Genomic DNA, 72,089 nt, shown 5'->3' with positions numbered 1-72,089 from the left:
CCTGCCGGAGGGGGGAATCCCTCTCTGGTGGCCATCTTCATCATCTCGGTGCTCTCCATGATGAGGAAGGAGTAGTTCTCCCCCGGGGCTGAGGGTATGTACCAGTAGCCATGTGTTTGATCTCTCTCTCTCTCTCATGTTCTTGAGGTGATACGATCTTGATGTATCGCGAGCTTTGCTATTATAGTTGGATCTTATGATGTTTCTCCCCCTCTACTCTCTTGTAATGGATTGAGTCTTCCCTTTGAAGTTATCTTATCGGATTGAGTCTTTAAGGATTTGAGAACACTTGATGTATGTCTTGCATGGGATACCCATGGTGACAATGGGGTATTCTATTGATCCACTTGATGTATGTTCTGGTGATCAACTTGCGGGTTCCGTCCATGAACCTATGCATAGGGGTTGGCACACGTTTTCGTCTTGACTCTCCGGTAGAATCTTTGGGGCACTCTTTGAAGTTCTTTGTGTTGGTTGAATAGATGAATTTGAGATTGTGTGATGCATATCGTATAAGCATACCCATGGGTACTTGAGGTGACATTAGAGTATCTAGGTGACATTAGGGTTTTGGTTGATTTGTGTCTTAACGTGTTATTCTAGTACGAACTCTAGGGCTGTTTGTGACACTTATAGGAATAGCTCAACAGATTGATTGGAAAGAATAACTTTGAGGTGGTTTCGTACCCTACCATAATTCTTCGTTTGTTCTCCGCTATTAGTGACTTTGGAGTGACTCTTTGTTGCATGTTGAGGGATGGTTACGTGATCCAATTATGTTATTATTGTTGAGAGAACTTGCACTAGTGAAAGTATGAACCCTAGGCCTTGTTTCCTAGCATTGCCATACCGTTTGTGCTCACTTTTATCATTAGTTACCTTGCTGTTTTTATATTTTCAGATTACAAAAACATATATCTACCATCCATATTGCACTTGTATCACCATCTCTTTACCGAACTAGTGCACCTATACAATTTACCATTGTATTGGGTAGAGAGACCATGTTCATCCTACGCCTCCCACGGATTGATAAACCTTAGGCCATCCACTTGAGGGAAATTTGCTACTGTCCTAGAAACCTCTGCACTTGGAGGCCCAACAACGTCTACAAGAATAAGGTTATGTAGTAGACATCATGGCTCAAGATAATACCAAATTGTGTGACTTTACTAATACCAACAACAATGATTTTATTAGCACTCTGATTGCTCCTCTTACTGATGCTGAATCTTGTGAAATTAATGCTGCTTTGCTGAATCTTGTCATGAAAGATCCGTTTTCCGGCCTTCCTAGTGAAGATGCCGCTACCCATCTAAACAACTTTGTTGATTTGTGTGATATGCAAAAGAAGAAAGATGTGGACAATGATATTGTTAAATTGAAGCTATTCCCGTTTTCGCTTAGAGATCGTGCTAAAGCTTGGTTTTCGTCTTTGCATAAAAATAGTTTTGATTCATGGAATAAGTGCAAAGATGCTTTTATTTCTAAGTATTTTGCTCACGCTAAGATCATCTCCCTTAGAAATAATATTATGAAGTTTAAGCAACTTGATCATGAACATGTTGCACAAGCTTGGGAGAGGATGAAATTAATGATACATGATTGCCCTACACATGGTTTGAATTTGTGGATGATTATACAAAATTTTTATGCCGGATTGAATTTTGCTTCTAGAAATCTTTTAGATTCGGCCGCGGGAGGCACTTTTATGGAAATCACTTTAGGAGAAGCTACTAAACTCCTAGATAATATTATGGTTAATTATTCTCAATGGCACACTGAAAGATCTACTAATAAGAAAGTGCATGCGGTAGAAGAAATTAATGTTTTGAGTGGAAAGATGGATGAACTTATGAAATTATTTTCTAATAAAAGTGTTGCTTCTGATCCTAATGATATGCCTTTGTCTACTTTAATTGAGAATAATAATGAATCTATGGATGTGAATTTTGTTGGTAGGAATAATTTTGGTTACAACACGTATAGAGGTAATTTTAATCCTAGGCCGTATCCTAGTAATTCCTCTAATAATTATGGTAATTCCTACAACAATTCTTATGGAAATTTTAATAAGATGCCCTCTGAATTTGAGACTAGTATTAAGGAGTTTATGAATTCGCAAAAGAATTTCAATGCTTTGCTTTAAGAAAAATTGCTTAAAGTTGATGAATTGGCTAGGAACATTGATAGAATTTCTCTTGATGTTGATTCTTTGAAACTTAGATCTATTCCACCTAAGCATGATATCAATGAGTCTCTCAAAGCCATGAGAATTTCCATTGATGAGTGCAAAGAAAGAACTGCTAGGATGCATGCTAAGAAAGATTGTTTTGTGAAAGCGTGTTCTTCTAGTTTCCATTAAAATAAGATGAATATCTAAAAGTTATTGATAAAGATGGGACTGAATATGATCCACCTTTACCTAGAAGGCGTTCCAAAAATTCGGAGTCTTTAGATCTTGATGCTAAAATTGTTAAAAGTGGGATTAAAGAAGTCAAAACTTTTAATATTAATGAACCCACTATTTTGGATTTCAAGGAATTTAATTATGAAAATTGCTCTTTGATAGATTGTATTTCCTTGTTACAATCCGTGCTAAATTCTCCACATGCCTATAGTCAAAATAAAGCTTTTACTAAACATATCGTCGATGCTTTGATGCAATCTTATGAAGAAAAACTTGAGTTGGAAGTTTCTATCCCTAGAAAACTTTATGATGAGTGGGAACCTACTATTAAAATTAAAATTAAAGACCATGAATGCTATGCTTTGTGTGGTTTGGGTGCCAGTGTTTCCACGATTCCAAAGACTTTGTGTGATTTGCTAGGTTTCCGTGATTTTGATGATTGCTCTTTAAACTTGCACCTTGCAGATTCCACTATTAAGAAACCTATGGGAAGAATTAATGATGTTCTTATTGTTGCAAATAGGAATTATGTGCCTGTAGATTTTATTGTTCTTGACATAGATTGCAATCCTTCATGTCCTATTATTCTTGGTAGACCTTTCCTTAGAACGATTGGTGCAATTATTGATATGAAGGAAGGGAATATTAGATTCCAATTTCCGTTAAGGAAAGGTATGGAACAGTTCACTAGAAAGAAAACTAAATTACCATATGAATCTATTATGAGAGCCACTTATGGATTGCCTACCAAAGATGGCAATACCTAGATCTATGTTCGCTTTGATGCCTAGCTAGGGGCGTTAAACGATAGCGCTTGTTGGGAGGCAACCCAATTTTATTTTATTCCTTGCTTTTTGCTCCTGTTTAGTAATAAATAATTTATCCAGCCTCTGTTTTGGTTGTGTTTTTTGTGTTTAATTAGTGTTTGTGCCAAGTAGAACCGTTGGAAAGACTTGGGGAAAGTCTTTTTGATCTTGCTGTAAAAAACAGAAACTTTAGCGCTCACGATAATTGCTGCCATTTTTATATGGATAGTAATATTTAGTTAATTAGTTTTGCGTATGATTAATATATAAATTCCTCATGTCCAGCAATTTATTTTATAATTATTGGGGTTCCAGAACTTGCGTTAGCTATAGATTACTATAGACTGTTCTGTTTTTGAGAGATTCTGTTTTTCGTGTGTTGTTTGCTTATTTTGATGAATCTATGGCTAGTAAAATAGTTTATAAACCATAGAGAAGTTGGAATACAGTAGGTTTAACACCAATATAAATAAAGAATGAGTTCATTACAGTACCTTTAAGTGGTGTTTTGTTTTCTTTCGCTAATGGAGCTCACGAGATTTTCTACTTTAAGTTTTGTGTTGTGAAGTTTTCATGTTTTGGGTAAAGATTTGATGGATTATGGAACAAGGAGTGGCAAGAGCCTAAGCTTTGGGATGCCCATGGCACTGCAAGATAATCTAAGGACACCTAAAAGCCAAATCTCGGGGATGCCCCGGAAGGCATCCCCTCTTTCGTCTACTTCCATCGGTAACTTTACTTGGAGCTATATTTTTATTCACCACATGATATGTGTTTTGCTTGGAGTGTCTTGTATTATTTGAGTCTTTATTTTTTAGTTTGCCACAATCATCTTTGCTGCACACACCTTTTGAGAGAAACACACATGATTTGAAAATTATTAGAATACTCTATGTGCTTCACTTATATCTTTTGAGTTATATAGTTTTTGCTCTAGTACTTCACTTATATCTTTTAGAGCACGGTGGTGGATTTGTTTTATTGAAACTATTATTCTCTCATGCTTCACTTATATTATTTTGAGAGTCTTAAACAGCATGGTCATTTACTTAAACTGGGAAATTAATCCTAATATGCTAGGCATTCAAGATTAGTAAAAAGTATTCTTATGAGTGTGCTGAATACTAAGAGAAGTTTAATACTTGATAATTGTTTTGAGATATGGAGATGGTGATATTAGAGTCATGCTAGTTGTGAATTTGAGAAATACTTGTGTTGAAGTTTGTGATTCCCGTAGCATGCACGTATGGTGAACCGTTATGTGAAGAAGGCGGAGCATGATTTATTTATTGATTGTCTTCCTTATGAGTGGCGGTCGGGGACGAGCGATGGTCTTTTGCTACCAATCTATCCCCCTTGGAGCATGCGCGTAGTACTTTGTTTCGATAACTAATAGATTTTTGCAATAAGTATGTGAGTTCTTTATGACTAATGTTGAGTCCATGGATTATACGCACTCTCACCCTTCCACCATTGCTAGCCTCTCTAATACCGCGCACCTTTCGCCGGTATCATACACCCACCATATACCTTCCACAAAACAGCCACCATAACTACCTATAATGGCATTTCCATAGCCATTCCCAGATATATTGCCGTGCAACTTTCCACCGTTCCGTTTACTATGACACGCTCCATCATTGCCATATTGCTTTGCATGATCATGTAGTTGATATTGTATTTGTGGCAAAGCCACCGTTCATAAATCTTTCATACATATCGCTCATGCATCATTGCTATCCCGGTATACCGCCGGAGGCATTCATATAGAGTCATACTTTGTTCTAGTTTCGAGTTATAATCATTGAGTTGTAAATAAATAGAAGTGTGATGATCATCATTCATAGAGTATTGTCCCAAAAAAATGGCCAAATAAAAAAAAGGAAGGCCCAAAAAAATTTAAAAAGGGACAATACTACTATCCTTTTTCCACACTTGTGCTTCAAAGTAGCACCATGATCTTGATGATAGAGAGTCTCCTATGATATCACTTTCATATACTAGTGGGAATTTTTCATTATAGAACTTGGCTTGTATATTCCAATGATGGGCTTCCTGAAAATGCCTTAGGTCTTCGTGAGCAAGCGAGTTCGATGCACACCCACTTAGTTCCTTTTGTTGAGCTTTCATATACTTATAGCTCTAGTGCATCCGTTGCATGGCAATCCCTACTCACTCACATTGATATCTATTAATGGGCATCTCCATAGCCCGTTGATATGCCTAGTTGATGTGAGACTATCTTCTCCCTTTTTGTCTTCTCCACAACCACCATTCTATTCCACATATTGTGCTATGTCCATGGCTCACGCTCATGTATTGCGTGAAGATTGAAAAAGTTTGAGAACACCAAAAGTATGAAACAATTGCTTGGCTTGTCATCGGGGTTGTGCATGATTTAAATACTTTGTGTGGTGAAGATGGAGCATAGCCAGACTATATGATTTTGTAGTGATAACTTTCTTTGGCCATGTTATTTTGAGAAGACATAATTGCTTAGTTAGTATGCTTGAAGTATTATTATTTCTATGTCAATATTGAACTTTTGTCTTGAATCTTTCGGATCTGAATATTCATACCACAATTAAGAGAATTACATTGAAATTATGCCAAGTAGCATTCCACATCAAAAATTCTGTTTTTATCATTTACCTACTCGAGGACGAGCAGGAATTAAGCTTGGGGATGCTTGATGCGTCTCCAACGTATCTATAATTTTTGATTGTTCCATGCTATATTATATTCTGTTTTGGACATTATTGGGCTTTATTATACACTTTTATATTATTTTTGGGACTAACGTATTAACCGGAGGCCCATCCCAGAATTGCTATTTTTTGCCTATTTCAGAGTTTCGCAGAAAAAGAATATCAAACGGAGTCCAAACGGAATGAAACCTTCGGGAACGTGATTTTTAGAATGAACGTGATCCAGAGGACTTGGAACCTACGTCAAGAAAGCAACCAGGAAGGCATGAGGCAGGGGGCGTGCCTACCCCCCAGGAGTGCCCTCCACCCTCGTGGGGCCCACATTGCTCCACTGACGTACTTCTTCCTCCTATATATACCTACGTACCCCCAAACTACCAGATACGGAGCCAAAACCCTAATTCCACCGCCGCAACCTTCTTTACCCATGAGATCCCATCTTGGGGCCTTTTCCGGAGCTCCGCCGGAGGGGGCATCGATCACGGAGGGATTCTACATCAACATCATAGCCTCTCCGATGATGTGTGAGTAGTTTACCTCAGACCTTCGGGTCCATAGTTATTAGCTAGATGGCTTCTTCTCTCTTTTTGGATCTCAATACAATGTTCTCCCCCTCTCTTGTGGAGATCTATTCGATGTAATCTTCTTTTGCAGTGTGTTTGTTGAGACCGATGAATTGTGGGTTTATGATCAAGTTTATCTATGAACAATATTTGAATCTTCTCTGAATTCTTTTATGTATGATTGGTTATCTTTGCAAGTCTCTTCGAATTATCAGTTTGGTTTGGCCTAATAGATTGATCTTTCTTGCAGTGGGAGAAGTGCTTAGCTTTGGGTTCAATCTTGCGGTGTCCTTTCCTAGTGACAGTAGGGGCAGCAAGGCACGTATTGTATTGTTGCCATCGAGGATAACAAGATGGGGTTATATCATATTGCATGAGTTTATCCCTCTACATCATGTCATCTTGCTTAAAGCGTTACTCTGTTCTTTTGAACTTAATACTCTAGATGCATGCTAGATAGCGGTCGGTCTATTTGTCTGGGACGTGATGCCTATATATATGATCATACCTAGATATTCTCATAACTATGCTCAATTCTGTCAATTACTCAACAGTAATTTGTTTACCCACCGTAATACTTATGCTCTCGAGAGAAGCCACTAGTGAAACCTATGGACCTCGGGTCTATTTTCTATCATATTGATCTTCCATCAACAATCTATTTATTGCACCGTTTTTATTTTGCTTTATTTACTTTGCATCTTTATCGTAAAATACCAAAAACATTATCTTACCATATCTATCAGATCTCACTTTCGTAAGTGACCGTGAAGGGATTGACAAACCCTTTATTGCGTTGGTTGCGAGGATTTTATTTGTTTGTGTAGGTGTGAGGGACTCGTGCGTGGTCTTCTACTGGATTGATACCTTGGTTCTAAAAAACTGAGGGAAATACTTACGCTACTTTGCTGCATCACCCTTTCCTCTTCAAGGGAAAACCAACGCAATGCTCAAGAGGTAGCAGGGCACATCTTATGGGCGAATGAGAACCCCCCCGAACCGCATCAACATTTCATGCGGAACCTCAGTCATGCACTATGAGAACCATCAATACACCTAGAGTAGGAACCCTTTTTAAGGAATGATAACCCTTCTAAACAACATGGACTGTGAGCATATCGACGACTCTTAGTCGTCATTGATGGGAAAGAGTGCAAGAGAGATTGACCCTCATTTTTCAATTTGGTCGGAATGTCTCATAATGCACGCGGGGTGGCACTCCTCTTACGGGTGAATGAGAAACCGAGGTGAGATTTTTATTGTTGGTTTCGCAGAAGGTTTCCAACACACCCACTACAGTCACAGTTCATATGGAACCTTCGCTTTTGGATGCAGACCACCTCTTATGGGTGAACGAGACCCCCCCCCCCCCCCCCCCCCCCCCCGACTGCATCGTCATATCACGCGGAACCTCGGTCATGCACTGCAGGAACCATCAATAACCTACAATAGGAACCCATTTAAGGAACGAGAACACTTCCAAACAATATAGACCATGAGCATATCGATGGTTCTTCTTGTCGTTGATGGGAAAGAGGGCGGGACAGAAAAATTGCATAGTGCACATGGGCGTTCGGGGGAGGGGTGCACATCTTATGGGTGAATGAGACCCCCCCTTCAACCGCATAAACATATCATGCGGCACCTCTATTATGCACTACGAGAGCCACTAACATACGTACAGTAGGAACCATTTCTTAAGGAAGGAGAACCCTTCCATATAACAGTGACATTTTTATTTCTTATTTCACAAAAGGTTGCCAACGCACCCCTGCATTCATAGATCATACGAAACCTTTGCTTTTGCGCTATATCGGATGTGGGGGTGGGGGTGAGAGAGTGATAGATCCTCACCCTTTTTTTACCAAAAATATTGCATAGTGCACACGGGCATTGGGGGCGAGGTGTTGGCACATCTTATGTTTGAATGAGATCCCTTTGACCGCATCAACGTATCACGTGACACCTCCGTCATGCATTGCGAGAACCACCAGCACATGTACAGTAGAAACCCTTTCTTAATGAATGGGAACCCTCAAATATAACGTAAACCGTGAGCATATCGACGACTCTTACTCATCGTTGATGGGAAAGAGGTAGAGAGCAATCGACCCTTTTTGTCAATTTGACAAAACGTCGCATAGTTCACAAGGTCCGGGGGGTGCACTCGTCTTATGGGTGAGCGAAACCCCTTCGACTGCATCGATATTTCACGCGGAACCTTAGTTACGCACTCGACAACCACACATACACCTATAGTAGGATCCCTTTTTAAGGAACGTGGACCCTTCTATATAATGAATCCCATTTCAGCGGTTTCTTACGAGGAGTGGAGAATGTCCATAGACCAAGATGCGGTGTGCAGGGCGCAGATTGAGGGAAATGACCATGGCATGGACGAACATACACGGGTGTGCCCGATCATCAAGAACGAAAATAACACGATAACCGAGAAGGTGTGGGGTTTTCGCAGGTTCCATGAGGGAAGTTCGATAAGTTCACGCAATCATGATATGTGAGGGCCCGGGACGCTCATCCAAGAAAAATGGATCAGCGCAATAAGAGCATCTACAACCGCAGTTGTCAAATCCGGCCCCTCAAATGCCCCCGGACACGTCCCCGGGCACTGACTGGGCACCGCTCATATTTGCCATTCTGCATCCGCGTATCCCATATCCAACGCCTTATATTCATACTACCTATGCACACGTTGATCTATCCTACGTGATTAAATAACAGACAACAAAATTGAGCTGGAAAGGAACACAAGATCACCTGCAAACGGATATAACATACTTCGGCACATCCAAAAGATTATAGTTTGTCCAAGGACAAGTTCATAAAATTATACAACTAAAAATTATATAAACATTGAGGAGGAGGGGGCGGAATCACCACTTCCTCAACATGCCATTGCCCTTCCAGTCGCCGGCGCAGCTGTAGGCGTCCGCGACTGGTGGAGGGTCTTGGTCGTCGGACGACGAGCTGCAGCTGTCACCGCCATCGGAGTCGAAGTCAGAGAGGACGATGAGTCCCTTCATCCGAGGAACCACCCTGTCCTTATCCTTCGCCTCGCGCTCCGACTGCTAGCCGGAGCACCTTGGCGTCCTTCCATCGGTGGCAGCGAGCATCCGTCTCCGCTGTCGTGAGGGAGTGGCGGTACACCCAGGCGACGAGACATGCGTCCTGGTCGGCGGTGCGCGGACTGCTCCGCCGCATCCCTCTCCCGTGCGCGTTGCTTCTCGCAGCGCGGGCCTCCTACTAGGGAGTGCGCATGCAGGCCGGTGGTGCGGGCACAAGCACCCAATGTTGGCCGCATGGAGGAGCTGCCGACAGGGGAAGGAAATGTCAAGGTGTCCATATAGCAATTGTATTCGTTTCTCATGTATTTTGTACAGATAAATTCGATTTATTTCTCACATGCAGGACAATACAAAATTGCAGCCTGGAGAATTGAACATCACATTTGCAGAATTGAACCAAACAGTTAACTCAAGACAACAACTAATTAACCAAACAGTTAATAAGTGAGCACCACACTGCATGACATATAGAACATATACACCAGAGCAACAGATTGCATGGTAAAATTAGATAGCACAATGCACTAGAATTTGTTAAGGAAAGGCAGGAGTAGCATGCACAAAGGGTAAACCGAGCATGCTTAACTGGCTTAGCTAGCAAATGGCAAGGTGCTCCTACAAGATCTGGGGGTCGCCACAAATGGCAGCCATCGCGACCTCATCCTCGCGTGCGACCGCGATTTGCTTCTCTGCTGCCAAATGCTCCTTGAGATCCTGGCTATACCGTGTGCACCATGGCTTATGGCAGCGCTTATTTGGTGGAGGAGTCGGTGATTTGGGTCGAAGGTGTTGCGCCGGCAGTCGGGGCATGTGGAATGTGGAAGGAGGAGGAGGATGGGGGTCGGGTGTGGATTACCTGCCTGGATAGACGAGGCCGAGCAGCGTGAAGGTGGGTCGCTGGCGAGGAGGCGGCGCTGCAAGCAAGGAGTGAAGGTTTCAACTTGGAAAGGAAGGCGGAAACAGGGGAAATGTGGCTTTTGGTAAGGGGGAGGGGGCGGGGAGGTATATATTTCCGCGGAATCGAAAAATTTGGAATCGGTTCAGCAAAAAATTGGCGCGCAAAGTGTCATCAAACATGGTCACTTATTCAGAACTGTGTACGATATGTGAACATCACAAACGATTCAGATAGCTTAACCCGTGTGCGATGAGTTTGAACGTCAAAAATTTTGGTCCGAATTTCCCTGGTTACAGTGGTCATCCATGTCTTTGCATAATTTGGGTACAAAAAGGAGACTACAACACACCCACACTTCTTAATCGAGCAAGTTTAGCAATTAAATAGAGCTAGCTGACCTAAATATTACTCTAGCAAATTAAAGACCAGCGCTCTTAATTAAACAAAACAAAGAGTACTACTACGACTGGTGCTCGTCGATCTCCGCCACTGCCTCCATGTCCAGCTCGCGCCCGACGGTCTCCTAGGGAAGGGGCTCCATGGCATCCATCACACCATACTCAGCAAGCATCTCTCCATCCGCGTCTGCCATCTCTTTGGAAAAGGCCACCATGAGCTGGGTGTGGGCGGCCGCGATCTAGGCTTGGCTGGGATCCGTCGTGGCAAGGTATGCGGCGGAGGAACATGTCAGGACCCCGATCCTAAGTCACACCGATCTAGCATGTAACACATCATATCACTTTGCGGCCTCACACACGGTATTCCCACGGGTGCCACCTTACTTGGCCCGGGACCGTTTGCGCCTTTTGGCTCACTTATATGATAGTGTCGCTAGCATCCATATGATAGAGAACCTGGGCTTACATGACTAGTCGTGAATCCAAAGTGGCACTAACTTGCAGGGATAGGCATACATGATCCAACAACGAACGTGTCGGTGATCAACATATGAACCCAAGTCGTAGCAAGCTACAAGGACTTAAAGGGACAACACGTGACATTTCCCCGAAGGGACTGACACAAGAACTGAAGAATGACACATGCCGGCCAACCTAAGTGTTCCGGAGCAGTAGCAAGCTACCATGACTTAGTGGAAGCACTAGGAGACATTTCCCCATAAGAGAGGCTACCAAGAATAAACAACTAGGTTGTCGGATCCCACACATACTATCATGGACTTGACACGACAGATGCCCTAGCGAAAGGACTTAGTTGTGGAGCCATCGCAACTAGGTTATCTTGAAGGGATTAAACGGGACAAAGGACACATAGAGTTTACCCAAGTTCGGCCCCACTCAACGAGGTAAAAGCCTATTCCTGCTTGGTGTTGTATTGCTAGGCTTTCGATTACCAGGGAGCAAATACGCTTGACCTAGCTCTCGATTGTTTGTTATCTGTCCTCAACCCGCCACCGGGTCATCCCTTTATATACAGAGGTTGATGCCCGGCGCCTTACAGATCCTGGTCGGCTCATGCACAACGTGTCCGGCCTGGTGACTAACTAAGCTTGCCTTACAATACAAGTTATACATGTGGCAGTTCATCCTCTTGGGCATCAAGTCTCCTCGGGGTCTTGGGCCGTCAATAGGCTTGCTATGACCTACCATCTTTATTAATATGTCACCAGTGGTATGACCTGGCCCCTCCTGGGCGGTTCATACCCAATAGTTATATCCCCGACATTAGGCCCCAGGTTGATTTGAACTTGTTCACATCAATCTTCAGTACCTGACTTGTCCAAATCTTGCATCGTCCTTTTAAGAAATTTGCTGTAACCCGCCATGACGCCAACTCACAGAACCTTCTTACCCCGCCATGACATCATTTCACATTAAATTCACACGAGGCCCAGAACATCTTTAACTGATCCTTATCTTAATGATCATCTTGAAAATCGAGGCGCCCATATAGACACATGATGATTTTGGCCTCCTCAATTCCTACGCATGCCCTGCATCCATCCCCTTATAAATAGGAACAGGGGTCCTTTTCATTTCCCCCCATGCCTCCTTGTCTTCATCTTCCTCTCGTGACTCCTCTGCAGCCTCGAGCTCCGCCGCCACCGTCCTCCGTTCGCTGCACCAACTCAGGCAGCCGCATCAACCTGACAGGTCCAGAGAACGTCGGCGCTCCGCCGTAGTCCATCTTCCACCGTAAGTATTCATCTCCTTAACCTTAGATCTGCATTAGGGTTAGCCTTGTTCATCGGTGTTCTTCACCATACTTCGTCTTCTCCTTTAGCTCGAGTAGCCTTTGATCTGAACATGGTATGAAACTTATGCGGTAGCAGTTTAGCATTCGTTTTTAACATCAGAATACTTCTTCTCCATAGAAGATCTCAATAGAGCATACACACTTTTCTGCCCCGCCACCTTAGGTTAATTTTTTTACTGCTTTTGTGAACTGCTGTAGATCCAAAATTGTAGCTCTAGTCTGTGAAATCTTTTTGTCCATCACTTAGCAAAATTTCCACCGATAAACTTGAAGTACCATAACTGCTATGGCGGCTTATATTGTAAACCATGATCCACCATATAACATTAGGCCCTGTTTAAGCCGCCATCATATGCTTCATAGCTTGCATAACCTGGAAATATTCTCTGGTTTGACCATGCTTGGTTATTCATCTTCATAATTTGGTTCTGCACAATACACTTGACTTTTAAACTCTGGCAGGTTTAACAGCAGAATTCTTAACCCGGTAGGTACCATTAGTCCCCTTTTAATCCACGAATATGAATATCCACACACTTCAATGTTCATCTTCTGGCTTAACACATTGACTATTTATATCACTTTACTTTTTGAATCAATTGTCCAGCCTAACAGTATAATCTGAAACCTCCAATATGTCTTTTTCTTAGGCCTTCATCCTCAAAATGGGCAAGACTGTCACTGAATGCAACTGGGTTGTTTCCCAGGTTACCGAGGAAGAATTGAACGAGTACGTCCAAACAGGCGTCCTGGCCAAAAAAGACGTTATTCATTGGAGGGTCCCAGGCACAGAAACCCCTCTGAGCCCAAAGACGACGAAATAGCTGTTTTCACTGATCATATGCTCCGGGGTTTCACCCCCTCGACTCAGAATTCTTCCGCGACATGTTGCAATTTTTCAAGCTCCATCCACAAGACATCGAACCAAAATCTGTTCCCAAGATCTGCAACTTTCAAGTATTCTGTGAGGTGTACCTTCAACAAGAGCCCACCGTCGAACTGTTCAGGGAATTTCACTATTTAAGCCGGCATAATGAATTCACCGACGGGCCCAGCCTAGAGCTAGGCGGCATCTCTATACATCAGTGGAAAGAACCACTTTTCCAGCTGCCACTCTGCCCAGTCATCCCAAAGGCTGGAACCAAACCTAGTTTTACTGCGAAGACACCTCTCCAGAAGGGGAAAATCCGCTGCCGGGTTATCGCGCCAGCCGGCTTAGTAACATGCATCCTCTACCAGACCGTATCAACACAATGGAACGGGCCAAATATGTGCCTATTTTTTCAAAAATCAGAGCCTTCATGGCTAATGGCTTAACCGGCATCGACCTTGCGCAGTGCTGGTTTCATGGAGGATATTACCCCTAAGCCGTCGCTCCGGCTTAATGTGCGAGTATACTGGCAACTTGAAAGATCCGCTTTGCCACTGCCAGATAGAGATGACTGAAGAAGATATCAATAATATGACCAAAACTCTCCTGAACGAGAGCCTGGAAGATTGCAACAAAGTTGGTTTGAGTCCTTTCTACACTCTCAACCAACCACCAGTTGTAAGATTTTAAGCCATTTCTGGTTTAAGCACTATTTTTCTTTCAAACTGTCTTCTCATGACCCATTTTATTTGCACAGGCCGATTCCTCTTTCTAGAAGAAGAAATTAGATGAGCCGGTCAAGAAGACCCGGACAAAAAGTAAGGCTATCAAAAATCCTGCCAAGAAGAAGACCAATGCCGCTGAGTTATTAAACTTGGATGGTAATGATGATGATGATGATGATGCGTCGGAGGTAACACTTGATTCCCTTGGCTCATTTTTTGTACACCTTATTGATAATGATTGCTATCAGGATGATGTGGAAGGAAGCCAAGCAAATGCTGAATAGGTAAATAACCTTTCCTCCAACTCTAAACCCTTGCCAAGACAGAAAGTTCATTAAGCAAGCCAAAAAGTAAGGTTTTCCTATCCTTTAGCTTATTTGGATCCCAACTTTCTTTTGAAGAAGCAGCAACATGAATCTCACCGCACGACCCGGAACAGTAGCAGTGGAATACTTTCCTCCGGCTTACCAAACACACCAGCACCTCGCAAGCGTCGACCGAAGGTTTCAAATATTTTTGACTTAGCTTATCCCAAGGCGGGTCTTTTTCGACAACCTCTTAACCCATCTGATTCAAATTATCAGGGATCATCTCATTCCTCCTCCGGCGACTCAACTGGGACTCAGATATCGGCCTTCAAGACCGTGCCTGGGTAAGAATGTTAAAACTATCCGATTTGAATCATGCATTTACTTGTCATATTAACTATGTCTTGTACTTCCTTTTCAGTGCTATGGCAAAGCCCAACAAGAAGTAGAAAATTGACAAACCGGCTGAAGAGCCAAAAACTGTTGAACCAGAACATGCCACAACTGCGACTTTGCATCAAGTGTCAAAAGCTGTTATGGATGACCCCCCTCCAGAGGAACACCCCATTACCCAAGATGCCATGGACATTGGCCCAGAAGATGATAAACCGCCCAGTCCTGCTCAGCCGGCTCAGAAAACTGATGATATAATGATTACTGGGACGGCTTATCAGGCCCCAGGCAACCCCATTGCCCTGTCCAAACAAAAGGCCAATGAGGAGTTCTCTGCTGTTGACAAGGGCAAATGGAAAGTTGATTTGGAGGGCTATTCTCAATTTAGTGCTCAAGAAATTCACTCTGGTTACTTGAATCGCCTTCACACCAGCCGTGACTTTGAAGCCGGCTTGGTCAACTTGATGAAGGAGTGTTTTGAGGTAATCCAGCACAATCCTCCTCATAAATATACCTCTATCATCCGCCAAGTCTATAGAATATGAGAGAATTGAATACATTGTAGAATTTTAAATAGTCATCAAGGAATAAAGATAAAAAATAGTAGCCCCCAAGGGCTGGCTTAAACTATCAAGTTAAGCCGGGACTTCATTTAACAACGATCAACTTTGCTCCTGTAGCCCCCAAGGGCCGGCTTAAGCAGTATGAATAAGCCGGGGCTTATCACCATGGTTGAAAATAAAATCCAAGCATGTAACTTTATAAACCGGATCACATCATTTTGCCCGAGTCATCACAAAAACTTATCTTGAAAAAGAGCAATGGGCATTAGCCCCCAAGTGACAAGGAAAATACTTATATTATGCTTGGGACTTCGAAAATAATCATGATCATAATACCTTCCATTTAGTTCATGTCACATGCCGAACTGAATGAGAAGGAGGCCCAAGTCAAAGATCTGAGGGCTAATATTCAAACTCAACAATCTAAGACATCAAAAGCCAAATCAGAGCTGAAGACTGTATTGGAGAACACCGAGCAGTTGAAACAGAGCTTCGGTACTGATAGAACCGGCTGGGAGACCGAGAAGGCAGCTTTACTAAAAAGAGCGAAGGACGACAAAGCGGCCCTTAAACCGGTAATTGATGAATTGTATGGTTTAAAGCATCACATCAACAACATGACAATGGCCATCTTCGGTAAGTAACAATAATACTTTCCTTTGCACCGACAGTATATCATAATCATCTCCCGGTTTACCAATAATTTTACTGATGTAGGCTCCCGAAGCGCCAAATTGGGCTCAGACATGCACATCAAGCTTAAAGCTGTCTATACTCTGGTAGAGCAGCTATACACTGGCGCTCAAAAAACAATTGCTACTGCTATTCATAAGAAATATCTGCCTACCCTCATCAAAGAAACACTGGAAAGGCTATCTATGCTGCCCCAAAGAAATGAAGATTTAAAGCGAGCAACCGCCAAAGCCGGCACCGTGACTTCCTTAAGCCGGGAAAAGGGATGGAAAGCAGATCTTTATCCAGAGGATTTAGCCAATGGTTGCCCCAGTGTGGAAGAGGACGGGTCTCCCTTCAGCGCTGATGATTTTGCACAAATAGCAAGGGCAATGCGGCAAATAGCAACCAAGCCGGTTGAAGAAACAGATCTTTCCCAATACCAGGTGGCTTATGACGCTGATAACAAGAAGGTGAAGGTACCGGTTTATCAAGAAGTGGATCTCATCCCGCCGACTTGTAAGCATACCTTTGCTTATGATATTGATCCATCAAGTCTTATTGACGACGAGACTGTGTTTAGAGCTTTGACCGGTATCAACTGGGCTACGCCTGACTTCCAGCCAATGGATAATCAAGATGATGAAGAAGAAGAAGCGCAGGATGACCCAGAGGCTTTGACCTGCCAAGACTAAAAAGTCTGAATGCATGAGCCGGTTTATTAGCCATAACATTTGGATGCTAAAAACACTTGTCCTTTTGGGCCGTCAGATGCCTTGTAATAGGCTAGTTACAAACAATGATCTATCGTGCCATCGTGCACGTTTTATTTGCATAATACTGCCAATCCATGATTTGAAGATCTGCCACTTATGCTCATAATACCATCAATTATGCAGACCATACTTATCATGTTTTCCAGCTCATAAACAGATAACAAGTGCCCTGGCAGTTTACCCCAAGGCGGGTCACAATACCCCATATAAAAACCATTGATGACTAAATAGTCCATAACCAGGGCTGGTTTATCAAAACCTCATATAATCATAACAAAATAAATATCATACCTGTGATATTTTTTCACACTGCCGGCTTATCATGCATCATGTAGTAAGGGTCACAACCCAAAGATTGAGAGCACAACGCCCTGTTCAATTTATTCATACTGCCGGCTTACAACGCCATACGCAGCAAGGGGTAACATCCCAAAGCTTAGAGCCAGTACTCCAATCACATAATCATCATACACTAGCGACTTAAAGTCCAAAGCCATGCCTGGTTAACAAAACACCAAATAGATTCATATATGAACCATTAAGGAAACATGTCCCTAATCAGTTTTTTCAACCATATATCAATATGGCAACAAAAGATGAATCTAAAAAAAAATTTAAAGCAAATATAAATCAGAAAAACAAGGCATTCATAGGGTGCCAATCCTCAATGTCAAGTGCTATTCAAGGGCCGCACAGCCGCTGAGTTAAACCTTAATTCAAACCCGTAAGCCAGACCTCACATGACTAATCGCCGTTTTAACCTTGACAAATTCAGGGTCTTTATAAGATTGATTGTCAAGAGTACGGCGAGTCATTCCAGGATTACCTGGTCGGAGTGGCAGGCAAACAAAGGCAGGATAACTCGGATTTTTGGTGAATACACCTCGCGTCCAAGCCTATTACAAGGGACAACAAAGCTCTTGTTCATTAACAGGAGCCCCCAAGTAATATTTCATTCCAGACGTATAAGCCAGATTATAGGGTAGTCATAGCTATGCTAAATGAGCAGGAAGCCCCCAACTATTTTGTAATCAAGGCGTACAAGCCGGATCAAGAGGGTAGTCATAGCTATGCTCAATAAGCAGGAAGCCCCCAAGTGATCGTATGAAGGGACAATAAATACTCATACTCTCATAAATGAAACGACAGAGGCCCTGAATTATCAGGGATGCCAGCTTTATTATATTCATCATAATATATACATGGACAAAGTTTGTACATCACAAGAGCCGGTGGCTCAAGTGTAATAAGGCCAAAGATGAGCAATATTCCACGGCCGGTGGGTCTCCTCCTCCGACGTGTGTGAGTCCTTGTGGTCTTGAACATCGATAAGGTAGTATGACCCATTGTTCAGATTTTTGCTGACCACAAAGGGCCCTTCCCAAGGTGGGGATAGCTTGTGCATGTCAGTTTGATCCTGGATGAGCCGGAGCACCAAATCTCCTTCTTGAAAGGTCCTGGTTTTAACCCGATGGCTATGATAACGATGCAGATCTTGCTAGTAAATCGCCGAACGAGCCACCGCACGGTCGCACTCCTCACCCAACAGGTCAAGAGCATCTTGACTTGCTTTTTCATTATCAGCTTCAACATAAGCCGCCACACGGGGCGAGTCATGACGGATGTTACTAGGGAGAACCGCCTCTGCTTTGAAAACCAAAACGAAAGGCGTGTAACCTGTAGACCTGTTGGGTGTAGTACTGATACTCCATAACGCTGAGGGTAATTCTTCCACCCAACAACCTGACGTCCTCTGCAAAGGGACCATAAGCCAGGGCTTGATGTCTCTCAAAATTTCTTGATTGGCTCTTTCACCTTGGCCATTGGACTAGGGGTGAGCCACTAATGATACATGAAGACGAATATGCTCTCGTTGACAAAATTCTTTCATAGCACCCTTGGACAGATTAGTGCCATTACAAGTTATAATGCTGTGAGGAAAGTCAAACCGGAAAATCACCTTTTTAATGAACTGAACCGCCGTTGCCGCTTCACACTTAATGACCGGCTCTGCCTCAACCCACTTTGTGAATTTGTCAACCACCACAAAAAGGTGAGTCTTTTTGTCTTTGGACCTTTTGAAAGGTCCAACCATATCTAGCCTACAGACTGCAAATGGCCAAGTAATTGGAATCATCCTCAATTCTTGAGCCGACACATGAGCCCATCGTCAAATTTCTGACAACCATCACATTTACAGACCAAATCCTCTGCATCATCATGAGCCGTCGGCCAATAAAAGCCATGACGGAAAGCCTTGGCTACGAGGGACTTAGAGCTGGCATGATGTCCACAATCTCCTTCATGAATCTCTCGTAGAATCTCACGGCCTTCCTCGGGAGAAACACAACGTTGAAACACCCCTGTAACACTGCAGCGATGCAGCTCTCCATTGATAATAGTCATTGACTTAGACCGTCGGGTTATCTGCCTGGCCAAAGTTTCATCTTCAGGTAACTCGCCCCGGGTCATATAAGCCAAATATGGAACTGTCCAATGAGGAATAACATGAAGAGCTGCCACCAATTACACCTCTGGGTCAGGAATAGCAAGATCCTCCTCCGTAGGCAGTTTGACTGAAGGGTTATGTAGAATATTAAGGAAACATTAGGTGGCACCGGATTACGCTGGGACCCTAGCCGGCTCAAAGCATCAACCACCTCATTTTTCCTGCGACCAACATGTTCCACTTGATAGCCTTTGAAATGACCAGCAATAGCATCAACCACTCGGTGGTAAGCCGCCATGAGTGGGTCTTTAGAATCCCAAGTGCCTGAAACTTGCTGAGCCACCAAATCTGAGTGGCCAAAGCACCTCACCCGGCTTAGATTCATCTCCTTAGCCATCCGAAGACCATGGAGCAAGGCTTCATACTTAGCTGCATTGTTAGTACAAGGGAACATCAACGTTAAAACATAACAAAATTTATCACCTCGTGGGGAAGTTAAAACAACTCCAGTCCCCGAGCCTTCCAACTGCCTGGATCCATCAAAATGAATAGTCCAATATGTGCTATCCGGCTTCTCCTCAGGCATCTGCAGCTCTATACAATCATTTATGAAATCCACAAGTGCTTGAGATTTGATGGCTATGCGAGGCGTATTTTTCAAACCATGGGGTCCAAGCTCAATGGCCCACTTGGCTACCCGACCTGTGGCCTCTCTGTTTTGAATGATATCCCCTAAGGGAGCAGAACTAACCACAGTGATGGGATGACCAAGGAAATATTGCTTGAGCTTTCTACTAACCATGAACATCCCATATACCAGCTTCTGCCAATGCGGATACCTCTGCTTGGATTCAATGAGCACCTCACTGATATAATAAACTGGCCGCTGAACCGGATGTTCCTTGCCTGCTTCCTTTAGTTCCACAACAATCGCCACACTGACGGCTCAGCTATTGGCATCCACATATAACAACAATGACTCCTTATCAATGGGAGCGACAAGGATCGGCGGCTCAGCTAACTGTTTCTTCAGAGCTTCAAACGCATGATCAACAACATCACTCTAGACAAAGTGATCTGTTTTCTTCATCATCTGGTACAGAGAGATAGCTTTTTCTCCCTATCGGCTTAAGGTCGCAATACGACCCGCCAAACGCTGAACACCATTAATGCACGTCTGTTTAGCCAAAGAAGTAATAGCCTTGATTTTTGTAACACCCACGATGCGGCTATATCTCCCACGTGTCGGGGCACGACTTAGAGGCATAGCCGCATGGTAGGTTTGTCGCAAGAGGGGTAATCTTCACACAATCCCATGTACCGAATAAGAAAGGGATAAGGAGTTGGCTTACAATCGCCACTTCACACAAATACAAGTTAAACATACATCATCCAGAATACAAACAAGGTCCAACTATAGAACCAAAATAAAAGAAGAAAACCCCAAATGCTAGATCCCTGATTGTCCCAACTGGGCTCCACTACTGATCAACCGTAAAAGACATAACACAATGAACAAGATCTTCATCGAGCTCCCACTTGAGCTGGGTTGCGTCACCTGCATGTAGCGACCCGACCTCACACGGTCAAGCCTCTGTGTATCTGTGCCATCCCTGGATTGGTATGCTGGCACACACAGTACATCAATGTATATATCAAAGTGCAATCACATGTATAACGTAAAACTGATATATACCTCATAAGTCTCAGCGGAAACAAACAATCGGGTGTGGAGTCCCATCAACACCATCGGCAGGTTGAGTGTAGACCATAACCCTATACCGTACTCTTACTCGTCGGAAGGAACATATCTGCAACATGAGACGTTGCAGTCGTGTAGGTCAGTACATTGAATGTACCGGCAAGATCACTGTAAGAAAAACAGATGATAAACTATACTACATGCAATATGGCTTTGTGGCTCTGGGTTTGAGTTTTTGCATAAAAGCTGGTTTTTATTTTTCCCTACATCAAAGGAATTAACCGGAGTCTGTACTACGGAGTTTTCTATCATGACATGGTTCCGCCAACCGATGTCTTATAGCCCAAATCATCATAAGTTGCCCACCATTAATTTAGCAGTCCGGTGTTGAGAGTTCCGAGATAGATGCAAGTCCATAGGCTCAAATTGTCCGTAACCGGGGACACGGCTAATCGATTAGGTTTTAACCCTCTGCAGAGGTTTGTACACTTTACCCGCAAGATTCGATCCCTCTCTTTACATTCTCGCATTTCAGGGTGTTTGAGAACAAGATGACCGAAACATGGTCTTCTGAAGAGTTCCTCTGACCACTGTCCGGTGCTCATCCAATCCCACCATAGTTCTACATCTGCTAGCACCGTCCCAGCTAGAGTCACCACAAAGGTCAACCAAGCCAGAGCCCATAGTGACTTGCGGTTGCATAGGTAAGCTTCCGGGCATGAAGTATCCTTCCGTCTCTTTGTGTCTGGGTGAAGCTTTCCGCAAGATGTCATGGCGCTTCTCCATGCATCCCGGCCATCCACTGGTTCCTCCAGGGTGCCTGTCAACCGTCCTTCACCCAGTAGTGTGTATTGAATTCTTGTCTCGAGTCTCGAAATCTTGAGGAGTCCTGAAGATGCAGTCCTTGCCAATGCCATCATTAAGTTGTCGCCATTGACGTATAGTCCTCCTTCTTCAAACCACTCCCATGCACTCATACCAAACCCCATCTACTATAGCGTAGCATTAAAACTATATAACATCCTGGGTCTTGGTAACAGGGAGATGGGTTTCTACCTCATGCATTCTACTCAACTACAAGATTCAATAACACTACTGGAGGGATTATTGAAAGGGTGTTACTACATGGAAATAAAGCATAGGTATGAAAAACATGGTCAAAGTGAACTTGCCTGGTAAGTTGATGAAGAATAATAACACTCTTAGAAACTTGATAAGACCATACGCAACTCTTCGATGAAATCTATAATAATAAACATGGCATTCACATAAGCAATCATTCTATCACTCAACATAACAATCAAAGCAACAAGGAAACTCAATAGTAAAACTCAAACAAATTCCTAAGAACCCTTGAATAAAACTACAAAGAAAACTACTAGGGAAAGTCTAAGACTTTACTACAAACAACTAATATAGTTTTTCCCTAAGTAAAACTTAACAAAGAAAAATACTAAACTAATAATTTTAACAGAAAATAAAATTTAAATCAACTAAGTTAACATAAAGTATTTTTCATAAAGTTTCACTAGCAAAAGGAAACACATAAAAACCTAAATTAAAACTCTAATTATGCTTAAAACAAAACTAGTAAGGAAAAAAGAAATAAAACATTTTATTTTCTGTAAATAAAAGTTCACCCTCTAATACTAAAGAAACAAATCTGAACTAAAATATAACAGATGTGAAAATAAAATTTTAAAATAATTAAAACAGCAGAAAATAGCAGCAAGCTAACAAAACTAGAAAAGCTTGTTTTTCGAGTAAAACTATTTTTAAGAAAACCTATAAATACCCAAATTAATCATACTACTAGGCAAGGTCAAAACAAAGCAGAGACAAAAAGAATCACTAAAATAACCTAATCCTAACTCAATTTATAGCAGAAATACTAATTTGAATAAAACTAATATAATTTTTTTTTAAAAAACTAAAACATGGCCGAATCTATTTTCTACAGGAACTACAAGAAATTTGTAAACTAACAAAAAAAGAATCAACTAAAAATATTAGACAACCTAAAAGATATACACTTTACAAGAACAGAACTATTCTGTTTTAAAAACAGAAACAAAAAAATAACTAAAAAAACAGGCGCTACTGGGCCTATCTAACGCTCAGGCGATCACTAACTAAAACGCGCCCGCTGCTAAACAGAATAACCGACCGGTTCGATCAATTAAAAAAACCGTAACTAAATCGGAAAAAGACCGAACTAAAACCGATCTAAACAAATAAACCTAACCCTTCGTGTGATCTAATCTAGGCCGTTCATGCGTGATCCAATGGTGGTGGGGAGTTCCGGCGGCTTACAGTGACTCAACGACAACGACGGACGACGGTGGCTCGGGCGGCGACGGCGCAGCGGCTCCGGTGGTCCAGCGCGACGGCGGTGACGTCGGGGAGATGCGACGGAGCGAGGCGAGGTCGAGGGTGGCGGTTGCTGCGGTCGGGGACGATGGAGGCGAGTGGACCGAGCTCGGCGGCGCTCCTGGTGCTCTGCAACTTCGGCGACGGGTGGTGATGCTCAAGGCGGCGACTCCGGCGATCCCTGGGTGGATAGAGGATGCCAAAGAGGTGCGGGAGGAGGTGGCGGTTCGGGTGATGATGCTGGGAGGGCAGAGAGTGCTCATCGGCGTCGGGAGTGGCGGCGCACCGAGGCGACGGCGGCAAGATGCGTTCGGAGAGGGCGTGGGCGGTGGTGGGTTTCGGGGTTAGGGTTTTAGGGGGATCGAGAGAGGAGGCCGAGGGGTTTATATAGGGCAAGGTCTTGGAGGAGGGGCGACGCGGGATCGCGATCCCGAGAAGATCGCGGTGTCGGGCGGCGGTGGTCGTGCTCTAGTGCGGCATGGAGTGGGCGAGGGGAAAGAGATGAGGGCGGGCCCCGCGGTCAGTGAGAGAGGGAGAGGAGGGTTCGGTCGGGCGACCGAAGCTGAGACGGCTCGGGCGTGCGCACGGCTGGGCTGCGGCTCGGCTCGCTGCTGGGCCGCGTCGGGTGGCTAGCTGGGCCAGTTGGCCTGGCCAGCTCAGGGGTTTCTTTTCCTTTTTTTGAAAAATCACAGAGAGAGAAAACTAAATATAGAGAAAACTATAGTATTTTTATATAGGATATATATATATATATATCAATAAAATCAGAAAAATAAACCCTACAACGTGAACATTTTTCCAGAGGCAAAATCCAAACTAAAAGAAAACATTTTTTAATTCCAGATAAACTCCAATTTGAATTCAAAAACTTTTGGCATTAATTTCTCCTGACTTTTTGGAGTGTCATGTTAGCTCCTCTCATACTTTTAAGCAAGTATTTGTCAGGGGTATATGAAATAAATTTCGAATGCCAAGTGGAATCCAAAATAAAATTCAAATACCTCTAAAATTTCCAAATGCCACTCAATTTCACACAATCAGTAACACAAAAATCAAACAAAGATTCATAAATATTTATTTACTATAACATTCCAAAATTTAGAATTATGGGATATTACAAACCTACCACACTTAAAATGAATCTCGTCCTCGAGATTCGAAGAGGCTACCAAGAAAAGGTTAGGGTTTGGGGTCTTCTAGCAATGCCATTGATTGGAATGGTCTAGTGTGCTACCACACTTCAAAGCAGGGTTATGGTCCCGTCCAAAACTCATGTGCTCATTCTTTTGGGTTGACGGTGTCGGTCTTCTCATATTCCCTGGAATAACTCTTTACTGGTGCTCCCCCAGTAGGGGCATGGCCTTTTTCTCAAAATCTTGTGTCCTCTCAATCCTGGCCGTGAGGTTCTTCCGAAGAGTGGGTCTTCGTATATGACATGTCTGTCGTCAATACTAAGAAACTATCGGAGCCTCCTTGCGATCAACAATTTATGGCTTCTCCTGCAGGAAAAATGGCCGGGGTTGAATCTCACCATATATCCTATGATTGGCATCGGTTGCCTATAAAGGGTTCCATCGTCCTACCATTCTATGGTTTTATGGCTTGACGTGTCGACACTCTTCTAAGGTTTTCAAGGCTCTCTGATTTTCCTTCAGTGTATGATAGTTCATGATAGAAGTCTCCGGTATGGGGGCCAATCCATCCTGTACTTGAACCATTACTACCTATGTAGACATCGAATCACGTATTCTAACACTTGGGCATACTCACAAGCATTGCAGAATGTCTCTTCGACGAACTGAGTTCGAATAAATCCATTGTTTCTGCAAGCTGAACAAGACATCTAACGTTTCTTCACAACTCTCGGGTTTTCGTATCCTCCTAAAAATGTCGTCTTATTAACTCAGAGTTTTCTTCTGAAATATCTTCCTTCAGCAAGAGTGTGCTTGCTTCTTATTAACTCCTGGGCCTGTGGGTTATGGCCACTTCAACTCTTGTACAATTTTAACTCATCTTTTTGAGGATTATCATCCCGTATTCCAACATTACATCTCCTTTAAATCCAATAGTAGTTCTTCCTTCATACCCTTGTGGTGACGATCATACAAACCTCCAACTTATTTGGTCCATCTCCCTTCTATGGACCGTCATGAATAACACATTTCTTTCTTCATTGATCCTGTGGCTTTACGGAGTACTAACACATCTAAAATGAAATGCACTAGTCTATCCATAAATCATATTATTTTCATATCAAATATTTTATTACATCCTTAACCATTTTTCGTAAATCCAAATTCCAAAAAGTACTTTATTACAAATGCTGCCACCCACATGGTTTGGTATGGTCAGGCATTACTTCCAACCTTATTAATTTTTCCTCCTTGAGGACTCTTCAGTGCCACTAGAATTATGCGACATGCGCCTTGAAATCTTCAATCTTCTGTTTCATAGTGGTGGCCTTGAGCTTCATTTCCATCATCTCTGCATGCACTTCTCTTAGGTATTCCTGAGTATAACGGAGTCTTGCTTCAAGTATTTCTCCGATCTGGCGTATGGCTTCCATGGCTGCTTCACGAACAGCGTCGAAGAAAGTTGCCTGTGGTACACGTGAGATGAAAAAGTACTGCTCCATCGTCTTTGGGCAAACTCCTTTCATACGGTGGAGGAGTACCTCCACATACCAAAGTTCCACTCCCTTTTGCATGAAGGGGTAGCCTTTGTAGACTGCATCTCCTTCAAGGTGAATATGTTTCATCATGTCCTTCAGGATCTTCGGGTAATCATGATCACTTGTCAGGGTCATGATCGTTTCTGGGCCCTTAAGGAAAGTCTAATAAAGGGTCGTCATCTCCAGTTGTAAAACAAAAATGGTGCTCATAATAAGGTACATATCTCCTTGGGTACACATTCATATCATCCAAACAAAACTTCAAACTCAGTTTCCAACATCCAGTTTATGCATCACAACTCATTTTCTTCCATGTTCACCCAGAACATTAATTTCCAAGATAAAAGATAACAACTGCTTAAAGCCTTTCAGCATATGACATATCAACTTTATTGAGTCATGAATTATTACAATCTCTGAGTAATCTATTACATAACTCAACCCTGCATTCCCATAAAAAAGTGTTTTCCATACTACCCTTATTACTGATATCAACATCTCCACTACTCAGCTTTAGCTTTCTCATGATTTGAACAATCCCTAGCAAAATGTCCTGCTTCCTTGCAACGGAAACAAATAACTTCCGGCATGTCTCGAGGCTTCTTGGTGATGGTGCCTGCTCCTTGAGTTCCTTGCTTCCTTTCGAGACAATCATTAGCATAATGCCCGACGTCCTTACATTCAAAACAGGTAATATGACTCTTGTCCCTCTTTGCAGAAATCGGGTTGTTCTAAGGGTGTCTTTGTTTTCTCTTCCTGGTTTTCTTTGTTCTGATCAAACGTTCTATTCCTTGTGGATCAAACTCCGCTGCTTCTGTCGGGAAGTATCCCAGATACTCTTTTCTTTCCTTGGTGCAATACTGTGAAAAATGTCCTTATCCACATGAATAACAGGCATTGGAGTAAAATCCGTTGAGGCTTTCTCCATCAGGGTCTTCAACACTTTCCTTAATCACAGGTTCTTTCATAACTTCTCGGAGGGCTTCTTTCATTCCTTCTTCCTGCTTCTAAATAGTTTGTTGCACCGTGGGGTAAATGTGACACTGAGCTAGGTAGTGGGTGGTTCCTTCACATAAGAAGCAAGTCACTTAACTAGTTGGGCATTCCTCAGCTGGGTGTTTCTCCTCACAATGAGGGCATCCATCCTTGTGTTCCTCCTAGGTGTGTCCTATTTCTCACAAATCTTGCAGGCACAAGGTTTATTTCTTGGGGTATCATGGTGCTTCCGGATAAGACGGGATCTTGTCAGAGTCTTCTTGAATTCTTCCCAAGTCCTTGCTCCATTCCATCCCTGTATAGCTTGATGCTTCTGCCACCATGTTTCATCATTTCCTTGAAAGTACTGAAGAGCGTACGATACTTCATTCTTCCTTGAAACCAAGTTGCTCCCGAAGTGATTCTCCATGTTCTGAATCCATAGCTCTGCCTCCGGCTGGGTTTTTGGTCCAGAGAATACTAGTCCAACTTCATTAATCATCTACTGGGTCCAAGGGTTTTAGGGTGAGATAAGAGATAGGTGGGAAGGGATACAAACAATACAAATAATAGTTTTGAAGAAACGAGTTTTATTTTGTGGCTGTCGGAAAAACATCAAACAAATGATAGCTCACAAATCGTCGCATCTAACGTAAGTGTATAACAGGGGTTTGGTCCTCTAACGGTCGAATAATTCTTCTGATTCTTCAAGTCGTCGGAGTCTTCAACTGGTGTAGCTTCAACTCTTCTAATGCATGGTCAAATCTTGTTTACTCTGAAATGGTCATCGGTTGTCCGATATCTTGTCCTTCTTGGAGCGGCTTCGGTTGATCCTCCGTGTGGTCAAAAGGGGAAGGGGTATATTATAACTATTTGAGGTAAGAGAGGATATTTGATAAAATCAGAAAAGATGAAAAGTAATGGATTCTTTTGAAAATAAAGTTTTAGAGATTTCCTGTCCTAGGAGCTTTCCAGTTTCTAGGGTCACGTCCTACAGTCAACATGTGCTCTGATACCATATCTGTAGCGACCCGACCTCAGACAGTCAAGCCTCTGTGTATCTATGCCATCCCTGGATCGGTATGCTGGCACACACAGTACATCAATGTATATATCAAAGTGCAATCACATGTATAACGTAAAACTGATATATACCTCATAAGTCTCAGCAGAAACAAACAATCGGGTGTGGAGTCCCATCAACGCCATCGTCAGGTTGAGTGTAGACCATAACCCTGTACATACTCTGACTCGTCGGAAGGAACATATTTGCAACATGAGACGTTGCACTCGTGTAGGTCAGTACATTGAATGTACCGGCAAGATCACTTTAAGAAAAACAGATGATAAACTATACTACATGCAATATGGCTTTGTGGCTCTGGGTCTGAGTTTTTGCATAAAAGCTGGTTTTTATTTTTCCCTACATCAAAGGAATTAACCGGAGTCTGTACTACGGAGTTTTCTATCATGACATGGTTCCGCCACCGATGTCTCATAGCCCAAATCATCATAAGTTGCCCACCATTAATTTAGTAGTCCGGTGTTGAGAGTTCCGAGATAGATCCAAGTCCAGAGGCTCAAATTGTCCGTAACCGGGGACACGGCTAATCGAGTAGGTTTTAACCCTCTGCAGAGGTTTGTACACTTTACCCGCAAGATTCGATCCCTCTCTTTACATTCTCGCATTTCAGGGTGTTTGAGAACAAGATGACCGAAACATGGTCTTCCGAAGAGTTCCTCTGACCACTGTCCGGTGCTCATCCAATCCTACCGTAGTTTTACATCTGCTAGCACCGTCCCAGCCAGAGTCACCACTAAGGTCAAGCAAGCCAGAGCCCATAGTGACTTGTGGTTGCACAGCTAAGCTTCTGGGCATGAAGTATCCTTCCGTCTCTTCGAGTCTGGGTGAAGCTTTCCTCAAGATGTCATGGCGCTTCTCCATGCATCCCGGCCATCCACTTGTTCCTCCAGGGTGCCCATCAACCGTCGTTCACCCAGTAGTGTGTATTGAATTCTTGTCTCGAGTCTCGAAATCTTGAGGAGTCCTGAAGATGCAGTCCTTGCCGATGCCATCATGAAGTTGTCGCCATTGATGTATAGTCCTCCTTCTTCACACCACTCCCATGCACTCATACCAAACCCCGTCTATTATAGCGTAGCATTAAAACTATATAACGTCCCGGGTTTTGGTAGCAGGGAGATGGGTTTCTACCTCATGCATTCTACTCAACTACAAGATTCAATAACACTACTGGAGGGATTATTGAAAGGGTGTTACTACATGCAAATAAAGCATAGGTATGAAAAACATGGTCCAAGTGAACTTGCCTGGTAAGTTGATGAAGAATAATAACCTCTCAGAAACTTGATAAGACTATACGCAACTCTCCGATGAAATCTATAATAATAAACATGGCATTCACATAACCAATCATTCTACCACTCAACATAACAATCAAAGCAACAAGGAAACTCAATAGTAAAACTTAAACAAATTCCAAAGAACCCTCGAATAAAACTACAAACAAAACTACTAGGGAAAGTCTAAGACTTTACTACAAACAACTAATATAGTTTTGCCCTAAGTAAAACTTAACAAAAAAATACTAAACTAATAATTTTAATAGAAAATGAAATTTAAATCAACTAAGTTAACATAAAGTATTTTTCATAAAGTTTTACTAGCAAAAGGAAACACATAAAAACCTAAATTAAAACTCTAATTATGCTTAAAACAAAACTAGTAAGAAAAAAAGAAATAAAACATTTTATTTTTCTGTAAATAAAAGTTCACCCTCTAATACTACAGAAACAAATCTGAACTAAAATATAACAGAGGTGAAAATAAAATTTTAAAATAAATAAAACAGCAGCAATCTAACAAAACTAGAAAAGCTTGTTTTTCGAGTAAAACTATTTTTAATAAAAACTATAAATACCCAAATTAATGATACTGCTAGGCAAGGTCAAAACAAAGCAGTGACAAAAAGAATCACTAAAATAAAATAATCCTAACTCAATTTATAGCAGAAATACTAATCTGACTAAAACTAATATAAAACAATTTTTAAAAACTAAAACATGGCCGAATCTATTTTCTACAGGAACTACAAGAAATTTGTAAACTAACAAAAAAAGAATCAACTAAAAATATTAAACAACCTAAAAGATATACACTTTACAAGAACAGAACTATTCTGTTTTAAAAACAGAAACAAAAAAATAACTAAAAAACAGGTGCTACTGGGCCTATCTAACGCTCAGGCGAACCCTAACTAAAATGCGCCCGCGGCTAAACAAAATAACCGACCGGTTCGATCAATTAAAAAAACCGTAACTAAACCGGAAAAAGACCGAACTAAAACCGATCTAAACAAATAAACCTAAACCTTCGTGTGATCTAATCTAGGCCGTTCATGCGCAATCCAACGGTGGTGGGGAGTTCCGGCGGCTTACACCGACTCGACGGTGACGACGGACGACGGCAGCTCGGGCGGCGACGGCGCGGTGGCTCCGGTGGTCCGGGGCGACTGCGGTGACGTCGGGGAGATGCGGCGGAGAGGCGAGGTCGAGGGTGGCGGTTGCTGCGGTCGAGGACGATGGAGGCAAGTGGATCGAGCTCGGCGAGGCTCCTGGTGCTCTACAACTCCGGCGACGGGCGGTGATGCTCAAGGCGGCGACTCCGGTGATCCCTGGGCGGATAGAGGATGTCAAAGAGGTGCGGGAGGAGGTGGCGGTTCAGGTGATGATTCTGGGAGGGCAGAGAGTGCTCTCAGGCGTCAGGAGTGGCGGTGAACCGAGGCGACAGCGGCGAGATGCGTTCGGCGAGGGTGTGGGCGGTGGTGGGTTTCGAGGTTAGGGTTTTAGGGGGATCGAGAGAGGAGGCCAAGGGGTTTATATAGGGTCAGGTCTTGGAGGAGGGGTGACGCGGGATCGCGATCCCGAGAAGATCGCGGTGTCGGGCGGCGGTGGTCGTGCTCTGGTGCGGCATGGCGTGGGCGAGGGGAAAGAGATGTGGGCGGGCCCCGCGGTCAGTGAGAGAGGGAGAGGAGGGTTCGGTCGGGCGACTGAAGCGGAGACGGCTCGGGCGTGCGCGCGGCTGGGCTGCGGCTCGGCTCGCTGCTGGGATGCGTCAGGTGGCTAGCTGGGCCGGTTGGCCTGGCCAGCTCGGGGGTTTCTTTTCCTTTCTTTTTCTTTTTTTTGAAAAATCACAGAGAGAGAAAACTAAATATAGAGAAAACTATAGTATTTTTATATAGGACATATATATATATATCAATAAAATCAGAAAAATAAACCCTACAATGTGATCATTTTTCCAGAGGCAAAATCCAAACTAAAAGAAATCATTTTAAAAAATTCGAGATAAACTCCAATTTGAATTCAAAAACTTTTGGCATTAATTTCTCCTGACTTTTAGGAGTGTCATGTTATCTCCTCTCATACTTCTAAACAAATATTTGTCAGGGGTATATGAAATAAATTTCGAATGCCAAGTTGAATCCAAAATAAAATTCAAATACTTCTGAAATTTCCAAATGCCACTCAATTTCACACAATCAGTCACACAAAAATCAAACAAACATTCGTAAATATTTATTTAATATAACATTCCAAAATTTAGAATTTTGGGATGTTACACTGCACTGGTATCATCGGCACCTGCAACTGTTTGGAAGTATCTGTGAGTCATGAGGACTCACCAATCTCACACCCGTGAGATCAAGACTATTTAAGCTTATGGGTAGGATAGGGTAATGAGGTGGAGCTGCAGCAACCGCTAAGCATATATGGTGGCTAACATACGCAAAATAGAGCGAGAAGAGAAGCAACGCAAACGGTCGTGAAGCTAGAAGTGATCAAAAAGTGATCCTGAAGCTACTTACGTTCAAACATAACACAAGAACCGTGTTCACTTCCCGGACTCCACCGAGAAGAGACCATCACGGCTACACACGCGGTTGTTGCATTTTAATTAAGTTAAGAGTTCTCTACAACCAGATATTAACAAATTCCCATCTGCCACATAACCACAGGCACGGATTTTGAAAGTTTATACCCTGCAGGGGTGTCCCAACTTAGCCCATCATAAGCTCTCACGGTCAATGAAGGATATTCCTTCTCCCGGGAAGACCCGATCAGTCTCGGAATCCCGGTTACAAGACATTTCGACTATGGCAAAACAAGACCAGCAAAGCCGCCCGATGTGCCGACAAATCCTGATAGGAGCTGCACATATCTCGTTCTCAGGGCACACCGGATGGGCCAGATGTCGGGTTGGCATAGACCCTGGTTGCCCAGGGGCGCCGGACATCGCCCAGGTTGGACCAACACTCGGAGGAGCACTGGCCCGGGGGGTAAACAAAGATGACCCTTGGGCTCCGGAAACCCAAGGGAAAAAGGCTTAGGTTGATAGGAAAATGTAAAACCAAGGTTGGGCCTTGCTGGAGGAGTTTTATTCAAGGCGAACTGTCAAGGGGTTCCCATAACACCCAACTGCGCAAGGAACACAAAATCAAGGAACATAACACCGGTATGATGGAAACTAGGGTGGCAAGAGTGGAACTAAACACCAGGCATAAGGCCGAGCCTTCCACCCTTTACCAAGTATATAGATGCATTAAAGTAAATAAGAGAATATAATGATATCCCAACAAATCCATGTTCCAACATGGAACAAACTTCAGCTTCACCTGCAACTAACAACGCTATAAGAGGGGCTGAGCAAAAGCGGTAACTTAGCCAAACAACGGTTTGCTAGGAAGGTGGGTTAGAAGCTTGACATGGCAATATGGGAGGCATGATATAACAAGTGGTAGGTAGCGCGACATAGCGATAGAACGAACAACTAGCAAGCAAAGATAGCAGTGATTCCGAGGGTATGGTCATCTTTCCTGAGATCTCGCAAGGAAGAAGAACGAGTCCGTGAAGAAGACAAACGGATGAAGTCGAACGAATCCTCACAAACGCGACGTTATCGGAACTAACCCGAAGAAGCAACACCGGAAAAAAGCAAACAACATGGTAAACAACTATCACATAATCATGGCATGATGCACAACCAAGTATGATGCATGTCCGGTTTAATGAGGCATGGCATGGCAAAGTGCACAAGAAAAACTACAAGTTAAGTGGAGCTCAATATGCAACGAGTTACATATTGACGAAACACCACAACAATTATTTAGTTCTCTTCCATTTAATTACTCAACAATATTAAATGCTGGTTAGCATGCCAAGGGGTGAAGCATAATAAAACTACTCAACTAGGCAACTTTAAATGAGGCCGGAACAACAAACAACAAGTCCGGAAAATCCTCATGTGCATATTTCAGATTTGGTACTGTTCTGTCCTAAACCATATTTTAGAGTTGTTAAACATGCAAAGTAAAGCCACCATGTTAATCTATGCATTTTTCTGCCACATTTACATATAAAGTTTGTTAAGTTTGGAGCTACGGTTATTTAGTTATGAAATAAAGCATTTTAGCATGGCAATAGGCAAATTTAAACAAACAACATTTTAAACATAGATGAAAGTGGCATATTATTAAACTAGATGAAATTCTAAGCATTTTACATATATAAGTTATTTACATATGATGCACGATTGGTGAGTTAGGATATGCATGAAGCTTAGGGGGTTATCTGCAAAACAGGTTTTGTGTGGATAAATAGCTAAATTGCAGACGCTAAAAAATGACATGGGCCAAAACTGGCTGGGCCAAAATAGAGCAAAGGGGCTGGAGGGTGCTCACAATGGGCCTGGCCCAGTTCGGTGGGAGGAGGCCGGCTGGGTGAGGAGGGGTGCGCTGGGCCGGCCTGCCTGCGGGGACCATGACGGGAGGAACTCGTCCCCGATCTCCTGACGAGGATGAGGCAGGAAGGAACCGATGAACATCGACGGCGGGCGGCGGCTGGATCCGGCGACGTCAGGCGCAAAGGACGCCGGAGGTGGACAGGAACAGGCGGCGGAAGCGGATCCAGGCGACGACTCGCCGGATCCGGCGCGGGAATGGCGGTAACGAGTGCCGGCGACGTCGCGCGGGTCCTGCAGAGAGAGAGAGAGAGAGAGCGAGAGAACTGAGAGGGGCAGTGGAAAAAGGGAGACGGACGGGGCAGCGCGACCTGGTGCTCGCCGGCAGCGAGGCGCTCGCCAGCGCGGCTGGCTGATGCGGTGATAGAGCAGACCCGGCGAGGACCAAGGCGGCGGCGGAAGCCTCGGGAGGAGCGGCAGCGAGCAGATGGTGCGCGCGCGGGGCACTCGGGCCCAGATCTGGCCCGGGCGGGTCCCGATCTGGGTTTCGCGGGCCTCGCGCAGGCTGCGGCGGCGCGGGGAGGCCAAGGGCGACGTGGAGGCGCATGATTGGAGGGGAGCGGCGGCTAAGGTGGTTTCTGGTGGCGGCGCGGCAATTGGAGCAGCAACAAGTGGCGGTGGGGGAGCGAGCAGGCATGAAATTTGAGGAGGGAGGTGGAAGAAGGCCAGATTTGGCATGGAGAGGTGTTTAAATAGGTAGGGCTAGGGTTTGAGGGTTTTTGGAGGGTTTTTTGGACCCTCCGATGATGATCAGACGGCTCCGGGCAAAGGTGAAGGGTAGGTTGGGTCTAGCGGTGAGTGGTAGTGGGGTGTGCAAAAAGCCTTGGGCTGAGAGGAGAGGAAAGAAGGCAGCCCGGCAACCGTTTCCGGAGACCGAAAATGTCCGACATTTTGACCGACTATATGTCGCTACAGTTATCCGTTGGGGTGTCAAATAGACTCCGAATGCGACGAAATTTGACAGGCGGTCTATGTACGCTATAATAAGACCACACGCCAACTTTCATCTCATTCCGAGAACATTTTTCCGGCCACTTATAAAATAATATTTCGGAGGTGCCGCTGGCACGTGTGATTGTGTCTGGGCTCAGAACGGACAACCGAAAGAACGGGGAGACCGGGACGGATGCAGGTTTTCAAAACATGATGATGCAATGCACATGGTGACATAACAAGATGCAACACGCAAGCGAATGACATGGCAAAGACAGCAAATAACTGGAAGACACCTGGCACATCGTTCTCGGGGCGTCACAATTTTCTCCGGGTTAGCTTCAATGCCTCATTTAGAAACCAAAAAACCCAAGAGCTTGCCTACTGGCACACCAAAAATACATTTGGCTGGGTTAAGCATCATCTTGTAGATCCGAAGATTGCCAAAGGTCTCTTTCAAATCATCTATCAAGGTTTCCTTCTTTCTGGATTTCACAACAATATCATCCACATAAGCATGAACATTGTGTCCAATCTAACCATGAAGGCAATTTTGAACACACCGCTGGTAAGTCGCCTTAGAACTCTTGAGACCAAAGGGCATAGACACATAGCAGAAGGCTCCAAAAGGAGTGATGAAGGCTGTCTTCTCCTGGTCCTTAACTTCTATCTTGATATGATGATACCCAGATTAAGCATCCAAAAAACTAAAACGCTCACAACCCGCCGTAGCATCGATAATCTGATCAATACGAGGGAGAGCGGAAGGATCAGCCGGACAGGCCTTATTAAGGTCAGTGTAATCCACACACATGCGCCAAGTACCATTTTTCTGAAGTACCAGCACCGGGTTAGCCAACCATTCAGGATGAAAAACTTCGACAATGAACCCAGCTGCCAAGAGCCGGGCCACTTCTTCACCAATGGCCTTACGTCTCTCCTCATTAAAGCGACAAAGGAATTGCTTGACCGGTTTAAACTTTGGATCAATATTGAGAGTGTGGTCAGCAAGTTCCCTTGGTACACCCAGCATGTCTGAAGGATTCCATGCAAAGATGTCTCGGTTCTCACGGATGAACTCGGTAAGCGTGATTTCCTATTTCGGATCCAGATTAGCACTGATATTGAACTGTTTAGAGGAATTGCCAGGAAAAAATCAACCAGCTTAGTGTCATCTGCCGACTTAAACTTCAACAGAGGGTCATGCTCTATGGTTGGCTTCTTTAAAGGTGTCATATCTGCAGGGTCAACATTATTTTTGTAAAACTTCAGCTCCTCTATTGCACAAACAGACTCATCATAAGCAGCATCGCCCTCTTCACATTCCAAAGCTATCTTCCGGTTCCCATGCACTGTGATGGTACCCTTATAACCTGGCATCTTAAGCTGCAGATAAACATAACAAGGCCTCGCCATGAACTTAGCATAAGCTGGCCACCCAAACAAAGCATGATAATGGCTCTTGATCTTAACCACATCAAAGGTCAATGTCTCAACTTTGGAATCATGATCATCACCGAAAGCCACTACCAAAGCTATCTTCACCACTAGATATGCCGACTTACCAGGCACCACACCATGAAAAACTGTGTTAGACGGCTTAAGATCCTTGTCTGTCAAACTCATATGACGAAAATTTTCATAGTAAAGGATATTGATGCTGCTGCCTCCATCCATGAGCACTTTAGTGAACTTGTAACCTCCAACTTGAGGTGCAACCACTAAAGACAAGTGATCCGGATTGTCAACCCGAGGCGGGTGATCCTCACGGTTCCAAAGAATAGGATGTTCAGACCATCGCAAGTAATGGGGAACTGCCGGCTCAACTGCATTCACCGCCCTTTTATGAATCTTCTGGTCTCGTTTACATAAACTCGTGGTGAACACATGATATTGCCCACTATTCAACTGCTTTGGATTACTCTGATAATCAGATTGCTGCTGCTGCTGATTCCCTTGACCAGACTGCTGATTAAAACCACCTTGATTGCCTTGGCCCTGGAAACCAGGGATTGAGCCACCGCCACCAAAACTAGGCCCGTGAGAGCCGGATCCTGAGCCGCCATTCCGGCCATGATTGTTCTTGAAAAAAATGGAATTCCTATACTCCCGCATGATAAAGAAATCCTTCCACAGAAGATTGGTCGGCTTCTCATGCGTACCATGCTTTGGGCAAGGCTGATTCATCATCGCTTCAATGTTCAATTTTGGCCCTCCAAGCCGAGGCAGCTTTCCCTTGCGACACTGATTATTATTCTGCGTATTGGTATTAGCCACAAAATCTAAATTGCCATCAGCTTTGCGCTTACCGTTGCCACTTTGACCCGTTGTATTATGCTGCTGCCCTTTTGCATTGCCACTCTTCTTCCCCTTACCAGCCTTCTCCTCATCAGACTCAGGGTCTTTAGTACTATTAGAGTCAGCGTATTTGACGAGAGCCCCATGAGCTCTCCCATATCATTGCAGTGACGTTTAAGCCGCCCCAATTTCTGCTTAAGGGGAAGGAAACGACAATTCTTCTCCAACATCAGGACAGCTGAACCGGCGTTGATACTGTCTGACGAGTGTATAACAGCTGAGATCCAGTGCACCCAATTGGTCGTTAACTCGCCATCACCTTGGACACAAGAATACAAATCTAGGATCGACATAGGCTGCTTGCACGTGTCTTTAAAATTTTGGATGAAACGAGCTTTCAACTCCGCCCATGATCTAATGGAGTTAGCGGGCAGCCCTTTCAACCAAGTACGAGCCGGCCCATCCAACATCATGGTGAAATACTTAGCACATGCAGCATCACTAACATCCAGCATCTCCATGGCCATCTCATAGCTCTCAATCCATGCCTCAGGGGGCTGATCCGCCGTATAATTAGGCACCTTACGAGGGCCCTTGAAATGCTTAGGCAAGCGCTCGCTGCGCAGAGCCGACACTAAACATGGCACACCCAATGTTCTAGATGTCACTCCTGCCTCCACATATGTTGACGGATAAACCGGAGATTGCTGTTGAGCCGCTAGCTGAGCCACCAGCGACGCCTCCCGACACGCCCTACCCTGATGCACCAAAGTGTGATCATCGACACCACCGTGCGCTGGGTCATGCCTACGAGGTTGGTTATGGTGTTGTTCACTGCTTGAAACTGCTGGCAAGTCAATGTGCCTGCTATAACTCCGGCTGGGCCGAGGGGTTGACTGAATCCATTCACGGCTATACGAATAAGCCGCCTGTTGAGCCATGGCCATCTCAAGAAGTTCTCTATCCCTCCACGTATCTATCGTAGCTGGAGACTCGCCTTCAGCTGGAAGAGCCGCCAATCGTGACGCCACGGCGATCATGTTATCCAAAGGGTTAGAATAATGATCCGGCGGTGTCAGAACATGCTGAGGCAGAGTCACATCCAAATGAGGTGGATCCACAGTACGCGGCTGAACTGGTGCTCCAGTTACGGGCGCCTCAACTACTTGGTTCACCACGCGCGGGTCACTGGTCCCTGCCCCTGGCGTGTTGAAAAGGTTTCTTGCATCATACTCTAGAGGTAAGCGACTCTGGTGTCTCCTTCTCATGATGGCATTTGAAGCGTTTTGATCCAAGGTAAGACAGAATGACTCTGCCTGAATCCGTTGTGCCTGAGCGTCCAAAGCAGCTCGCTCCGTGGCCATCCTGGTGATCTCAGCTGCCAGCTCTTCCTTGGCTTGAGCTATCTCATCTAGTAACTTCGCAACATCCACCTTTTGTTGTTCTTGAGTGTCCGGGGTCACCTCGACCCCCATCAATGTCGCCAAAGCCTCCAACAACTCTGTCAGAACCTGAGCCGGCAGGTGCGCAGAGCCGCTAGCACCAGCCATCGCCGCTGCCGTTGAGCGGGAGGTCATGGCCGCGACGGTCATTGAGCCAAGCGTCAGTTGTGTACTGGCCATGTAGATTGAAAGCCTGTTCGGTGGCTCACAAGGGTCTGGAATACTATCACCATCAAAACAACCCCCAAGCCAGCCGTCCTGCAGTTGATACATTGAATTGGTTTCGCCGTTTGACGATTCACCATCAGAGTAGATGGCTGGTTCACCATCAAACGCAGATCCTTCCTCAACGTCCACCCCATGGATGAAACCAACAAAGGGACGCTTTACAGCGGCTTGAACCTTGGTGGGTCGTGCACGCTGAGCCGTCTCGATGATGTCGGTGCAGATCTCCGGCTCAGGGCCCAATTCGCCGATCTTGCCGATGAAAACGTGGATTCCGCCAAAGGGGACCCGGTACACGTACTTGATTGAGCTTCCTCAGGGCCCCAGCCAGCATCGTCGATGTAGAGCTTGCCGCGATGACTCTTTGTCATCCAGCCCACAGTGTATCTCTTCATCCCTGTGAAGTTGCCCTTCAACAACTCGAAACCACCGTGTGTTGGCCCAACGATGGGCGCCAACTGCCGTGGACTTGACGCGGCAGATGCCCTAGCGAAAGGACTTAATCATGGATCCATCGCAACTAGGTTAGCTTGAAGGGGTTAAACGGGACAAAGGACATAGAGAGTTTACCCAGGTTCGGCCCCTCTCAATGAGGTAAACGCCTACTCCTGCTTGGTGTTGTATTGCTAGGGTTTCGATTACCAGGGACCGAATACGCTTGACCTATCTCGCGATTGTTTGTTATCTGTCCTCAACCCGCTGCCGGGTCGTCCCTTTATATACACAGGTTGACGCCCGGCGGCTTAAGGAGTCCTGGCCGGCTCATACACAATGTGTCCGGCCCAGTGACTAACTAAGCTTGCCTTACAATACAAGTTATACATGTGGCAGTTCATTCTCTTGGGCCTCAAGTCGCCTCTAGGTCTTGCGCCGTCAATAGGCTTGCTATGACCCGGAATCTCCTAGGCGGTTCATACCCAGTAGTTATATCCCCAACACATACCAAGCATTTCAAAATCATACACACAATATCCTCGATATGTGCAAATACAAGATGTCATCACAACAAAAATCTACGACTCAAAGTATTTATTTAAAAGGCTCCGGAGATCCATACATAACATATTCATATAGGTAGGTGTCACACGACCCGACACTCAAGTCATACAAACATACAAGCACATGCGGAAGCAAACTTGTCTGAGTACAGACAACTAGAAAGAAAGAAGGCTTGACGAAGCCTGTCTATCTACATAGGCCCTTCACAAGCTCAGGGTCACCACCTGGGTGGCAAGTTACTCGTCAACATTGATATCTACATAGAACCCATCGGAGGGGCAGTGTTGTCCTCTACAACAGTTTATTAAGAAGCATGAGTACAACGGTACTCAGCAAGACTTACATCAGATCCTACCATACATGCAACATTATCAACAAGGGTAGTGGAGTTTATTGCAGCAAGACATCTTTGACTCATGGCTATCCTATTCTACGATTGACAGTAGTTTGTAAAATATTTTGTGCACACGAGTCCATTTCCGTAGATGCGGCTATTCGAATAGTTTTTGTTATCCCTGTAGGGGTGTACTTCTTCACACATGTTTCCACCACTTAGCGTCTGCACACGACATGTGCTCGGCAGACTTCAAGCGAAAGCCGACGAGGGTGTAGAACACGACCTGGCTAACCTCACAAGTCCCTAGTCTAGGTTTATCGCTTATTCAGGTTCCATCCGCAGGGAGTCCGACAGAGGTTTCTACTACGACCCCGAATGATGTGTGCAGGGTTCCCGAGGCACCAAACGGGCGTCCTGATACACCATGCCACGTACCTGCCGCATCACAGCCCACCCCTAGGGTCAGTGCTGTGCATGGCCTCCAGTATACTACAAACTCTAGAAACTACTTGCAACTCCTGGACAGAGGACAGGGGGTTAATAAGTTGAGCGGGATCATATTTCAGGGCCCAATGTATGGTAGTAGCTAATCTTGAATCACACATACAAAACTCAGTTCCTAAGGATGGTTCCAATGAAACAACCCACCATGTACTCCTACATGGCCTTTCAACGATACCTTTACCAAAACATGTTCAACACTTCACTCTCATTACCGACACAGCCATTTCACTCTAATCCATTACCCAGATGAACCATACCTGACACAACTCTAAGCATAGCAGGCATAGCATGATAGGAAAACACAACATGGCTCAATCAACTCCTACACATGCTAGTGGGTTTCATCTAGTTACTGTGGCAAAGACAGGTCATGCAGAGGAAAGGGGTTCAACTACCGTAGCAAACAGCAGTTTGAAACATTGTTGTCTTAATGCAGTAAATGAGAGCAAGAGCGAGAAGATGGGATTGTATCGAGATGATCAATGGGGGGTTTGCTTGCCTGGCAGGGTGGTGGAAGGGTACTGCCCTTCGATTGGATACTCATGGATATCCTTGAGTGTAGGACCTAACACGGAGATCACACCGGTAGCACAATCAATACATGGCAATATGCAACAATATGATGCATGCGCATGACATGGCAAAATGAGTGTGTTGAGGTAATGCAACTAAAACCAGAAGGTTTTAAGTCAATTCGAACCAAGGGTTCAAATTCAAACTCAAGTTATGAGATTATAAAGTGCATTATCATGTTTTGATGTATACAGTAAGGTTAAGTTGCTTTGTCATCCATGAAACCGGTACCAATGGATAGATTAGATTTTTTGATCATTTTTCATATATACATATATATATCTTTGCATTCTGAGCTATAGATTGTTTTCTATGAACTGTTTGAAGTTTAAACCTTTTTCTGGATTTTCTAATTAAATAGAAATAAACTAATTCTAGAAAAGGAATTACTACGTCAGCACTGCGTCAGCATGATCTCAGCGAGTCAACGGGGCGGTCCAGGTCCAACTGACCTGTGGGTTCCGTGTGTCAGTTTCTAACTAAACTAACTTAATTTAATTAGCACTAACCTAACTTAATTAGTAGGGCAGGCCCCACCTGTCATTGACCCAGGGTAGGTCAAACCCCTAGTCAAACCAGGGCTAACCACCGGCGTCTAGCCGCCGGCGGCAGTAAACGCGGCGAAGGGCTCGAGCTCGCTCCTCCGGTGACCAAAAGGGCGGCGGAGAGTGGCTATGGGGAGCTGGAGCTCACCCGCACCCGTTGCAGCAAGCAGCAGCAGCTACTACGGCCGTAGACGACGGCCTTGAGCTCGGCAGCGGCGGCGGGAGCTCGGGTGTGCTTGGGTTCGGCGCTATGAGGCACGGCTGGGGGCGCAGAGGGGTGTTGCGAGCTCCTGGGGCGTGGTGAACATGGTGACGCGCTCGGTTTCGAGCCCACGTGGTCGTGGCCACGTTGGCGGCGGGCAGAGGTGGCGGCATGTGCGGGTGCGAGCAGCACGGAGGCTACGGCATACGGTAGCAAGAACGGGGAAGGGGCAGTAGCTCACAGAGATCACGACGAGGCGAACGGCGAGCTCGGGGAGGAACCAGAGCGGTCGGGCGGCGAGGGGGATCTTCGGTGACGGGCGATGAAGGCGAGATCGAGGAGGCATCTCCGGGGCGTGCGAGCGCTCGGGGCTCGACTGGCTCGGTGTCGTGGACGGTGGGGGAGCTCGTGGGTGCGTAGAGGCGACGAGGGAGCGGCGGTGGCTGCGAGTTTTACGGCGGCGCGGGCATAGTTGCGTCAGCCTTAGCGGGAGAGAGAGAGGGAGAGAGCAGGGGGGAGACTTAGACGTCCACGGGGTCGGGGCAGCGCCGAGGAGAAGGGACGAGGCGTCGCGGTGCCATGGTGAGGCAGGCGAGTAGGGAGGTGGCATGGCGCCTCACACGCGCGTGCGCTGTCTCCCTCCTGTGCCTACTAGCAGAGGTACAAGATGACTCGCACCAGGCCAGGTGGCCCAGCCCAGTGCAGGTAAGTGACCTATGGCCTTCTCTCTCTCTCTCTCTCTCTTCTATTTTTTTCTGTTTCCTGCAATTTTTTTGGGTTTATTAAATATGCTAGAGCATTTTGAAAAATCCTGAAAATATTTGTGGGCACTATTTGGATTATTTCCAACAGCCCTCATTTAGTTTCAAGATTATTTGGACATTTGAAATTATTTATAGCATTTAAATGTCCAAGAACAAATATTGTATGATTTAATTCAATAACCCAGAGTGTCCTAGAAAAGTGTGCACCATTTTTGGCAGAGGTTCTGGACCAAGGTAAAAATGATGAACATTTATGAAGGGCATTTCACGTTCATTGAAAATATTTTTAGTTGAACCTGGTAATTTTCAGGGGGGGCTGGGGTTTGCTGATCCCCATTTCAAGTTTAAGGAAAAATTAAACATGATGCAACACTCAGGCTAGTCCTAATGCATGTGCTAACTAGGGTTGTGACAACTCATCCCCACTCAAAAGAATCTCGTCCTGAGATTCAACGTCCGTCGGGAAGAAAGTGGGCTACTCAAGTCCAAGACGATCCTCCCTTTCCCAAGTAGCTTCTTTCTCGGAATGGCGTGACCACTGAACCTTGAGGAACTTGATGTTGTGGCGTCAAGTGGCACACTCAGTTTGATCAAGAATACGAACATGGTATTCTTGATATGTGAGGTTATCTTGGAGATCAAGCATTTCTTGGTCTACTCCGCGGATAGGATCCGAGAAGCAACGCGTGAGTTGAGAAACGTGGAAGACATCATGAACTCTGGAAAGATGCGGAGGTAGTTCCAATTGGTAGGCAGCTTCTCCTCGTTTGGCAAGAATGCGAAAGGGTCCAATGTAGCAAGGAGCCAATTTGCCTTTGATACCGAATCGGTGGGTTCCCTTCAGAGGAGTGACCCAAAGTTAAGCCTTCTCACCGACTTCGTAAGTCACAGCCTTATGATGGCGATCATATTGGCTCTTTTCACGAGATGCACTACAAAAAAAGACACATTCGTGACATTTTGGGCCGAACGAATTGTTTTTCTGTCATACATATGACACTTCTATGACGATAATTGTTACAAAACCCGGTATCATCATAGATGTGGTGGGCTCCTACTTCTATGACAAAAAATCATGACAGAAAATGGGCTTTTTGTCCTGGGCGGGCCGGAGACGCAGCTGCATGACATTCTTTGGGCCGTCCATGACGGAAAAAATCATGGTAGAAGCGAGGGCGAGGAAAATTTCGGGGAGTTCCCGGTTGCGGTGGGAGGTCAGGGGCCGAGCGATGCGCGCTTCTCTCGTACACGTACGCGCGTGTGTGCGAGGCGTTGGCTCTAACTGAACCCGAGCGAGGCGTTGGGCTCTAACTAAACCCGAGCGATTGCACTGCAGGCTACGCGTTACTGAACCCGAGCGATTGATCGATGGCTGTTAACTGAACCTGATCGAGTGATTCCTTCGCTTCTGCTGCTAACTGAAGCCGATCGATGCTGCCTCTGGATGAACAGTGAGTGTTGTGGGGGGGGGGGTGGATGAATTGTTCCCAGTGGGGGTGGATGAACAGGACCCCGTGGTGTTTCCTCTGGATGAACAGGACCCCGATCGATCGAGCCGGTTGGGGCTGGATGAACAGGACCCCGTGGAGGGCTGGATGAACAGGACCGCCCCGTGGAGGGCTGGATGAACAGTAGCCATTGGAGGGAAGGATGAACAGTAGCCCATGGAGGGGTGGTTGAATAGGAGCTCGTGGAGAGGGCTGGTTGAACAGTAGCCGGTGGAGTAGCGCGCGGTGGAGGCTGGATGAACAGGAGCCCGTGGATGAACAGTCGCAGGTGGAGGCTGGAGGAGGTCGACGGTGGATGAACAGTAGCTCGTGGAGGCTGGAGGGGGTCGACGGTGGAGATGAACAGTATCTCGTGGAGTCCCGTTTTGCGGCACGCCACACCCCTCCCGATGAACAGGACCCCCGTTTCGACCGTAGCGCTCCAACACAAGTTCGTTTCCTCCGTTTTGCAGTATGCCACACCCCTCCTGATGAACAGGACCCCCGTTTCGACCGTAGGAGGTCCGTTTCCTCCGTTTTGTGGTACGCTAGACCCCTCCCGATCAACATGACCCCGTTCCGAATGTAGGAGGTCCGTTTCCTCCGTTGTGCGGTACGCCAGGCCTCGTTTCCATCGCCTGTTCCGTCCATGCCCTCCCGATGAACACGACCACGCATTCCGTTCCGACCCAGCCGATTGGCTCCCACGCGTTCTATTGCCTCCCGATGAACACGACGCATTCCGTTGCCTCCCCATGAACACGACATATTCCGTTGCCTCCCCATGAACACGACGCATTCCGTTGCCTCCCCATGAACACGACGACGACGTTGTTTCTCCGTTCCGACCCAGCCATGTACACGAACCCTCGCCGTACGTATGCACGAGTAGGCGTTCGAGACCCTGCCCGTATATACACATACGTGGCCGTATTTTATTTCTTGCACCCTGGCCGCTTTACATACGTGTACATGCTACATGCGCGCCTCTACTACGACACGTGCGCGCCTCTACCACGACATGTGTGTGCCTCTACATCGACCAGTATGTACGTACACGTTCGCGACCAGAATGACAACGCTACGTATGCTTCGACCAGATGGGTCCCGACAGTCAGGCACTTCCTTGCCTGCGAAGATGTAACTGGTGGGTCCCGGCAGTCAGGGGGCGAATCATTTTTTTGCCCGGACGCACTTCCTTGCGTGCGAAGATGTAGCTGGTGGGTCCCGGCAGTCAGGGGGAAATGTTTTTTTTCGTGAAATATAGTGGCCCGTCCGGTGGGTCCCAGCTGTCAGGTGGAGGAATCATTATTTTCCGCGCAATAAGGAGGCACTTCCTTGCTGCGGCCGTGGACCCAGCTGTCAGCCTCTCCACGTACAGTCCATGTCCGATGGAAGTCGTTCCTTGACCACGTTGACCACGCCGCGCTGAGAGCACCAGGGCGGTGGACGACGGCGAGGCCTAGGAAGGGGACGACACGGAGGCAGGGAAGACTCGACAGTTGTTTCTCACGCGGAGGGGAGTACGACTGTACGAGGGTTTACTGGTTCGTCTACCGTCGCCGGAGAATAACAACATGTGTGGCTGAGTAGAGGGATGGCTAGGCTAGCGATGGCAGTACGGTCGGGCGGTGAGGCCTACGCGGTAGCACAGCCGGCCGTGAGGAGGAGGGAGCAGGCAGTCCCGCCGGCGCTTGTTTGAGCGGCTGGGGCAAGAAGAGCATAGATTGAGGAAGCACGACGGCCGTTGGATGGACATCCAACAGTCAGTGCTTGTGCGTCAACTTTTTTTTAGGAAAGCCTCAAATATGTGGAAAATAGCATACAGCACATCTGCCATTATTTCTAATAATTTACAGCCCATTTGCTAATTCTTAAGGTTTTTTTTTGGAGCCCATATTCTTGTTGTTAGCATTACAGCCCATATTGTGGCAACGGTTAAAAAATTATACGAAATTTTGCATATTTCGGTGTGGTCCGAACTGTTTTTAATCCCGAAATTTTGACTCACATTCAAACTAATTTTAAAAATAAATGTACATCAATATAAAATCCAACAAATTCTCCACGCATAAAAATTAATGTAATTTAAAATCTTGAAATGAAAAAAAAGATATTTGAAACTAATTGCCGGTTTGATGTGTTTTAAAAATGTACAACCCATTTCTCATTACTGATGGGCAATTTTCTGGGCCAGCCAAATGAAAGCTCTCCTCGTCTTGAAAGATTTGCAGCCCAACAGGCCTGACAAAGCGACTTGGGAAATCACAAAAAACTGGGCTGTGGCCGTGGACCCAGCTGTCAGCCTCTCCACGTACAGTACTCTTCCGATGGAAGTCGTTCCTTCACCACGTTGACCATGCCGCACGGAGAGCACCACGGCGGTGGACGACGGCGAGGCCTAGGAAGGGGACGACGCGGCAGTGGGAGCCCGTGCGGAGAGGACTACGAGGGTTCACTGGTTCGGCTACGGTGTGAGGCTGCCGTCACCGCAGGGCCTGGCCAGCGGTGGGAATAGTAGGGGGCGGTGAGGCCTTTGCGGCAGCACAACCGGCCACGGGAGGCAGGAGCGTGCGGCACGACCGGCGCTGCTTTGGGCGGCTGGAGCAAGAAGACCAGAGGTTGAAGAAGCACTACGGCCTTTGGATGGACATCGTACGGTCACTGGAGCTAGAATCGTTAATATTGACTAAGTTGACAAAGCCCTTCGTCCCCGTCAACTTAGTAGGCCCACAAGTCAGCCTCCCAGCAAGGTGGGTCCCAGCTAGCCGGGGGAGTATTCATTTTTTGTGCATAATAAGGAGGCACTTCCAGTGGGTCTGAGCTGATAGCGGGGGGGGGGGGGGGGGGGGGGGGGGGGGGGGGGGGGCATTTTTTTCGCGAAATGCGGTGGCCTGTTCGGTGGGTCCCAGCAGTCAGGGGGAAATGATTTTTTCACAAAATACTGGTGGCCCGTCCGGTGGGTCCCCGCTGTCAAGTGGAGGAATAATTATTTTGCACGTAATAAAGAGGCACTTCCTTGCTGCGGCCGTGGACCCAGCTATCAGCCTCTCCATATACAGTCCACGTTCGATGGAAGCCATTCCTTGACCATGTTGACCACGCCGCGCCGAGAGCACCAGGGCGGTGGACGACGGCGAGGCCTAGGAAGGGGACGACGCGGAGCCGGGGAAGACGCGGCAGTGGATGCCCACGCGTAGAGGAGTATGAGGGTTCACTGGTTCGCTGCGGTTTGAGGCTGCCATCGTTGCAGAATAACAAGGGGTGTGGGTGAGTAGAGGGATGGCCTGGTCAGCGGTGGGAGTAGTAGGGGGCGGTGAGGCCTCCGCCGCATCGCAGCCGCCCACGGGAGGCAGGAGCACGAGGCATGACCGGCGCTGGTTTGGGCAGCTGGAGCAAGAAGACCAGAGGTTGAAGAAGCACTATGGCCGTTGGATGGACACCATACGGTCACTGGAGCTAGAATCATGCATATTGACTAAGTTGACAAAGCCCTCCATCCCCGTCAACTTAGTAGGCCCACAAGTCAGCCTGCACTAAGGTGGGTCCCAGCTAGCAGGGGGTATTCATTTTTTTGTGCGTAATAAGGAGGCACTTCCCGTGGGTCCGAGCTGACAGCAGGGGGAACGTTTTTTTCGCGAAGTACGGTGGCCCGTCGGCTGGGTCCCAACAGTCAGTGGGCAAACGTTTTTTTCGCGATATACTAGTGGGCGTCCGGTGGGTCCCTGCTGTGAGGTGGAGGAATAATTATTTTCCGCGTAATAAGGAGGCACTTCCTTGCGGCTGCCGTGGACCCAGCTGTCAGCCTCTCCACGTACAGTATTCTTCCGATGGAATTCGGTCGTTGACCACATTGACCACGCCGCACCGACAACACCACGGCGGTGGACAACGGTGAGGCCTAGGAAGGGGACGACGCGGAGCCGGGGAGGACGCGGCAGTGGATGCCCACGCGGAGAGGAGTACGAGGGTTCACTGGTTCGGCTGCGCTGCCGTGGCCGCAGAATAACATGGGGTGTGGGTGAGTGGAGTGGAAGGATGGCCTGGCCAGCGGTGGGAGTAGTATGGGGGCGGTGAGGCCTCCGCGGCAGCACAGCCAGCCACGGGAGGCAGGAGCAGGCGGCACGACCGGCGCTGCTTTGGGCGCCTGGAGCAAGAAGACCAGAGGTTGAAGAAGCACTACGGCCGTTGGATGGACATCGTACGGTCAGTCGAGCTAGAATCGTGCATATTGACTAAGTTGACAAAGCCCTTCGTCCCCGTTAACTTAGTAGGCCCACTATACTGGCTCCCAGCTAGCAGGGGGAGTATTCATTTTTTTGTGCGTAATAAGGAGGCACTTCCTTGCGTGCGAAGATATAGCTGGTGGGTCTGAGCTTTCAGCGGCGTAACATTTTTTTCGCGAAATACAGAGGCCGTTTCGGTGGGTCCCAGATGTCAGGTGGAGGAAATCATTATTTTGCGCGTAATAAGGAGGCATTTCCTTGCGTGCGGCCATGGACCCAGCTGTCAGCCTCTCCACGTACAGTCCACTTCAGATGCATGTCGGTCGTTGACCACGCTGACCACGCCACGCCGAGAGTACCAGGGCGGTGGACGACGGCGAGGCCTAGGAAGGGAACGACACGGAGGCAGGGAAGACTCGGCCGTTGTTTTTGTTTCCCACGCGGAGGGGAGTACGACTGTATGAGGGTTTACTGGTTCGTCTGCCGTCGCCGGAGAATAACAGCAGGTGTGTGTGAGTAGAGGGATGGCTAGGCCAGCGATGGAGTACGGTGGGGCGGTGAGGCCTGCGCGGCAGCATAACCGGCCGCGGGTTGGAGGGAGCAGGCAGTCCCGCCGGCGCTTGTTTGAGCGGCTGGAGTAGGAAGAGCAGAGATTGAAGAAGCACGACGGCCGTTGGATGGACATCCAACAGTATACAGGCCATCTGTGGAAAGCCTCAAATCTTTGGAAAACAGCATACGACCCATCTGCCATTATTTCAAACAATTTACAGCCCATTTGCTAATTCTTACGGGTTTTTTGGAGCCGATATTCTTTATGTTAGCATTACAGCCCATATTGTGGCCACGGTTAAAAAATTATACGAAATTTTGCATATGTCGGTGCGGCCTGAACTGTTTTTAATCCCGAAATTTTGAGTCACATTCAGACTGATTTTAAAAATAAATGTATATCAATATAAAATCCAACAAATTGTGCACGCATAAAAATCAATGCAATTTAAAATCTCGAAATGAAAAAAAGATATTTCAAAATAATTGCCGGTTTGATGTGTTTTAAAAATGTATAGCCCATTTCTCATTACTGATAGGCCATTTTATCGGCCAGCCGAATGAAGCTCTCCTCGTCTTGAAAGATTTGCAGCCCAGTAGGCCTGATAAAGCGACTTACTTGACAAATCACAAAAGAACTGGGCTAGCCATTTTCAGAAAGGAAAAAAACTACTGGGCTGGTCTGTGGTAAACATAAAAGAAAAGGCTGTCTAGACAGGCCAGAGTGTCCCGCACAGCCTAGTTGACACCCTGCTTTCGTCTCAAAAACAAATTAGATAAATGCCACTCCAATTATGGTGATTCGTAAAAATGCCACTGCAATTTCCAAACTTTGAAAAATGCCACTACAATTTTTGCAAACTTTGAAAAACGCCACTGCAGTTTGCAAACTTTGAAAAACGCCACTCCAGACTTCGAAAAATTCCACTAGAAATGGAATGAAATGGCAATTTTCAAAGTTTGGAAATTGCAGTGGCATTTCACGGATACACCAGATTTGGAGTGGCATTTGTCAAATTAACCCAAAACAAAGATAAATGGGTGAGCTGCTGGGTCCCTGGTGTCAGCCGCTCGTTGTGCAATTCTCTCGTTTATTGACTACGTTGACAATGGCATGGGACCCAGATGTCAGAAATCCACTAGGAGGAGCCATTTTTTTATTGGCTTGAAATAAGGAGGCACTTGCTTGCGTACTGCCATGACCTTGGCGGGTCCCTGCTGTCATCCTCTCCATGTACAATACCAGTTAGTCGTGCTTCAAAACTGATCGGCATGCCATTAAAAAAATAAAGGTCGATAACTAATGCGGCACCTCGGGCCAACGCGGCCAGATCGCATTTTGCACGAGAAATTACACACCATGTTTCGTTGACATGTGGTCCCGTTCCAACATATCAGTGAGACGACGGCGAGTAGTAGGAGTATTTCCGAACGGACGTGTAGGCCGGGGCGCCTCTTCGTGAACCGTGGCAAACTCGCAACCGTCCACTGACTCTTCGCCTTTCCCTCTCGATTTGGAACTGCTATCGCACGCTCTTCCTCTCCCTCCTCCATTTTCCTTCGGCCCTTCACCCTTTCTTCTGCCATTGTTCGATCGTCTTCTCCATGGAGGAACAAGCTGGAAACAACCTTGTTATTCTTGCCCCGATCTGAAAGATGACGTGGTGGAGAAACTCATTGATCGGTGCGACGTCATCACCTCGGCTAGCATGGCAGGTTCGTTCAAGCCCATTCTCGACTCAACTAATAACATCATTACAGAGAACCCAAGAGTCAAGGAGCGGTTTGATCTCCCCTATCTTGTTCGCTGTGACCCTGATGACTGGCGCCGGCACGACTGAGGCCTCGCCCTGTGCAAGTTGATGCCGCTTGATAATGATACGTATGATGTTAAGATGCCATCGCTTGAGGGCAAGGCTTGGGCGGGCGCAAATGGAGATTGGGTTGTTTACATTGGGTCCAACTGCGAGTGGGAACTTGTGAATGTGTACACTCGTCACCGGGTTCCACTTCCAAAAATGTCAGCACACTGCCCAAAGGTTGTGCACACCGGTAATGTACGCGCGTTCAAATACGATCATGGTGGCTGTCTTCTATGGAAGATAGAAATTTATCGAGTTCCCAACCTCTCCTCGAATTACAACAACTATGAAGTTGTTGCTATCTTCAACAAGCTTGTTGCCATCCTTAGTGGTTTGACTCGATGGACATTGCTCAAAAATTAGTTTCTGTGCATGAATGAGTACTGTGATGCAATTCAATACGAGGGCCTTGTGTTCGCTGCCACCACTCGTGGCACTCTTTTTGCATGGTATCCTCGTAGTTTCGGTACGTTTGTCTTCCACCGTAATTATAATTGTTTCATCCACATGCATGTGGGTTAGCAAGTTTCCCTTTACTAATTAACCTTCTTCTTGTGTTTCCAAGGTCCTGTGAACATCCCACCACTTATACTTGAAATTTTCTATAACCAAGGGGGAGATGCCGATGGTGATGATCATGAGCAGCGCCGATATACTCTGTGGCGCCTGGCAACTAATTCCGATGGATCACCTCTTCTTGTGTGTATACAGTCCACTGATGATGTTACTGCTAAGGAAGCAGGTGTCTCCCATGGTCGCACTCTCTGTACCTATTCCAACACCCGTTGCATGGTATTCAGGATGGATACTAGTGTGCTAGCGCCAACTCCTTCTGCCTGGCACAGAATTGATAGTCTTGGAGAAAACTCGCTCTTCCTTGGACAAAACTATCCGATGATGGTGAAAGGCGATCCAACTGCTATTGACACATTTATGATAAGCAACTGTGTCTATACCTCGGACATTTGGGTTGTTCCCTACCCTGGTACTGATATAGTAGGCCGCTTTAGCCTGGATGATCAGTCCTACGTTGGTCTCCAGATCGACAACGGATGGCCCGTCCCAGAGAATCACTTGTGGTTCAAAGCAAGCGTTTCCAACGCCGCGGAATGGTTGAGTTGAAGTTCATTTCATGGCTTGTTATTTGTTGTGTGGTGAAAACTTTAGTATTTATAATGTATCCTCGTTGTCGATGTGGGTTGATGACCTATTGTATGTAATAAACTGATATGCCTGTGATAAACTTACTAAATTTATGAATGGCTTTCGAGTCGCTTCTCCAAATTTGTACTACTAGCTTCACATGCTTCGCGCATCGGGCGGGTGTTTTTACTGTAGCCATATGTTAGTGTGTTCGTTGTACGTAACCAGCACCTCAAATCCTCGATACTAGTATACTATATACTAGTAGGAGTAAGTAGTAGGAGTAGTAGGGTGGCATGGGCCAGAACAAGCATTCACGTCTAGGAGTATGGCACACGCCACCACCACGACATCCATCTGACACCATATTATTTCTTGGAGTCCATTCTAGAGCAATCTCTTCAACCTCCTCGTTTCTCTAACTTCAGCCATCGCGCGGCGGGCGAGGTGGGGGTTTGCCGATAGTCGGTTTTCCTTAACTGCGGTCCCACTTGTAAGGCCAACTCCAACGCACGACCCGAAATGGACCTCCATTTTGCACGAACTCCAACGATAATTTTGACTAGAAAAGCAAGACCAAAGAAAACAAGAACCACAAGAATACATTTTACTACTCCTGTAAGTTGGATTAGTACCTTCTCGATGCATTCATTGTTGATCTGCGGAGGCTCGATCTTGCGTGCTTCTTTCTTCTTCAAGTGTAAAGAAGTAGACGTTGCTTCCTCGCATCTAGTCTCATGTCTAGCCTCTATTCTAGTAGGAGTATCAACAAGTGCACTAATCTCATCTGAGAGCAAAACCGAAGATTTGGTCGGGTTCTTCCTCCTTTTGCCGACACATGGGACATCCAGCATCCAGGTCGTGTCATGAAAGAAAATAGAGTGGTAGTTGAAGCCACGAGATGTGCATCTTGGGTTAAACTGTAAATAGAATCTTACTACTCTTGAGTAACTCCAAAAGCGGCCACCAAAGATCTTTATTGGATTTTTTTTCATCACCAGCACGTCGAGGTGAAATATGTGCAGGTTCAGTGGGTCCTCTTGCGTTTTCACTGACATGTGGGGCCGCATGTGAGCAAACAGACGATGGGCTCCGCGTGTCCGCTGGCTGGCTGAGAAGAGAGATAGAGGAGGGCTAGTCACGGACTGCAGGAAATTTGTTCTACGTACCTTGATATAGGCTCGATATAGTGGGGTGGCATGGGCCATAACTCAGTAGCATTCACGTCTAGCAGTACGGCACACGCCACCCACACGAGTCCCATCCGACACCAATTTTCTTGGAGTCTGTGCTACAGCCATCTCTTCTCCCTCCTGTTTTCTCAGCCGTCGCGCGGTGGGCGGGGTGGGGGTTTGCCGATAGTCGGTTTGCTCAACTGCGGTCCCACTTGTAAGTGAACATGCAACACCGCACGCATTCCCGCTTGAGCGGCGTTTCGGACCAACCATGTGGGGGTGCGACGCGAACACGGCAGGCTTTTCCTTTTGAACTCGTAACTTGTAAAATTTGGTTCTGCTCCATGGCGCGATCGATAGATAGAAAATAACGATTTTGCCTAGAGTAATGAGAAGTTTGGTTCTGGCGCCGTTCATGCATGGAGTACGTACGAAAATTATGAAGTTGATGCGAAAGGTAAGATAATTATTGTAGTATCATATACTACTACATGGATTTGACGGAAAGATAAAAATACATACGGATCCATCAACGTTCAACGACATCCTCACGCCCTAGTGCACCGGGTCACCAAGCAACGTGTGAGGAGCAGCGGCGTTGGCGGCGAGCTCAACGTGCTTCTGAACAGTGCCGTCCAAGGTTGCCCTGTGCTCCAAGAAGGCCAGCGTCCTATCGTCCTCCTCTTGCATGTAGTAGTCCTTGTGGACGATTTGCACGTAGACGTGGGTGATTATGTCGATGGTGTCTTGCTGCGCCAGGCGCTGCGCGGCGAGCGCGACCTCGAGGTGGACATTCTTCAGCGCGACGGCGGGCAGTCACAGGGCCACCAGTGCGTCGAAGAGGTTGTTACCATAGTGGCCGTTGAGGGTGGCAGGCATCGCAGAGCCTAGGCGTGTCGGCTGGAGGCTTACGTCAAAGTCGTCCGCAAGCTTCTTGACGACAGTGAACTTGTCGAGGAAACCGACGAGGACCTCGTCGAACAAGGAGACGAAGTTGTCGTCCAAGCGGCCCCTCGCCCTGGCGGCCTCAAGCAGTAGTACCCGGAGACGTTCCTCGGTGCCGGTGGACATGGTAGTACTCCTAAATCCAGACGGTGGTGCTACTAGTACTAGTAGTAGTACTACCAATGTAGTAGTAGGAGTACTAGCACTGTACTACCCGTTGGTCAAATTATTACGTGCTGCTCCTCATAGTGAAGTGACAAGACCCTACGCCGGAGATGACACCTGAGTATAGGCGCCATGTTCGGCATACCATAGTCAGCCTCACCGTCTGCAGTCACTATCATCATGGCTGTAGAGCTAGCCTGCTTACAACTAGCCCTGTTCGACATAATTTCCCGTGCGTAGATGCTCGTGCATTGCACAGAACACCAAGATTGGGGGTGGACGGCTCCGGCAGCGGCCATCGCGCCAGATTTTTCCATGACCTTCTACTCCTAGACTGTGAGAGACAAGGAGTTGTTTGTAAATACGGAACAAGTGCGGGCATCTTTTTGCAAAAATGGAGAAGCTTGGTTTGTATGCGTCAGATCTAGATCCGACGGCTACTGGTGAAAGATGGGAGGCACAACATCATCACCAACTCAGGCCTGTTTGATTCGCAGGATTTTGAAAACGCAGGAATAGGACACGGCAATATTACAAGTTTCAAACTGATATTACAAATGTTAGGAGTAATGATGCACCTACGAAGAGGGAATTACTAGGAAGTTTACATAAGAACTTTCGTTACTTTAGGTGGATGCAACATTATCGTACAAACTAAAATCCACCGCCCTGACAAGTCACTAATGGGCAAATAAGTTTTCGAGTCTCTGGCCACTTGATGTTTCAAAAACAAATTCAGCTTCTGCGGAGAAATGAGGTCCACCGTGTACCCGCGCGGGTGTGGCTGTGCACGAAGCGTGAGTACGTGCATGGTGCACCTATTCTCTTCTTGTATACGTAAACCACCTACGTGGGGTTGTGTGAGAGAGATACAAACCTAGAGAGATATAATGTGTGGGTTCTTGAGAGTTTTTTTGTGGGGGGGTCAATAAAAAAATTTAACATATGCAATGTGTGTGAAATAGAGTCCTGGATATAACATATATATAGAGGGGGCGATCCACGAGAAAAGAGTGGAGGTATCATCGGCTTGTGGTGTCCATAGAATCCAAGAGAGGGATGATGTGTGTGTGTGTGTGCGCGCGCTCAATAAAGAGTGTCATCGAATTTGTGGGTGCCCACGTCAAAGATATAGAGTGGCTGGCCTACTGGAACGTGAGATGTGACATGTGCAGTTTGTCTCTGTAGCATGGATATCTACCTGCAGTGCTCGACTATCGCTGTGTGGTGGGGGAAGAGGGAGGCCCAATTAACTATAGAGGTACAATGGCTGGTATATGTGTGGAGGAGGAGAGAGGCCTACCTCATGTATTAAGGAGATCGATCTGCCTCATGTATTAAGGGAGATTGATCGGCATCCATGCATATGTGCAGGAGATGAATAAGGTTGGGAGAGAGACAGAGCTAGAGTGTTGGAGGGGGTGGTAGTGGAGTTGCTTCTAACAAATGGTGGGATAGGCTTGCTAGACAAATGGAGGGCACGCCCGCAATATCAATAAGAGAGGAGATGGCTGCTTGTTGTCTGTGCACGTGCGTGTGAGAGACGGGTCAGGAGGCATGCACGCATGATGAGGGGGGACGATGTGGCTGTGGTAAGCAGACGTAACTACATAGGAAGATCAATCGCCCTTTGTAAGAGAAAGGAGAGACATAACTTGTGAGGTACGTCGATCGATTGGGGGGTAGTTAAAATCGATCTAGGTATATGTTGGGAGATCGATCGGTATACATGCATGTGTGTGTTAGAAGAAAATGAGGCACGAGGAGAAGGATAGAGAGAGAGAGGGATGCATGTAGGAGGTGTACGAGAGGCATACTATATCGAGGGGGAGAAGTGTGCGAGTACGAGAATGATGAAAAGAGTGGTGGGAGTGAGGCATGGATGGTGACAAGAGAAGAGGGGAAGCTTGTGTTTGTGCTAGGCACACCTGGGTAGAGAGGCATATCGATCGATGTGTGCCATAAAGAAGGAGCTGGGGGGCCTACACACACCGTGGGTGAAAGACCTAAAGTGAAAAGACGAATTTGCCTGATGGAGCTAGAGAATGCTGAGGGAGGGTGAGAGGGATGTGGGCGTGTGCATGCACAAGAGAAAGTTAGCGCTAGCTACAAAGATAAGAGGGTTGTGTGGGTGTAGAAGATGAATAGAGATCATATATACTTCATTATAAAAAGCGAATTCGGATATTTGAAAAATTTATCATAGTGTTTCAAACTGACGGATGTGTGAATATATACAACGGTCATACACATGGTGTGGTTATGAACATGGTATACTACATTTAATATATTTTATCTCTACTCTTATAAAAAAACGGAGTTGTTGATGATGGTGTGTCTGCCATCCTGCATTACAGGCCGTCTGATTTATATCTGGCGGATAGCAAGGAAACTATGATGGTTGAAGTTGGCAACAATCATGAGTGTAGATTCTTATTGAAATAGAGTAACGAATTCAAATTTAGTTCGAATTGCAGCGGTAGTATAGACATTTGTAATGCACTAAAATGTTGGTATGAGTAGGTTACATGCATTATACAGCAAGCAAAAAAATTAATCGGACATAACATGGATTCATACTCCCTCCTTCCATCTATATAGGGCGTAATGAGATTTTTAAGACCGCCTTTGACTATTGACAAGATTAATAGTACATGACATGCACAATGTGAAAATTATATCATTGAAAGAACCTTTCACACACGAATTTAATGGTGTGCTTTGTGTAAGTTGCATGTCATATATCATTGCTCTAATATTTGGTCAAAGTTAGCATCGAAAAATGCATTAGGCCCTATATAGATGGAAGGAGGGAGTAGCTTTGAATAGCATTTGTATAGTAAAACGGGGCAAGACTCTCTCTTTGTGTGGTGTGAATAGTTTTATTTTTTTCGTATTCTTTTTGGTTGAGGGAAGTGTGAATTGATTTGGTACGTACAAGTACAATATTACTACACGTTAGGCCTGTCCCTAAAATTCAACCCGCGTCTTGTTCTATCCCGAAAATTCAGATATCGTGCTCCCAAAACTGGCGCCTTCACAACCCGCGCCTTGCTATCCCGAAATTACAACGCGCGCGAAAACACCCTCCAGCTGCCAAATCCCGACACGCGAAATCCCCCTTCTAACCTTGAGCTGAAAGGGCCGCTAGTTCAAATCGGTGGGGGATACTTTTGTAACACACCCTACATTTTGGACAAGCGCGTTCCTAAGTCATGCTTCACCCCCTCCCATCGCCACCTTTTCGCCACTCGAAATCCCAGGCCGCCATAACCTCTCCGCTCCAGCCGCGAAACCCCACCCTCCTCCATCCGCCATGTCACCGCTGCCCAGCCGGAGGCTCTTCCCCGACGACGTCGTCCACCGCAACAGCTCGACGTCCCTCGTCCACCTCCCCGGATGAGGATCTGTCGTCCATCTCGCCGTCCCACCGGTTCAGCCGCCCCGTCCTCCACCTCCAAGGAGCTGCTCTAACGATCGCCTCGTCTATCGCGGCTGCTCCATCCCCATAGCGCCGCCTTAACCTGCTCCACCGGAACCGCAGCATCCTCACCGACTCCTCGGACGAAGCCGAGGCCTACTCGGCGCCACCAAAGAGGTTTTACACTCATCGCATTGCACCTTCTCCTTAACTCGACCTCCCGGCGCCGACGGTGCTCCATCCCGCACCCCCATGGAGCGGCTACCTTGAAGCCGGCGCCGCGGGCGATATCTCCACGGCGGCTCTCCCCCAGTGCGAGGCCCCTTCAGCGGCGGCATCCATACCAGCTGGATCTGCTGCTGCTGCTACGGCTCTCGCTCGATCGTTGGCTCGCCCAGCTGTTGCTGCTGCTCTCCCCCTCGCTCGTGCTGCTGCTCTGCTCCGATTAAGCCACACTTCAGTCGACTGAATCGACTTTTGGGTCAGTCGATTTTCAGGGGTTGGGGGGGCTCGCCAGAGTTAAGGAAGAACCACCCGCAGCGGGGATGGGGGCTCGCCGGAGAGGTACCCCACTATCTATCTTAGGGTTCAGGGTGGGGGCGGGGGGCCTAGAGGGCTGGCCGGGGCGGGGGTGGCGAGTTGTTTCGAGGCGGCGAGGCGGCGCTGGGGCCGGCGGTTCGGCCGGTGGTGGCTGGAGGCTCAGGGGGGTGCAGGTTGAAGATGAACTGCAGGCCCTCCCTAAACTACATGTCAAGTGCCTCTCTGCTACCGTCGCGTTCAGTTTCGACAGTAGCATTCGGATTCCACAGTAAATTTCAGTTTTGACAGTTAAGTTCAGAGTCAACAGTTTTTACCTCATCTGTTGTAGTCAAGTGGTTTTTGGTGATGTTAATTTTACATCCATTTTACATCATCTATTGGAGATGCTATTAGAATCCCACTTGAGATTGACGATGTCTGTCTTGTGCTGCTTCAGCCTTGACGTCTTACGGCTCACCGGAGCTGCTCCAACGACAGAACGATCCATCACAACAGAGCAGTGCCCTGGACGCCGTCTACATCGCCCTCAGATCTTCCTGCACACCTCCGACAGCCACCTCTGCCTCAACTGCTTCAACGACCAACCCAATGATGCTGAGGTCGACACGGCTACGGCAAAGAGGTTGTACACTTGTTGCATCACTTGTTACTATACATTCATGTCAATCCATTAGGGCCATTTTGGTTCAACGGAAAAACATCGATCCACTGGTTGTTACCATCACTCTAAATTTCTGCATGCTCTCCTTACATAATCTCACCATATTTTTTTCGTATGCATGTGAGATATTGTACACAGTCATGCTGAACATGTAGAGAAAAAGATAAGAGTTTTGCGCGGCAATACAATGTCATGCAGACATCGCTCCATGGTGGGTTCAATGGCAAACCCTCCCCACCCCTCTCTAGATTGTAATCCAGAGGAAGATATCTGTTCTGAGGCAGATTCGGACGCCGCTGACCACTCCTATTTACCCCCCAAGGTGTTTGCTCTACCTTGGCATGATGATGTTAGTCATATCATGCATATGTTGCCTTGCAGTGCCTACTTTTGACATCATATATGTCATCTGCTTAGTTTAGACATGTTCTGTAATGCCACCTGTTTAGTTTCTATATCATATATGGGAATTATGCAGTCTCATGTCTTTTAGCCAGCCATAATATATGTGAAATGTGCAATGCCATCCTGTTTAACCAGGCATCATATATTTGAATGATATCTTGCCCATCCTTTTCTTCATTACATTTCCATTTGTCGACAATGTTTGTACATTAAACTACTCTTCCTGTGAATCAGCTATTTGGGTGGGAGATGGAAAAATCTAGAGTGAAAACAAGGCCTTCAGAGCAGCCAGTGCTACCTGTCGAAGCAGATCTCTTGTTGGGTCCCGATAGCTCCTCGGAGATGGATTCAGAGATAGATGACCAGTCCTATTCCCCCACTGAGGTGTATGCTCTAACTTGACACGGTTATACTGCTCATATCATGCATACGGTGTCTTGCATTGCATAGTTTAGACATCATATACACAATATTCAACACCATGTTCTTAGTTCAGACATCATATCGAATGCCCTCTGTTTAGCATATAAATCACATATGTGAATTAAATGATGCGATCCTGATTACTTAGATAACATGTAGGTGAATTATGTCATGCGATCCTGTTTAGTTATTCATCATATCTTTGAATTATGTTATGCTATGCTATCCAGTTTAGATAGACATCATATATGTGAAATTATGTCATGCTATCCGTTTTAGTTAAACAATATACATGTCAACTATTTCATGCCCTCTTTTTTCCACACTATCTATTGCATCTGTCTCTCATACAATGTCTGTACATTCAACTATGTTTCCTGTTTATCAGCCATTTGAATTGGAGCGGGTGATGCCAGTATCTAGCGGACTAAAAACACGGTCTTCAAATAAAATAGTGCTACCTCTTGGTGGAGATAGCACCCCGGTTGTACGTGCACAAGAACCAGCCCTACCACACATAACCCAAACTCTCGCAGATTGTACCCCTACTGCGATGGACAGAGAACCAGCTTCACCCAATCAAACCCCAACCCCAGCCAATAGTAACCCAGTTCCTGTTGACACCGCACCATCTCCACCACAGAGCTCCCAAACAAGAGCAGATAGTAAGGCAGCTCCAATGCCCAAAGGGTCAGTACTATCACGGCGAACCCCAGCTCCACCAGTTAGTACGCCTATTCCTGTGGAGGAAGCACAACCAGCTAGTCGTAGTTTAGCATCTATCGCATTTGATGTTGTTAAATCGTATGTGCATATCTTCCCATCTTGGAAATATTATACTAAAGATGAAGGAAAATGCCAGTTGCAGGTGTTTGTCCAGGAGTTATGTGTAAGTAATGTTATTCATGGCAATTACTTTGCTTCGTCCCATACATCCTACCTCCATGATGGTTATAATACAGCAAATTTTCCCATTTTTCTCTATAGAGAAGGAACGATTTGGAAACTCAGGATGAGGTAACCTGTGCTAATACCTCTGCTATCTTCAAGAATGCTTGGTGGAAGTATCGGAATTACCTGAAGAAAACGTACTTCACCGGCAAAGAAACTCATCAAATTCCCTTACGTTCTCTTGAGACAAATTTACTGAACGATGACTGGGAACGCCTTGTTCTATACTGGTCCCGAACCAAGAATGTGGTAAGGTCTATGAGCTCATTTTCTATTTTTAAGTATTATATTCTTGCGTCTTACTATACTCTGTTCATGTAGAACAAGTGCCTAAACCTGAAGAACAACTGCTCTAATTTAAGATTCCATTGCTACCATAGGACATACATATATGTTTGTTTGATGCTTTTATTATGTACTAGTACTTGGCAATAGAAGACTTGGTAGTTTAATCCTGTCCACCTTACTAATGAACTGGTTCACCGAAATGAGTTTCATATACTAGTACATGCTAAACTTGTTATGTGTCTGCTAGTTTCTTCTTTTAGAATGCTGACAGAATATTGGGGAAGAGTGCCTTATTAAGCAACGGTAAAGGAAGTAATGCAAATAAGGTTCAGGATAGTGACACATCCTGTCTTGGTTTAGTGTTGGAGTTACTGGCCACTACCGCTTGCAGAAGCTATTCAAACTCACTGTCTGAATCAGTTCGATTTCTTGAGTCTCAACTACAAGCTGAAAGACATCGATCAACTGTGCTGCGACAAGAAGCGGAAGGACTGCGGAAGTCCCTAGAGCATTCAGATGCATACTTTCTGGTGCAAAATCAAGCGTTGGAGGATTTTAGCGCCAAACAGGACAAAGCTAATCAGCTAGCTAAGCTTATTGCCAGCATGGTGGATACCCAGGATAACGTTTCTTGAGCTCTTCTGAAGTTGTTTCAGTTATGCTCTTGTTTTGCTGCCACGTTTATTTGCACTGGTGGCCAATTTTGACGGCTAGTGTATATGATATGTTTCTTTGTTCCCTATATTTGCACTGGTGATGAACTTTGATGCCCAGTGGATGTAATATGTGTAATAGCCGTGATAGCCTAGAATTAGTTGCTTTCTTATTTATTTCCTTGTTGTCTTGTTTATTTGTTTGCTTGTAGTCATTGCAGTTCTTTTTCCGCGGTTAACTAGTGGCTGCAATAACCTATTTTTTAAAACTTGGCCACAATAACCATGGGCTAATATTTGCTGTAGTGACATTGGGCCTCCTACGGGCCATAGAAATAGTGGGCCTTCTACGGGCCGTATCATCAATGGGCCTTATACGGGCCGTATGATCGATTGGCCAAACATGGGCCAATAACAGGCCGCATTATGGCCGTAAATGGGCTAGAGATGGAATCGTCCGTTCATGGGCCGACCATAATGGGCCATCATTAATAGGTCGTATTTGATGACGCTATGAAAACGGCCCAACGTATTAACGGACCACAAACGGGCCGACTGTAACCACGGGCTAAATTTGGCCCACAAGCAGAAAATGACAGTAACGGGACATAAGTAAACGAATGCTGGAAATGAGCCCAAGAATAAATGGGTTCTGAGAAGGCCGAAAGATAACATGGGCTGGAAACGGCCCAACGGAATAACGGGCCATTAATGGGTATAAAGTGATACACTGTTCAGTACGGGCCAGTTTCACCACGGGCCGTTAATGGGTGTAAAGTGATACACTGTTCATTACGGGCCAGTTTCACCACAGGCCGTTAATAGGCCAAGAGTTACATAGGGCCTCAGATGAGCCGAAAGATGTCATAGGCCATACATGGGCCAGAAGTGAAAACGGGCTGGAATCATATTGGATGGCCCAGATGACGCTACTGGGCCTAATTTGGATAGGGCGTAACGGGCCTTGGGTTAGCGGGCTGTAAATGGGCTATATGCGAACATAACGTTAACAGGCTTTACATGAGCCGGCCCGCCACCTTTTGACCAAGTCAAACGGGCCGACCTTTTCATAGGAATGGGCCTCTGTTGGGCCGTGCCACGTGTCGACGTATCATAGGCGCCTATCTGACCCACTGACGAACTGACACGTGTTTCGTCCGGCCAATAAGAATTTTACACGTGGAAATTTCCCATTGGTCGGGGCTGTTAACGGGTTATTGGATCCAAAACCCGACCCGATAGCTTAACGGCGTTCCGTTACGTTGGATGCCACGTGTCGGTCACCCTTGACGAAAGCACTTCTGTGACGCGTGATTTATCGTCATGGAAGTGGACACTTCCGTGATGATAATTTTGGTAATGTCATGGAACACTTCTACGACAGCACAGGTCTGACTATCTTGATTCTGTCATAAATTTGTCATGGATGTACATGCATGACAAAAAAGCGACCTACTGTGACAAACACGTATCTTCATGGAAGTGTATTTTTTGTAGTGATGGGGCTGTTTTCAATTTCTCACGAATGATGCGAACTTGCTCTTCTACTTCTTGAATCATATACAGGCTAAAGAATTGTCTTTCCCCGGCTTCTGACTAGTTAAGAGGCGTTCGACACCTTCGTCCATAAAGAACTTCAAAAGGAGCTTTGCCCAAGCTAGCTTGATAACTATTGTTATAAGCGAATCCGGCGAATGGAAGACATTTCTCCCAATCAATACCGAATGAGATAATAGAAGCTCAGAGCATATCTTCCAGAATTTGATTGACTCGTTCTACTTGACCACTTGATTGAGGGTGGAAGCAGGTGCTAAAGGAGAGACGAGTCCTCATAGCATTTTGAAAACTTTCCCAAAATCAAGAGGTGAAGAGACTTCCACGGTCTGAGTTGATCTCCAATGGAACACCATGAAGAGATACTATTGAGAGATATATAGATCGACTAGCTGGCTAGCGGTTATACTCTCCCGAACGGGCAGGAAATGAGCTACTTTGGAGAGACGATCAATGACAACAAAGATAGCATTATTTCCTCTCTTGGTCCTGGGAAATCCGGTGATGATGTCCATACCAATTTTATCCCATTTCCATTCAGGAATAGCTAAAGGTTAAAGAGTGCCAGGATGTCGTTGATGCTCTACTTTAACGCGACGAGAGACGTCGCAACTAGCAATGAACTTAGTGATTTCCCTGTTCATCCTAGTCCACCAAAACCTCTGGCGTAGGTCTTGATACATTTTAGTACTACCGGGATGAATCGTGAGAGGAGATTAATGAGCCTCCTTAAGGATCAACTGCCGTAGATGTTGGTTCTTGGGAACTACTAGGCGGTTCCCAAAGAAGACAACACCTCGGTCATCCATAGAGAAACATTTAGCAGCTCCGCCAGCAATGTTCTCTTGGATGCGGGATATACCATTATCATGCTTCTGGGAAGCTATGGTTTGATCCGTAAGGGTAGGTTTTGCCACCAAGGTAGATAGGAATCCTCGAGGAACCATGTGAAGGTTAAGCTTATGAAGTTCCTCATGGAGAAGTGGTTGACTTTGTTGTAACATTAGATTGTTACAATAAGATTTACGACTTAGTGCATCAGCCATGACATTGGCTTTCCTCGGGGTGTAAGTTATTCCTAAGTCATAATCCGTGATCAACTCGACCCAGCGTCTTTTCCTGAGATTCAAATCCGGTTGGGTGAAGATTATTTCAGACTTTGGTGATCGGTGAAGATCTCGCAACAATGACCGAGAAGGTAATGTTGTCGTGTTTTGAGTGCATGGACTACAGCTGCAAGCTTTAGATCATGAGTGGGATAGTTATCCTCATGTGGGCGCAACTACCGAGAAGCACAGGTAATCACATGACGATCTTGTATGAGTATGCAACCTAGTCCATGTCGCAAGGCGTCGCAATAGATAACAAAGTCCTTGGAGAAATCTGGTGGCACCAGTACGGGTGCAGATGTCAGGCGTCTTTTCAGTTCCTGAAAACTGTACTTGCATTGTGGAGTCCACTCGAAAGTTTTATCTTTCTTGAGGAGTTTAGTTAGAGGTTTAGCAACCTTGGAGAAGTTCTCAATGAAGCGGCGGCAGTAGCTCACTAAGCCAAGGAAACTCTGAACTTGCTTGACCGTTTAGGTGGAGTCCAATTAAGAACAACCTGAACTGGCTCGGGATTGACAACAATACCCTTACCAGAGATTACATGGCCTAGGTAGGTCACTTTTGGCAACCAAAATTCACATTTAGAGAATTTGGCATAAAGGCGATGTTCTCGAAGTTACATCAATACCAGCCATAGATGATCGACATGATCTTCCTGGTTCTTGGAGTAAATGTGTATATCATTGAGATAAACTACGACGAATTTGTCCAAGTACTCCATGAAGATCGAATTCATTAAGTGGTATAAGGTGGATGGGACATTGGTTAAACCGAAGGACATGATGGTGTACTCGTATTGGCCATAACGAGTAACAAAGGCCGATTTAGGAATGTCCCCGTTCTTGATTTTGATTTGATGGTAGCCCAACCTCAAATCCATTTTGGAAAAGATTTAGGATCCAAAGAGTTCATCATACAGGTCATTGATCCTGGGGAGCGGACACTTGTTATTTATGGTGACCAGGTTGACGGGTCGATAATCTACAACCATTCGATCCGTTCCATTCTTCTTCTTGACGAACAGGACGGGACAAGCCCAAGGAGAAGAGCTAGGACGGATGAAACCCTTTTGCAAGGACTCATCAAGTTGTTTCTTAAGCTCGGCTAGCTCTAAGGGTGCCATCTTATAGGGTCTCCTAGAGATTGGAACAATTCCTGGAACAAGATCTATCACGAACTCGACATCTCTGTCAGGTGGAATACCTGGCAATTCTTCTGGAAAGACATCCGGAAAGTCATGGACTACCGGTATATCTTCGAGGTCTGGAAAAGGACTGGCATTAAGAGAGTAAAGCTGACGCTCGGACACTCGGGTCAAAACATTGACTGTCTTGCCCGATGGGTGGGTAAGTTGAACAGTTCTAGTGGGACAATCAATCCTAGCATAATGGGCTGACATCCAGTCCATACCCAAGATGATGTTTATGTCCGAGGACTTGAGAGCTATCAATGATGCAAGGAAGACCAGTCTATCCACAAGGATTTCATTCCCATTGCTTATTCTAGAAGTTTGCCATTTAGAACCAGGAGTTTGAACTACCATGGAGGTGGGCATGTCACAAAATGTCATATTGTGCATTTGAGCATAGCTCTCAGAAATGAATGAATGAGATGCTCCAGTATCAAAAGAATAGATGCCGGATGGCAATTGACAAGGAGCGTACCAAGGACGACATTGGGATCATCATGGGCCTCCTCGGCTGAGACATAGTTGACATGGCCACGTGCAGTGGTGACTGGCTTGGCATAGTACACCTTTCCGCTGGCTTTCCACGGCCAACGGACTTTTCAGACTGGTTGGGGTTGTTGTTCTGAGGACACTCTCGGATATAGTGGCCTGGCTCTCTGCACTTGAAGCATGTCATGGTGTTAGTGCGCAGAGCAGCATATGCGGCTGATCCACCATAAGACTTGGGTGGTGCATACTACTGGTTTGGGCGAGGCGCCTCATAGGATGGCCTCGAGGTATATCTCGGTAGCAGAGTTGTGTTTGGAACCCACACCCGACGCTTCTGAGAGCCAGAACCGGATGATGAACCAAAATCACAGGAGTGCTTGCATGTAGCCTCATAGTCAGTCTGGCCAGTTTTAGCACTAATGGCCTTGTTCACAAGCTTCTGGAAGGAAGTGCACTCGTGCAGATGGAGGTCACGGCGAGGCTCAGGGCTAAGTCCCTTTCGGAACCTTGCCTACTTCTTGGCGTCAGTGGACACTTCCTCAGGGGCGTAGCGTGCAAGATTCCCAAACTCGCGGCTGTAGGCATCCATAGTTAGCTTGCCCTGGGTGAAGTTGCAGAACTCCTCCCTTTTGTGATCCATTAGCCCCTCTGGGATTTGGTGCACACGGAATGCTTTGAAGTCCGCCTAGGTAGTAACCTGACCAGCTAGACGCATAGCTTCATAATTCTCCCACCAGAGACTGGTGGGACCGTCAAGGTGATATGCAGCATAGGTGACCTTACTAGCCTCAGCTACATTGGCAAAACGTAACTTGTGGGTGATGCTGTGAAGCCAGTCATACGCGTTGAGAGGTTCAACGAAGTGATGGAAAGTTGGGCGAGAGAATGAGACGTCCACGGGGTCGTGGCGGCGCTGAGGAGAAGGGCCGAGGCCTCGCGATGCCACGATGAGGCAGGCGAGCAGGGAGGTGGCGTGGCGCCTCGCGCACACGTGCGCTGTCTCCCTCCTCTGCCTACTGGCAGAGGTAGAGGATGACTGGCACCAGGCCAGGTGTCCTGGCCTAGTGCAGGTATGTGGCCTCTAGCCTTCTCTCTCTCTCTCTCTCTCTCTCTCTCTTCTATATTTTTCTGTTTTCTATTTTCTGCAATTGTTTTGGGTTTATTAAATATGCCAGAGCATTTTCAAAATTGCTGAAAATATTTGTGGGCACTCCTTGGATTATTTCCAACAACCCTCATTTACTTTCAAGATTATTTGGACATTTAAAATTATTTATAGCATTTAAATGTCCAAGAACAAATAATGTATGATTTAATTCAATAACCCAGAGTGTCCTAGAAAAGTGTGCATAATTTTTGGCAGAGGTTCTGGACCAAGGCAAAAATGATGAACATTTATGAAGGGCATTTCACATTCATTGAAAATATTTATAGTTGAACCTGGTAATTTGCAGGGGGGTGCTGGGGTTTGCTGATCCCCATTTCAAGTTTAAGGAAAAATTAAACATGATGCAACACTCAGGCTAGTCCTAATGCAAGTGCTAACTAGGGTTGTGATAGAACAGACGGCTGCTCGAACGCTCTCGGTGATTGCCAACACTTCGGCCATGGGTTGTTGACCGTTGCCGGAGAAGCTTCGTTGATTTGTGCGGTGACCGCCACGAGCTGGGCGTGGACAGCCTCGACATGGTCATGGGTGGCCTCCATCAGGGCTAAGGCCGCCGCTGTGAAACGAATAGCTTTTGTGCCGCTCTCGCCAGTTGCTATCCCCGAGGCAGATGTTGCTGCCACCACTTGAGAAGCAACAACGGCCGTTTGGGCTGCACTGGCCGCCTGGTCGCAGATTGTAGCCGCGCTCATGCACCTTGTTAGCATGTGCATGCCGACTGTGGCCACGCTCTCGCCAGAGTGGGCCACCGAAGTTTCCCTCACGACGCTGGTCCAGTCCCCAACTTTCACTACGACGATTGAACAATAAAATGATATTTGGGGAGCGAGCTAGTGTGCTTGACATGCCGGATGTGGACTGTAGCCGACGCACCTTCTCGCGTAAGTCATAGGCGTACTATACACCGACGGTGCTCCAAGATATTTTGCACTGCATCTCACACGGTTGGTGACAATAAACTATGTGGGATGTACTTGATTTTTCATCTTGATTTGAATTACATGATGGGGTCACAGCGGCAATGGACGGTGTTTGAAGTGCTAGAACTTTTCTCTGAAGTGAACATGCAATTATATGTGTGTCGTAAAAAAATTGGAATTATTGAGGGTTCGTTTGGACATTTTATGCATTAAATTGGTTTTCTAGCCATTTTAGGTGCACTATTCAAAATTAAACTACATGCATGCTCCGGTGCACCACATGGGTTGTAAAATCATATATGTGTCCATGGGTTTATGCTAATGTCCCATGCAAGAAATGGGGATGAATTTCGAACACCATGGCTCTCTGGCAAACGTTGAGATTCCTGCTTTTTAAACTCTAGTAAATCCAAAACTCATCTGAAATTCATGAAACTTGGCATGCTATCATGGAGCTTCATCAACATGACGTGGTAAACTTTTGTCCAATTTGGGGAATGTTTGGGTATAAGCTTCTCACAAACCAGAGCTTCTCACAACAAGCCTGATGGTTTCGGTAGGGAATGTGCCACCTTTGGGGACGAAACGATATCCATTGCCTCTTATTGCTTTCAAAAAATTTCTAGTGTCAACATAGAACAATATGAGTGTTGTGTTAAATTTGGGAATTTATCGGGGTTCGTTTGGACATTTGTATACATTAACTGGGTTTTCTAGGCATTTTATGTGCATAATTCAAATTTGAACTACATACACATGCTCCGGTGCATATAAATTGGTAGAAAAATCAAATATGTGTCCTTGTGTGCATGCTTAGGTCCCATGCAGGAAATGGGAATGAATTTCAAACACCCTGCCACCGTCACTGGGCCCCAAACATTGAGATACTTGCTTTTTAAATTCTAATAAATCCAAAACTCATCTGAAATTCATGAAACTTGGCATGCTATCATGGAGCGGCATCAACATGTCGTGTTAAAAATTTTGTCCCATTTGGGGCAAGTTTGGGCATAAGCTTCTCACAAACCAGAGCTTCTCACAATAAGTCCGATGGTTTCGGTAGGGAACGTGCCACCTTTGGGGACGAAACGATATCCGTTGCCTCTTATTGCTTTCAAAAAATTTCTAGTGTCAACATAGAATAACATGAGTGATGTGCTAAATTTTGGAATTTTTCAGGGTTCGTTTGGACATTTAGATTAACTTGGTTTTCTAGGCATTTTATGGGCATAATTCAAATTTGATCTACATGCACATGCTCCAGTGCATATAAATTGGTTGGAAAATCAAATATGTGTCCTTGGGTGCATGCTTAGGTCCCATGCAAGAAATGGGAATGAATTTCAAACACCAGGGCACTGTTGATTGCCGGCAAAATGTTGAGATACTTTGTTTTTAAATTCTAGTAAATCCAAACCTCGTCTGAAATTCATGAAACTTGGCATGCTATCAAGGAATGGCACCGACATGCTATGGTATTTTTCGCGTCCATTTTGAGAGAAGGCGCACTCAAATAACAGCAAACAAAGGCATTTCGAAAAAATAGCTGCCACTTTAATATCTCAAACGTTTGTATAATTCAAATCATGTGCATTTGTTAACCATTCACATGACGCCACATGTCTTGGTTTTAATGGCTATAGGAGGTGCGGTGCGGACAGCTTCTTAACCGAACGGGAGGCATGCGAGCGGAGTCCGGTGCGCAGGCTGACCGAGAGGCATGCAAGCTGTGTGACTGAATGAAAGATATGATTTGAAAGAACTTGCGTTTCTCTCTCTTAATGTACAAACTTATCAAACGATTTTATTTTGAAGAAACGTCAATGGTTTTTAAATATAAAACACTGATCGCAAATGTTTTAGTTAAGACACCCGTATGCAAACCGACATCTTCCCCAGGAAGCCAAGGGAAATGTGTCGAGCAGGATTTGTGCAGCTCTTGATTGCAAACGTTTTAGTTAGAACACCCGCATGCAAACCGACAGCATCCCCATGAATCCAAGAGAAAATGTGCCGAGCAGGATTTGTGCATCCCTTCAGCACAAACGGTTGTTTTGGATGACCCGTGTGCAACCACGTGCAAACAATTTGGTAAGATTTGCATATGTCATATTGGGTATGTTGCCATTTGTCAAACTACAAAGATTGACATTTGTTGATCTAGTAACATTGCCATTTGTCAATCTTGTAACACTGCGATTTGTCAAAATATGCAGCTAAAAATCACTAGCACTAACTAATTTTTTCAACTAAAATTCAGTAATTAAGAATAGATTTCATTCATAGATTAAGCAGTCGTTCTTTATACAAACAATTCAACTCGACAGTTGAATCGACCAAACGTTTCCCTAATTGTTGCCAACCACGTACTGAAATAGCTAGTTCAACCATATATAGTAGCTAATTTTAAGTATGTTGTACAGTTCCACCACATCTATAGTCAGATGAAATGAACAAAATAGCCCCTAAGTACTACTACTACTACTACAGAGGGGCTTTGTACTAATTCCGGTAGCCTCTCCTCTGCCGAGCATGCTTAGTAAGAGGTAGAGGAGGAGGAGCCTACCGACGAGCTGGATAACTACAATAAGGTGCCTGCCGCTTCTGAAGTGACACGTCTCCAATGCATCTATAATTTTTTATTGTTCCATGCTATTATATTATCAATCTTGGATGTTTTATAATCATTTCATAGTCATTTTATATCATTTTTTGGTACTAACCTATTAACATAGTGCTGAGTGCCAGTTACTGGTTTTGCATGTTTTTTACATCGCATGTAATCAATATCAAATGGAGTCCAAACGCAGCAAAACTTTTTGTGGATTATTTTTGGACCATAAGACAACCAATGGGCTGAAGAAGCACCCGGGGGCTGCTCCACGTGGATTACCTCTTTACTCTATAAATACCCCAATATTCCAGAAACCCTAGGGGAGTCCACGAAAATCAATTCCAGCCACCGTAGAGTCCAGAACCACCAGATCCAATCTAGAGACTATCACGGAGGGGTTCACCACTTCCATTGGTGCCTCTCCGATGATGCATGAGTAGTACTTTGTAGATCTTCGGGTCCGTAGTTAGTAGCTAGATGGCTTCCTCTCTCTCGTTTGATCTCCATACAATGGTCTCTTGGAGATCCATATCGAGTATCTCTTTTAATCCATGAAAGTTATTTGAGTTTCTTTGATCTCTTATATGCATGATTTCTTATAGCCTCATATTTATTCTCCGATATTTGGGTTTTGTTTGGCCAACTTGATCTATTTATCTTGCAATGGGAAGAGGTGCTTTGTAGTGGGTTTGATCTTACAGTGCTTGATCCCAGTGACAGAAGGGGAACCGACATGTATGTATCGTTGCTACCAAGGATAAAACAATCGGGTCTATTTCTACATAAATAGATCTTGTCTACATCATGTCATCATGCTTATTGCATTACTCCGTTTCTCCATGAACTTAATACACTAGATGAATGCTGGATAGCGATCAATGTGTGGAGTACTAGTAGTAGATGCAGGCAGGAGTCGGTCTAATAATCTTGGACGTGATGGCTATGTAATGATCATTGCCTAGATATCGTCATGATTATTTGAAGTTCTATCAATTGCCCAACAACAATTCGTTTACCCACCGTTTACTATTTTCTCGAGAGAAGCCACTTGTGAAACCTACGACCCCGGGTCTCTTTCTCATATTATTTGCCTTTGCGATCTATTTTATTTGCCTTTTATTTCTAGATCTATTAAACCCAAAAATACAAAAATACCTTGCTGCAATTTATTTTATTTGGCGTTTGATCTATCTATCTACTACAATTTATTCATGTCCGGTTGCCAATTTCTGGCGCCGTTACCCGAAAGGGATTGACAACCCCTTTAATACATCGGGTTGCGAGTATTTGTTATATGTGTGCAGGTACTGTTTACATATTGTTGCTTGGTTCTCCTACTGGTTCGATAAC

The sequence above is a fragment of the Triticum urartu genome, chromosome 2, assembly GCF_003073215.2.
Source record: "Triticum urartu cultivar G1812 chromosome 2, Tu2.1, whole genome shotgun sequence".
Lineage (NCBI taxonomy): Eukaryota > Viridiplantae > Streptophyta > Magnoliopsida > Poales > Poaceae > Triticum > Triticum urartu.
This window is presented reverse-complemented; position numbering follows the sequence as displayed.